This window comes from Nicotiana sylvestris, chromosome 6 (assembly GCF_000393655.2).
Source record: "Nicotiana sylvestris chromosome 6, ASM39365v2, whole genome shotgun sequence".
Lineage (NCBI taxonomy): Eukaryota > Viridiplantae > Streptophyta > Magnoliopsida > Solanales > Solanaceae > Nicotiana > Nicotiana sylvestris.
The window spans coordinates 155,570,568-155,633,087 of record NC_091062.1 but is presented as its reverse complement, the minus strand read 5'-3'; the positions used below and the strand labels follow the sequence as shown (position 1 = coordinate 155,633,087).

At 37.9% G+C, this 62,520-nt stretch overlaps 4 protein-coding genes across 5 annotated transcripts; 1 reads left to right on the top strand and 3 right to left on the bottom strand.

Moving 5' to 3' along the window:
- Positions 1-14,885: 14,885 nt before the first annotated feature.
- Positions 14,886-15,353, bottom strand: LOC138871516 (uncharacterized). Its single transcript, XM_070149397.1, has one exon. It carries the CDS (start codon positions 15,351-15,353, stop codon positions 14,886-14,888), a length of 468 nt encoding a protein of 155 aa, XP_070005498.1.
- Positions 15,354-15,889: 536 nt separating this feature from the next.
- On the bottom strand, positions 15,890-16,291 carry LOC138871515 (uncharacterized). Its single transcript, XM_070149396.1, has one exon. It carries the CDS (start codon positions 16,289-16,291, stop codon positions 15,890-15,892), a length of 402 nt encoding a protein of 133 aa, XP_070005497.1.
- Positions 16,292-31,900: 15,609 nt separating this feature from the next.
- LOC104233456 (protein EMBRYO SAC DEVELOPMENT ARREST 30) lies at positions 31,901-40,135 on the top strand. 2 transcript variants are annotated; one of them, XM_009786852.2, is made up of 11 exons: positions 31,901-32,528; positions 33,104-33,188; positions 33,934-34,004; positions 34,095-34,183; positions 34,274-34,517; positions 35,258-35,370; positions 35,580-35,670; positions 36,917-37,045; positions 38,592-39,142; positions 39,235-39,666; positions 39,801-40,135. In XM_009786852.2, the coding sequence occupies exons 1-10, from the start codon at positions 32,367-32,369 to the stop codon at positions 39,656-39,658; spliced, it is 1,959 nt and encodes a 652-aa protein (XP_009785154.1). In that variant the 5' UTR covers positions 31,901-32,366; the 3' UTR covers positions 39,659-39,666; positions 39,801-40,135. The 2 variants fall into 2 exon arrangements, with proteins under 2 accessions (XP_009785154.1, XP_009785153.1); XM_009786851.2 differs by having other exon boundaries at positions 39,235-40,135.
- Positions 40,136-40,529: 394 nt separating this feature from the next.
- LOC104233457 ((2Z,6Z)-farnesyl diphosphate synthase CPT6, chloroplastic-like) lies at positions 40,530-53,969 on the bottom strand. Its single transcript, XM_070150162.1, is given in 6 exon segments — positions 40,530-40,557; positions 40,559-40,902; positions 52,698-52,767; positions 53,457-53,512; positions 53,581-53,691; positions 53,694-53,969. Coding segments are annotated over 6 exon segments (885 nt in total).
- Between the last annotated feature and the right edge of the window lie 8,551 nt (positions 53,970-62,520).

Genomic DNA, 62,520 nt, shown 5'->3' with positions numbered 1-62,520 from the left:
TAGGCCGTTTATATGATTTCCGAGAGCCTGAGAGACTGGAGAGATTGGTGACTGAGTGAGGCCGAGGGCCTAAGTGTGAGGTTATTGATACTATAGCACGTGAGTTGTCCGTGCGGATCCAGATATTATATTATAGCACGTGAGTTGTCTGTGCAGCACGTGAGTTATCCGTGCGGATCTAGATATTATTATAGCACGTGAGTTGTTCGTGTAGTTTATAGCGCTTGGGCTGAAGGAGCCCCTCCGGAGTCTGCACACTCCTAGTGAACGCAAGTACCTATTGAGTATGATTATTGAGGTCTGAGAGCCGAGTGATTGAGCTGTTGAGATGAGCTAAGTGACTGCTGCCTTGAGAGGCTGTATTTGTTTTCAGTTAATTGCTGAACTTAGTTGTTATGTGTCCTTGTCGTACATATTTCTAGAATATTTGATATCTGGTTTACTTGAGTACGCACTGATGAGATTTGAACTGTTAAATTGAAAGTTATTGAGATAACTGTATTTGCATAGCTCGTCACTACTTCTCAGTTCCTTATTTATTTCTGTTACTTACTGAGTTGGTGTACTCACGTTACCTCCTGTACCTCATGTACAAATCCAGGCACTTCTGGTCATGGTGGCTGTTGATTGGGGAGTCAGATTCAAGAGACTATTGAGGTAGCTGCATAGCGTTCGTTAACCTTGACTCTCCTTTCCTTTCATGTTGTACTGTTCTATATTTCAGACAACGTTTTATCAGTCGGACATTGTTATCATTTAGATGCTCATGCACTCAGTGACACCGGGTTTTGGGGATGGATTGTTTAGTACTTTTGAAATTATATTCTGTTCTAAAAGGTTTTATTTAATATTAACTGCTTCCGCCTTTACTTAAAATTTCTATTGTGTTGAGATATTGATTTGAGGCTTGCCTAGTACCACGATAGGCGCCATCACAACAGGTGAGATTTTGGGTCGTGACAATTATTTCTGTGCCTATACCACATATATCATAGCTAGGATGGACCCTTTGAAGTACATATTTCATAAACCCATGCCAACTGGAAAGCTAGCCAAGTGGCAGATACTGTTGAGTGAGTTCGATATCATCTACATAACTCAAAAGGTGGTCAAAGGACAAGCATTGGCAGATCACCTTGCTGAAAATCCGGTGGGAGGAGAATACGAACCCTTGAAAATGTATTTTCCTGACGAAGATGTGTTATTTGTAGGAGAGGACATTACCGAAGTATACGATGGTTGGAGGATGTTCTTCGACGGAGCTGCAAATTTCAAAGGAGTGGGCATCAGAGCAGTTTTGGTATCAAAAACAGGTCAACATTATCATGTATCTGCTAAACTCAGGTTTCCCTACACCACCAACATGGAAGAATATGAAGCCTTCATACTAGGACTCAACATGGCAATCGACATGAATATTCAGGAGCTGGTGGTAATCGGTGATTCAGATGTGCTTGTGCACCAGGTACAAGGAGAATGAGCTCCCAAGAATTCCAAGATATTGCCATATCTGCACAATGTGCAGGAATTGAGAAAGAGGTTCACGAAGATAGAGTTCCGACATGTGCCCAGAATTCAGAATGAGTTTGTCGATGCATTGGCTACTTTGTTATCTATGATACAACATCCAGACAAGAATTTCATTGATCCCATCCCAGTGAGAATTCATAATCAGCCGGCGTATTATGCTCATGTTGAAGAATAAACATATGGAAAACCTTGGTTCCATGACATCAAGGAGTATTTGGCGAAAGGAGAATATCCGGAGCATGCAAACCACACTCAGAAATGCACACTCCGGAGATTGTCCAATCACTTCTTCCACAGTGGAGGAAATTTGTACATGAGAACTCCTGATTTAGGTCTGCTAAGATGTGTCGACGCAAAAAAGGCTTCTAAGTTACTTGAGGAGATATATGCTGGGACCTTCGACCCACATATAAATGGTTTTGTCTTAGCCAAGAAGATACTCAAGGCCAGTTATTTTTGGATGACCATGGAAACAGACTGCATCCAGTATGCCCGAAAATGCTACCAATGCCAAGTGCATGCCGATATGATAACGGTGCCGCCAAACAAGTTCAATGCCACAAGCTCACCTTAGCCATTCGCCGCCTGGGAAATGGATGTCATCGGTCCGATCGAGCCCACTGCTTCAAACAGACACATGTTTATTCTAGTAGCCATTGATTACTTCACAAAATGGGTAGAGGCGACATCTTACAAAGCAGTAACCAAGAAAGTCGTCGCAGACTTTTTCAGAGATCGTATCGTTTGCCGATTCGGAGTTCCCGAGTCCATCGTTACTATTATTGTTGCCAATCTCAACAGTGATCTGATGAAAGCCATGTATGAAAATTTCAAAATCAAGCACAAGAATTCCGCAACCTATAGACCTCAGATGAATGGAGTCATGGAAGCCGCCAACAAAAACATCAAGAAGATACTAAGGAAGATGGTATAAAATCACAAACAATGGCATGAGAAGCTACCTTTCGCTCTGTTGGGATACCACATTACAATCGCACATCAACCAGGGCAACCCCCTACATGCTAGTTTATGGTACTGAAGTTGTCATCCCAGTCGAGGTAGAGATTCCTTCTTTAAGGATTATACAGGAAGCCGAACTCAGCGATGCAAAATGGATAAGGAGCCGCTATGAACAATTAGCCCTTATAGATGGAAAAAGGATTAACGTAGTATGTCACAGTCAGCTTTACCAGAATAGAATGTCTAGGGATTTCAATAAAAGGGTCAAACCAAGGCAATTTGCACCAGGACAGCTGGTGCTGAAGAAGATCTTCCCACATCAAGATGAAGCCAAAGGTAAATTCTCTCCCAATTGGCAAGGTCCGTACATGGTTCACAGGGTACTGACAGGAGGAGCACTCATACTTACATAAATGGATGGAGAAATCTGGCCAAAACCAATTAATTTAGATGCAGTCAAGAGATACTATGCCTAGATTATTTGCATTTCCTCATTTGATGTAATTGAATTACGGTTGACCTGATTCCCGTTTAAGAGGAGATATGTATGCAACCTTATGGGTTCGGTCATATCATAATAAAATTTTCATTTTTTCCAAGATCGAAAACTGGGGCAGAATTTTGAGGAGGACCCTCAAAATTTTGGATCAGGTCCAGCCAATGCCAACATATACCAGATGGTCAGAAATCGGTTAAGAAACTGGGGCAGAATTTTGAGAAGGACCTTCAAAATTCTAACATGAGAAAGCTGTAATGTCTCTGAAATGTGTTATAGTTACTAGTTCATCTAAAATTATTTGATATTCCAATATGTTTCTAAATAACTCTATTTTTATCAATAATTGCATATTTTTGAAAACTACATTTCCTTAGCAGTCAGGTGTTACCCAGGGAAACTCAAACAAGACCTCCAAAACGCAGCATAGCAAGGCCAGCAGACAAAGGCACGAACCAACCTCCCCTAACAAAACTTACAATTTTTCTTTGAACACAGGCACAAGTGACGCAGCAATAGCATCGACAAATATATACACGTAACAAGATCACCACCAATCAGTCCACCAGACATTGAATGTATTCCCAGCTAAGAAATAGTCTACTCTTCTTCGCTATCCATATCTTCAAAACAATACCGTCCCGGCAAGAGAGTTAACAATAGAACAATATTATCCCGACAAGGGAATCATCTATAACCAACCTAGTTTCAACAGTTACTTCACAAAATAAACTTCAACTTGAGCCAATACGCGAAAATGGTCAATTACCAAGAATTTATCACAAGTCTTGCTCCACAGTGATAACCTTCAATTTAAGCACGGACAGTATATAATAGAAATTGTAACAATCCTAGTATAAGACCCACGGGCATGCTTAACACCAACGTATAGATACTCGCCACCTCACTTATACGTCGTACTCGATATTTAGCAAATAAGATACAACACCTATTCCCTCAAGCTAAGGTTAGACCAAACACTTACCTCGGATTCCACGGCCAAACTCAAGCCTCAAATACCGCTTTCCCTTTAGATTTCGCCTCTAATTCACTTGTATCTAGCCATAATTAACTTAACAATATCAATAAGTACTAAAGAATTCAACTCTAATACTTAATTATAGGTTTTCTATCATTTTTTCCAAAAAGCCAGAAATTGACCTCGGGCCCACTTGGTCAAAACTCGAGGTTCGGACAAAATCCGAATACCCATTCACCTAAGAGCCCGAATATGCAATTAGTTTCGAAATACGACCCTAAATCAAGGTCTAAATTCCAATTATACAAAAAGACCTAACTCTACCCAAATCCCCAATTTCTACCAAGAAAACCCTAGATTTTTGGATGAAAATTGATGAAATGCAATCGGTAATTGAAAGAAAGTGGTTTAGAATCATATACCAACACTTTGGGTGTCACACCCCAAAACCGAGGAGCGCGATCGGCGCTCAACCGAGTAAAACCCGACTGAGTAAGCCTATTAGATTTCATTCTACCCAAAGTCATCATTGAATAAAGAGGAGATATACTCCATTATTCAAACTCTGAAAATATTTCATTAACAACTTTCACTTTGGTTCCATTAGCAGATTCAACCATAATATCCAAAATATGACAATTTTTATAGATATGAAGGAAAACATATTTTCCAAATACCAACATTTCCAATTTAATTCCCGATACCAAACACCACCCATAACCTGTCTATGGAGCCTCCAAGTAAAACTAAAGATTTATATGGAAATGCCGGCAACAAGGCTTCGGCTATACCTCAAATACAATGTACATGATAAACAGATGAAACAGGACCCCGAAACGAAGTGAGGCTCACCAAGTCAGCTGAAAGGATGATGCGACACTAGCTGCGACCAATACTGCCTGCTATAGAAACACCTACATCCATTTAAAGACATAGAGCCCCCGACAAAAGGGATGTTAGTGCCATCGAATAGCACTAGTATGTATAACTAAACACCGTCTAGTTAGAAAGAACTTTCATACAAGAATAAAGAGGAAATCATAAAGACAACCAAGTTTCAAATAAGCACCATGTCAACAATATAAGGAGGTTCACAGGATTTTCACATAGTTTCTGAATTTTTAGATTGGAGCATCCCACACTGTTGCATCATTATTCACTTTGCCACAGCTTCTTTGAGCGAAGTCAGATCACGGCCCGATCGGCTAAGCCGTCTCCCGGAGACATTACCATTATTTCATTCACACTTTCCAGTTTCAATCATCAATATATTACCACCATGTGTATATATCATGGCGTCCGATCACGGCCCGATCGGCTAAGCCGCCACCCCGAGAGGTTACCATTTTCCATTATTCCTCTCACTCCAATCTTTGGTTACACATGTATTAGTTTACCGGCACTTGGGGCCACAATTTCCACATCATACTTGGCACTAGGCCACATTTCATAGTTCAAACTCTTTTCCTCCACATTTCACATCAATATCAATTTCATCATCAAGCCATTCAACCCAAAATGTCAAGTACACATGAGAGGAATCATGAATCATGGGCATATACAATATTTCAGAAATCATACACCTCAAGTTTATTAGTAATGGAACTTATAAGGCAAAATATTATCTCGAACAACCGCTTATGGGCATAAATTGTGTACAAAGCCTTTAGGGCACTTTATCATTGAAGTCATTTATAGAAATCAGAGTCAAGGCTCATTTCACATCATTCCCAATTTCAATGTTAGATTTGCCATTTAGGATAGTAGGTGCACACAAGAGCAATTTATATAGTGAGCATAGATAAGACTTCACATAGATGGTACATTATATGCAACTTCAATCTCAATTTAAGGTCTAAGCATTTCAATACATAATTCATATATTCTGCCCCTTTCAAGTTATCAAGATAGCACGTTGATCATGTTGAGACACATCTTTCACGCATATAAGGTTACAACACCAATTCATGTAAAATAACAATCGATGCAACAATTCAACTTTAATCTTACCATATTAACACGAACATCGATGAAGCTCGATTTCTAAAAGACGGGGTTTTAGCCATACATACTTGAAATTTTCCCCTTAATGATACTACAATGATCCAATACACTTAAGCAACTTCAATCTGCAATACAACATTCAATAGGGCCAATATTAGTAATAAATTCCATAACTTATGCCATTTAGGCATATTATCAAACGCCTTTTAGGTATAGATCTTTACACCTCATAACTATAGTATTGGTTCATCCAACTATCACCATTAACCAACAATTTATTCCACCATCATTCCTAACCAATTTATAACTTCCAAGAACATATGTGTGACCATCCATTCACACCCAACCAACAAATCTTATCAAATAATCACCTTTCAATCTCTACCATAATTATGTATTTATATTGGGAACTTATGGATTCCAATCACCACACCAAGAGTTCAAATACTTAATTCATACTCATATTCCCATAATATAACCATATATGTAAGTCTAAGGGTATAGAATTTACCTTTTGGAAGAAATCTTGCAAACACTCCTTTGAGTTCTTGAAGGAATTTCTTGACTATCTATGTGTTTCATGAGTAGATTTCATCAATACTAGTGTAGGAATGATGGAATTTTACACCAAGTTAATGGAGATTACTTACCTTGAAGATGAGAGGGGTTGGAGGCCTTGAGAGAGTGGAGGAAGACCCTAAGAGTCGTAGTCGTCCAAAAGAAATGGGAGAAAATGAATCCCGAAATTGTGTTTATAAGCCCAGATTTCGGATGCTGCCTCGGATGCTTTGCATCCCCACTTCACTCCTATCAGGAGCTCGGATGCTGACCCGGATGCTTTGGCAACACTACACTGCCAGCTCCTGTTTTTGTGTGCTGCCTCGGATGTTTCGCATTCGCGCAGTCCTCCGCCAGCCTTTGGTAATTTGGTAATAACTTCTTGTAGGAAAGTCCAAATGACAAACGGTTTGAAGAGTTAGAAACTAGATTCAAAGGACTTTCATTTGATAGGATGTGCATCATCTTAAACCTTATATATCTATTGATAGTCTCGTCCAAAATGTGGTCTTGTGCGTACTCATTTGGAATTTGAATCTATCATGTAATTTTCCAAATTGGCTTAGACTTATACGCTTATTAACATATACAATTGATATCCATTATATCATGAATACTCATTTGCACACAAAATAAAATAATTAGCCTACCTTGGCACCATGAAATCTTAAATTACTTAGCAAACTTTTCTGGGGCTTTACATTCTCCCCCGCTTACGATCATTCGTCCTCGAATGATAATTGGAGTCAAGCCGCAAATACTTAGTATAACTTATCTCTTTTCTCACATATCTTTAACTCCCAAACTTTTACTAACTCCCAAATATTTCAGAAATTTCGGCAGTGTTTCCCTTGTAACTGGGTCTATCCACCTGTCAGAGAATCCCAGAAACACATCCTATCAACATATACATAATCCAAAGATGCAACATAATATAAAATGATGCCAATCGTGGCCCCATAAACAATGCATTTCTAGAGAAGAAACACTACTATTATCAACTAACCATGTGATACAACTTCATCGAACTACTTCATTGCTATTCAAACAAACGGGGGCACTTCCTTTTCATTTCTTCCTCAGCTTCCCAAGTGGCTTCCTCAATTTGCTGGTTTTGCCATAACACATTCATTGAGGCAATTTCTTTATTTCTTAACTTTCGGACTTGCCTATCAAGGATGGCAACTGGAATTTCTTCGTACGATAAGTCTTCATTAACCTCAATAGACTCAACTAGCACAATAGTGGACGGATCTCCCACTACCTTCTTCAACATAGACACATGGAAGACCGGATGTACCAATGACATCTCGGGTGGCAGCTCGAGCTTATATGCCACATGACCGATCCTCTGAATGATTCTGTATGGTCCGACATACCTCAGACTTAATTTCCCTTTCTTCCCGAATCGCATGATGCCCTTCATGGGGGAAAACTTCAAAAATACCCAATCATCTTCTTTGAACTCCAAATCTCTGCGACAAATTTCTGAATAAGATTTTTGGCGACTCTGAGCAGTTTTTAACCTCTCCTTAATAATATTGACATTCTCCATGGCCTGATGCACGAGGTCTGGCCCTATCAATTTTGCTTCTCCAACCTCGAACCACCCAATGGGAGACCTGCATCTCTTACCATACAGTGTCTCGAATGGTGCCATCTGGATACTAGCATGGAAGCTGTTGTTGTAAGCAAACTCTATGAGGGGTAAATGATCATCCCAGCTACCTTTGAAATCAAGAACACAAGCACACAACATATCCTCAAGCGTCTTAATAGTCCGCTCTGCCTGCCCATCAGTGTGTGGATGGAAGGCTGTACTAAGATTTACTTGAATACCCAAACCTTGCTGAAATTTCTACCAAAGGTTTGTCGTGAATTGAGCCCCTCGATCTGAATGATTGAGATTGGAGTGCCAGGCAACCTGGCCATTTCTTGGATATAAAGTTGAGCATATTGTTCCGTTGTGTCGGAAGATTTAACTAGCAAGAAGTGCGCTGATTTTGTGAGTCGGTCCACAATCACCCAAATTGAGTTAAATTTGCACAGAGTGCGCGACAACCCTACCACAAAATCCATATTGATCATTTCCTATTTCCACATTGGAATTTCTATGCTTTGTAAAAATCCTCCAGGCCTTTGATGTTCAGCCTTCACTTGCTGACAGTTCGGACATTTTGCCACAAAGTCCGCCACATCCCTTTTCATGTTATTCCACCAACAAACTTCTTTGAGATCATGATACATTTTTGTAGAACCTGGGTGTGCGGAATACCTAGAAGTGTGAGCTTTTGCCAAAATCCTTTCCTGAAGACTATCACTATCTGGAATACATAGGCGCCCTTGGCACCGCTAGGGTACCATTATTATTGCCAAAAGAAAAAGTTGTGGTCCTGGGTTTATGAATTCCCTCATTCAGCTATACCAACAATGGATCGTTGTATTACTTCTCTTTCACATATGCCACAAGGGACGATTCAACCTTGTTTTGTATAATTTCCCCACCTTCACTAGAGTTCGCAACTAAGAGCATCTGCCATGATGTTGGGCTTTTCTCGGGTGATATTGAATATCGAGGTCGTGGTCTTTGAGTAACTCAAGCCATCTTCTCTACCTCAGATTCAACTCCTTTTGTTTGAAAATATATTGAAAGCTCTTGTGGTTCGTAAATACATCCATGTGGACTCCATACAAATAATGTCGCCAAATTTTTAGTGCAAACACCACTGTCGCAAGCTCTAAGTCATGTGCTGCATAGTTCTTTCCATGATTCTTGAGTTGCCTAGAGGCATAAACTTTCACCTTAACACGTTGCATCATTATTGGAACATCTTTATCGTATTTCTCTTACATAAGACCTCCCACGAATTGAGTTCTACAATAATTTCCCTGATACGGTTACAATCTTCTATGAATACTTGCAACTAACTCTTCCAAATTCTCAACAAAAGACATTACTGAATGAGTTTTTTTATAGAACCTTCTATTTCAAAGGAATAACATCTTCTAGCCTACGCACACACCTTAATATCATCAACATGCACGACATTGCATCAAATCTAATGTAACATTGTGCTCAGACCTTTCCTGGTCAACCTCTTTCCTCCTTGTGTGCCTTATAGGATTTAAGAAACCACTCCACTTTCCCTTGTGAACATTCTCATGATCTCTTTACTGTTCAACACTTTCCAAAACACATATCAACACCCTTCATACATATTTAATTCAGAAAGCACCACTGGCCCGAACAATATGCTGGTACCATCTTTTCTTTCTAACTGGAATATTCATTCCCATTCTATTTTACTCATAGTGCATAATTGATAGCCTTATTTTGCCACACACTTGTATACCTCCCGTGAACTTGTAATATTATTGTGCCTGATTTAATGAGTTTATCATACCACAACTTCACCACCAGTAGTCTCACTTTCCATTATATGTAGACATGAACTATCTCTAGCTCCTTTAGTTACCATTCAGTGTCTTCCAAGTTGGTTGCATTATGGTTAGTCCTTTATACCTTCTATTAACACTTGTGCTCCAGGCGAGTCCACCATTCTGATATGAACTATTTTGCGATAACGATGGACATCTCAATTTATAGATTTTCTTCCCATTTCTTCTCGCCTCATTATTCCTAGCTAGTGAATAGACACACACTCTTCCACATGTTATGTGATCTTTTTCCTTAATTGTTTTTCATCCAGATCACCTCTTAACTCTTGTTAGGATATCCGTGGGAAAGTGTGTTCATCGTCATATCACTTAACACTTCTTTGCTTGTAAAATTCTTTAGAGGCTCTCCATCAAGCCCAAATACCCTCTTGGGTTATTATAGTATCACATATATTTCTCCCACTCGTTCCACCTTTCTTAACGCATTGGTACTTTGGTTAAATCACAGATCTATGATTTACCCATTCTAAAATCTCGCAACCTTCCACATTTGACCTATAGTACTTCCTTGGGTTCCATTGTTCCTGACCCTCTAACAAGTATAAAATCCCTTTACAAATATACTCTTAGTTTCTAGGATCTTTAACACTATCATTCACATTGCCTTGTATGAAATATTTATCTTCCTTAACCTTTCACCTTTTTTTTTGTGTACTAGTGGTCTATCATTAGCATATCCTTTTAGAGAATAACGTTATCCCTTACCACTTTTCTAGACTACACATGTCTTTAACAAAATATTCAAATATCATAGCTACATGGTCTTACTATTGTTTCATTGTATTTAATTGGCCTTACTATGGCCCTTCCTCTACCACTTAGGGCGAATGTCCCATATTTCGTCACAAGTCCTGAATTTAGCAACTTCATGGACATATGTCTTGTTTCTCTATCCCTCACATATATGTTCGACTATTAGGGAGATTGAAGTCACAATGGTATTAACCCCATAAGTTATCTACTCTTATTCAGCCACACGGGCTTGGGATTCCAATTCCTCATGTCGATATCCTTTAGGAGTATAATATCACTTCATACACTTCTGGATTTCTATAAAGTTCATTGTACATGGGTCTTCTCATCGTGGGATCAATTGACTCTCCTTTCATAACTTCTTGTCTCCTAGGAGAGACTTGCACTCTCATAAATAATCTCCTGGTCATGTCTCCCATATATTGCGTGCTTATATAACCAATTTTCTTTCACACCTTAGGATCATTTGCATACTTCTCACACTACCTACATGTGCTATTCAAGCTTACATATCACTTATCAATCTAATGTTTCTTTGGAGGTTGTAATCATTTTAACACTTTTCTCGAATAAAGTATGCTTCTAGTACTATGTACGTATCTCATATATTCGTACCATTCGTTCAACATGATACATGTGCCATCCCCTTAATATTCAGGCCTTTGTCCATTTGTCATGTCATATGACAACATTACTTGGAATAGACGAAAGATCATTTAAATTTACCTTGAACCTTAAAGCACATGTTAGAAGACAATCTCATAGTCAAGCTCTATCGCACGATCTTGAGTGTTGAAGAAGGGTAACATTCATAAAATGTCCATGTAGCCTCAAACTTATAGATGTGGTTGACAACACACCGATAAGAAGAACTCTGCTAGACACAGCTCCGACACATCCTAAGACACTTTAAAACCTTAGGCTCTAATACCAAGTTTGTCATGCCCCAAAACTGAGGAGCGCGACCGACGCTCAACCGAGTAAACCCGACTGAGCAAGCCTGTTAGATTTCATTCTACCCAAAGTCATCCTTGAATAAAGAGGAGATATACTTCATTATTCAAACTCTGAAAATATTTCATTAACAATTTTCACTTTGGTTCCATTAGCAGTTTCAACCATAATATCCAAAATATGACAATTTTTATAGATATGAAGGAAGACATATTTGCCAAATACCAATATTTCCAATTTAATTCCTGATACCAAACACCACCCATAACTTGTTTACGGAGCCTCTAAGTAAAACTGAAAATTTATATGGAAATGCCAGCAACAAGGCTCCGACTATACCTCAAATACAATGTACATGATAAATAGATGAAACAGGACCCCGAAACGAAGTGGGGCTCACCAAGTCAGCTGAAAGGATGATGCGGCACTAGCTGCAACCAACACTGCGTGCTATAGAAACACCTACATCCATTTAAAGACATAGAACCCCCGGCAAAAGGAAGGTTAGTGCCATCGAATAGCACTAGTATGTATAACTTAACACCATCTAGTTAGAAAGAACTTTCATACAAGAATAAAGAGGAAATCATAAAGACAACCAAGTTTCAAATAAGCACCATGTCAACAATATAAGGAGGTTCACATGATTTTCACATAGTTTCTAAATTTTTAGATTGGAGCATCCCACACTATTGCATCATTATTCACTTTGCCACCGCTTCTTTGAGCGGAGTCCGATCACGGCCCGATCGGCTAAGCTGTCTCCCGGAGACATTACCATTATTTCATTCACACTTTCCAGTTTCAATCATCAATACATTACCGCTATGTGTATATATCATGGCATCCAATCACGGCCCGATCGGCTAAGCTGCCTCCCCGAGACATTACCATTTTCCATTATTCCTCTCACTCCAATCTTTGGTTACACATGTATCAGTTATCGGCACTTGGGGCCACAATTTCCACATCATACTTGGCACTAGGCCACATTTCATAGTTCAAACTCTTTTCCTCCACATTTCACATCAATATCAATTTCAACATCAAGCCATTCAACCCAAGATGTCAAGTACACATGAGAGGAATCATGAATCATGGACATATACAATATTTCAGAAATCATACACCTCAAGTTTATTAGCAATGGAACTTATAAGGCAAAATATTATCTCGAACAGCCGCTTATGGGAATAAATTGTGTACAAAGCCTTTAGGGCACTTTATCAATGAAGTCATTTATGGAAATCAGAGTCAAGGCTCATTTCACATCATTCCCAATTTCTATGTCAGATTTTCCATTTAGGACAGTAGGTTCACACAAGAGCAATTATATTGTGAGCATAGATAAGACTTCACAATGATGGCATATTATATGCAGCTTCAATCTCAATTTAAGATCTAAGCATTTCAATACATAATTCATATCTTTTGCCCCTTTCAAGTTATCAAGATAGCACGTTGATCATGTTGAGACACATCTTTCACGCATATAAGGTTACAACACCAATTCATGTAAAATAATAATCGATGCAACAATTCAACTTTAATCTTACCATATTCATACAAACATCGATGAAGCTCGATTTCTAAAAGACGGGGTTTTAGCCATACATACCTGAAATTTGCCCCTTAATGATACTACAATGATCCAATACACTTAAGCAACTTCAATCTACAATACAACATTCAATAGGGCCAATATTAGTAATAAATTCCATAACTTATGCCATTTAGGCATATTATCAAACATCTTGTAGGTATAGATCTTTACACCCCATAACTATAGTATTGGTCCATCCAACAATCACCATTAAACAACAATTTATTCCACCATTATTCCTAACCAATTTATAACTTCCAACAATATATGTATGACCATCCATTCACACCCAACCAACAAATCTTATCAAATAATCACCTTACAATCTTTACCATAATTATGTATTTATATTGGGAACTTCTGGCTTCCAATCACCACAACAAGAGTTCAAATACTTAATTCATACTCATATTCCTATAATATAACCATATATGTAAGTCTAAGGGTGTAAGATTTACCTTTTGGAAGAAATCTTGCAAACCCTCCTTTGAGTTCTTGAAGGAATTTCTTGACTATCTATGTGTTTCATGAGTTGATTTCATCAATACTAGTGTAGGAATGATGGAATTTTACACCAAGTTAATGTAGATTACTTACCTTGAAGATGAGAGGGGTTGGAGGTCTTGAGAGAGTGGAGGAAGACCCTAAGAGTCGTCCAAAACAAATGGGGGAAAATGAATCCCGAAATTGTGTTTATAAGCCCAGATTTCGGATGCTGCCTCGGATGCTTTGCATTCCCACGTCACTCCTCTCAGGAGCTCGGATGCTGACCCGGATGCTTTGGCAACACTTCACTGCCAGCTCCTCTTTTTGGATGCTGCATCAGATGCTTTGCATCCGCGCAGTCCTCCGCCAGCCTTTGGTTATTTGGTCATAACCTCTTGTAGGAAAGTCCAAATGACGAACGGTTTGAAGAGTTAGAAACTTGACTCAAAGGCCTTTCATTTGATAGGCTGTGCATCATCTAAAACCTTATATATCTGTAGATATTCTCGTCCAAAGTGTGGTCTTATGCGTACTCATTTGGAATTTTAGCCTATCATGTATAATTTCCAACTTGGCTTAGACTTATACGCTTATTAACATATCCAATTGATATCCATTATATCATGAATCCTCATTTGCACACAAAATAAAATAATTAGCCTACCTTGGCACCACAAAATCTTAAATTACTTAGCAAAATTTTCTGGGGCTTTACATTCTCCCCCGCTTAGGATCATTCGTCCTTGAATGATAATTGGAGTCAAGCCGTAAATACTTAGTATAACTTATCTATTTTCTCACATATCTTTTACTCCCAAACTTTGAATAACTCCCAAATATTTCAGAAATTTCGGCAGAGTTTCCCTTGTAACAGGGCCTATCCACCTGTCAGAGAATCCCAGAAACACATCCTATCAACATATACATAATCCAAAAGATGCAACATAATATAAAATAATGCCAACTGTGGCCCCATAAGCAATGCATTTCTAGAAAAGAAACACTATTATCATCAACTAACCATGTGATACAACTTCATAGAACTACTTCATTGCTATTCAAACAAACGAGGGTACTTCCTTTTCATTTCTTCCTCAGCTTCTCAAGTGGCTTCCTCAATTTGCTGGTTTTGCCATAACACTTTAACGGAGGCAATTTCTTTATTTCTTAACTTTCGGACTTGCCTATCAAGGATGGCAACTAGAATTTCTTCGTACAATAATTCTTCATTAACCTCAATAGACTCAACTGGCACAATAGTGAACGGATCTCCCACTACCTTCTTCAACATAGACACATGGAAGACCGGATGTACCAATGACATCTCGGGTGGCAGCTCGAGCTTATATTCCACATGACTGATCCTCTGAATGATTATGTATGGTCCGACATACCTCAGACTTAATTTCCCTTTCTTCCCAAATCGCATGATGCCCTTCATGGGGGAAAACTTCAAAAATACCCAATCATCTTCTTTGAACTCCAAATCTTTGCGACGAATGTACAAATAAGACTTTTGGCGACTCTGAGCAGTTTTCAACCTCTCCTTAATAATCTTGACTTTCTCCATGGCCTGATGCACGAGGTCTGGCCCTATCAATTTTGCTTCTCCAACCTCGAACCACCCAATGAGAGACCTGCATCTCCTACCATACAGTGCCTCAAATGGTGCCATCTGGATACTAGCATGGAAGCTGTTGTTGTAAGCAAACTCTATGAGGGGTAAATGATCATCGCAACTACCTTTGAAATCAAGAACACAAGCACACAACATATCCTCAAGCGTCTGAATGGTCCGCTCTGCCTGCATATCAGTTTGTGGATGGAAGGTTGTACTAAGATTTACTTGAATACCCAAACATTGCTGAAATTTCTTCCAAAAGTTTGCCATGAATTGAGCCCCTCGATCTGATTTATTGAGATTAGAGTGACAGACAACCAGGCTATTTCTTGGATATAAAGTTGAGCATATTGTTCCGTTGTGTCGGTAGATTTAACTAGCAAGAAGTGCGCTAATTTCGTGAGTCGGTCCACAATCACCCAAATTGAGTCAAACTTGCACAGAGTGCGCGGCAACCCTACCACAAAATCCATATTGATCATTTCCTATTTCCACATTGAAATTTCTATGCTTATTAAAAATCCTCCAGGCCTTTGATGTTCAGCCTTCACTTGCTGACAGTTCGGACATTTTGCCACAAAGTCTGCCACATCTCTTTTCATGTTATTCCACCAATAAACTTCTTTGAGATCATGATACATTTTTGTAGAACCTAGGTATACGGAATACCTAGAAGTGTGAGCTTTTGCCAAAATCCTTTCCTGAAGACTATCACTATCTGGAATACGTAGGCGCCCTTGGCACCGTAGGGTACCATTATTATTGCCAAAAGAAAAAGATGTGGTCCTGGGTTTATGAATTCCCTCCATCAGCTGTACCAACAATGGATCGTTGTATTGCTTCTCTTTCACTTCTACCACAAGTGACGATTCAACCTTGTTTTGCATAATTTCCCCACCTTCACTAGAGTTCGCAAGACGAACTCCCAAAGTAGCCAACTAGTGAACCTCCCTGGCCAACGTCCTTCGACATACCTCCAAGTGAGCTAAACTATCCATAGATTTCTAGCTAAGAGCATCTGCCATGATGTTGGGCTTTTCCTGGGTGATATTGAATATCGAGGTCGTGGTCTTTGAGTAACTCAAGTTGTCTTCTCTACCTCAGATTCAACTCCTTTTGTTTGAAAATGTATTGAAAGCTCTTGTGGTCCGTAAATACATCCACGTGGACTCCATACAAATAATGTCACCAAATCTTTAGTGCAAACACCACTGCCGCAAGCTCTAAGTCATGTGCTGCATAGTTCTTTCCATGATTCTTGAGTTGCCTAGAGGCATAAACTTTCACCTTAACATGTTGCATCATTATTGGAACATCTTTATCATATTTCTCTTACATAAGACCTCCCACGAATTGAGTTCTACAATAATTTCCCTGATACGGTTACAATCTTCTGTGAATACTTGCAACTAACTCTTCCAAATTCTCAACAAAAGACATTATTGAATGAGTTTTCTTATAGAACCTTCTATTTCAAAAATAACATCTTCTAGCCTGCGCACACACCTTAATATCATCAATATGCATGACATTGCATCAAATCTAATGTAACATTGTGCTCAGACCTTTCCTGGTCAACCTCTTTCCTCCTTGTGTGCCTTATAGGATTTAAGAAACCACTCCACTTTCCCTTGTGAACATTCTCATGATCTCTCTTTACTATTCAACACTTCCCAAAACACATATCAACACCATTCATACATATTTAATTCAGAAAGCACCATTGGCCCGAACAATATGTTGGTACCATCTTTTCTTTCTAACTGGAATATTCATTCCCATTCTATTTTGCTCATAGTGCATAATTGATGGCCTTATTTTGCCATACACTTGTCTACCTCCCGTGAACTTGTAATATCATTATGTATGGTTTAATGAGTTTATCATACCACAACTTCACCACCAGTGGTCTCACTTTCCATATATGTAGACATGAACTATCTCTAGCTCCTTTAGTTACCATTCAGTGTCACCCAAGTTGGTAGCATTACGGTTAGTCCTTTATACCTTCTATTAACACGTGTGCTCCAGGAGAGTCCACCATTCTGATATGTACTATTTTGCGATAACCATGGACATCTCAATTTATAGATTTTCTTCCCATTTCTTCTCACCTCATTATTCCTAGCTAGTGAATAGCCACGCACCCTTCCACATGTTATGTGGTCTTTTTCCTTAATTTTTTTTTCATCGAGCTCACCTATTAACTCTTTCTAGGATATCCGTGGGAAAGTGTGTTCATCGTCATATCACTTAACACTTCTTTGCTTGTAAAATTCTCTAGAGACTCTCCATCAAGCCAAAATACCCTCTTGGGTTATTATAGTAGCACATACATTTCTCCCACTCATTCCACCTTTCTTAACGCCTTGGAACTTTGGTTAAATCACAGATCAATGCTTAAACCATTCTAAAATCTCGCAACCTTCCATATTTGACCTATAGTACTTCCTTGGGTTCCATTGTTCCTGACCCTCTAACAAGTATAAAATTCCTTTACAAATATACTCTTAGTTTCTAGGATCTTTGACCCTATCATTCACATTGCCCTGTATGAACAATTTACCTTCCTTAACCTTCCACCTTTTTTTTTGGGTACTAGTGGTCTATCATTAGCATATCCTTTTAGAGAATAACATTATCCCTTACCACTTTTATAGACTACACATGTCTTCAACAAAATATTCAAACATCATAGCTACATGGTCCTACTATTGTTTCATTGTATTTAATTGGCCTTACTATGACCCTTCCTCCCCCACTTAGGGCGAATGCCCATATTTCGACACAAGTCCTGAATTTAGCAACTTCATGGACATATGTCTCGTTTCTTTATCCCTCACATATATGTTCGACTATTAGGGAGATTGAAGTCACAATGGTATTAACCTCATAAGTTCTCTACTCTTATTCAGCCACACGGGCTTGGTATTCTAACTCCTTATGTCAATATCCTTTAGGAGTGTAATATCACTTCGTACACTTCTGGATTTTTATAAAGTTCGTTGTACATGGGTCTTCTCATCGTGGGATCAATTGACTCTCCTTTCATAACTTCTTGTCTCCTAGGAGAGACTTGCACTCTCATAATTAATCTCCTGGTCATGTCTCTCATATATTGCGTGCTTATATAACCAATTTTCTTTCACACCTTAGTATCATTTGCATACTTCTCACACTACCTACATGTGCTATTCAAGCTTACATATCACTTATCAATCCAATGTTTCTTTGGAGGTGGTAATCATTTTAACACTTTTCTCGAATAAAGTATGCTTCTAGTACTATGTACGTATCTCATATATTCGTACCATTCGTTCAACATGATATATGTGCCATCCCCTTAATATTCAGGCGTTTGTCCATTTGTCATGTCATATGACAACATTACTTGGAATAGACGAAAGATCATTTAAACTTACCTTGAACCTTAAAGTACGTGTAAGAAGACAATCTCATAGTCAAGCTCTATCGCACGATCTGGAGTGTTGAAGAAGGGTAACATTTCTAAAATGTCCATGTTGCCTCCAACTTATAGATGTGGTCGACAACACACCGATAAGAAGAACTCTACTAGACACGGCTCCGAGACATCCTAGGACACTTTAAAACCTTAGGCTCTGATACCAAGTTTGTCACGCCCCAAAACCGAGGAGCACGACCGGCGCTCAACCGAGTAAACCCGACTGAGCAAGCCTGTTAGATTTCATTCTACCTAAAGTCATCCTTGAATAAAGAGGAGATATACTCCATTATTCAAACTCTGAAAATATTTCATTAACAACTTTCACTTTGGTTCCATTAGCAATTTCAACCATAATATCCAAAATATGACAATTTTTATAGATATGAAGGAAGACATATTTGCCAAATAGCAATATTTCCAATTTAATTCCTGATACCAAACACCACCCACAACCTGTTTACGGAGCCTCTAAGTAAAACTGAAGATTTATATGGAAATGCCGACAACAAGGCTCCGGCTATACCTCAAATACAATGTACATGATAAACAGATGAAAAAGGACCCCGAAACGAAGTGGGGCTCACCAAGTCAGCTGAAAGGATGATGCGACACTAGCTGCGACCAACACTGCCTGCTATAGCAACACCTACATCCATTTAAAGACATAGAACCCCCGGCAAAAGGAAGGTTAGTGCCATCGAATAACACTAGTATGTATAACTTAATACCATCTAGTTAGAAAGAACTTTCATACAAGAATAAAGAGGAAATCATAAAGACAACCAAGTTTCAAATAAGCACCATGTCAACAATATAAGGAGGTTCACATGATTTTCACATAGTTTCTAAATTTTTAGATTGGAGCATCCCACACTATTGCATCATTATTCACTTTGCCACCGCTTCTTTGAGCGGAGTCCGATCACGGCCCGATCGGCTAAGCCGTCTCCCGGAGACATTACCATTATTTCATTCACACTTTCCAGTTTCAATCATCAATACATTACCACCATGTGTATATATCATGACGTCCGATCACGGCCCGATCGGCTAAGCCGCCTCCCTGAGGCGTTACCATTTTCCATTATTCCTCTCACTCCAATCTTTAGTTACACATGTATTAATTTACCGGAACTTGGGGCCACAATTTCCACATCATACTTGGCACTAGGCCACATTTCATAGTTCAAACTCTTTTCCTCCACATTTCACATCAATATCAATTTCAACATCAAGCCATTCAACCCAAGATGTCAAGTACACATGATAGGAATCATGAATCATGGGCATATACAATATTTCGGAAATCATACACCTCAAATTTATTAGCAATGGAACTTATAAGGCAAAATATTATCTCGAACAGCCGCTTATGGGCATAAATTGTGTACAAAGCCTTTAGTGCACTTTATCATTGAAGTCATTTATGGAAATTAGAGTCAAGGTTCATTTCACATCATTCCCAATTTCAATGTTAGATTTGCCATTTAGGACAGTAGGTGCACACAAGAGCAATTTATATTGTGAGCATAGATAAGACTTCACATAGATGACACATTATATGCAGCTTCAATCTCAATTTAAGGTCTAAGCATTTCAATACATAATTCATATCTTTTGCCCTTTCAAGTTATCAAGATAACACATTGATCATGCTGAGACACATCTTTCACACATATAAGGTTACAACACCAATTCATGTAAAATAATAATCGATGCAACAATTCAACTTTAATCTTATCATATTCACACAAACATCGATGAAGCTCGATTTCTAAAAGACGGGATTTTAGCCATACATACCTGAAATTTGCCCCTTAATAATACTACAATGATCCAATACACTTAAGCAACTTCAATCTGCAATACAACATTCAATAGGGCCAATATTAGTAATAAATTCCATAACTTATGCCAGTTAGGCATATTATCAAACGCCTTGTAGGTATAGATCTTTACACCTCATAACTATAGTATTGGTTCATCCAACTATCACCATTAACCAACAATTTATTCCACCATCATTCTTAACCAATTTATAACTTCCAACAACATATGTATGACCATCCATTCACACCCAACCAACAAAGCTTATCAAATAATCACCTTTCAATCTCTACCATAATTATGTATTTATATTGAGAACTTATGGCTTCCAATCACCACACCAATAGTTCAAATACTTAATTCATACTCATATTCCCATAATATTACCATATATGTAAGTCTAAGGGTGTAGGAAATACCTTTTGGAAGAAATCTTGCAAACCATCCTTTGAGTTCTTGAAGGAACTTCTTGACTATCTATGTGTTTCATGAGTAGATTTCATCAATACTAGTGTAGGAATGATGGAATTTTACACCAAGTTAATGGAGATTACTTACCTTGAAGATGAGAGGGGTTGGAGGTCTGAGAGAGTGGAGGAAGACCCTAAGAGTCGTCCAAAAGAAATGGGAGAAAATGAATCCCAAAATTGTGTTTATAAGCCCAGATTTTGAATGCTGCCTCGGATGCTTCGCATCCCCACTTCACTCCTCTCAGGAGCTCGGATGCTGACCCGGATGCTTTGGCAGCACTTCACTGCCAGCTCCTCTTTTTGGATGTTGCCTCGGATGCTTCGCATCCGCGCAGTCCTCTGCCAGCCTTTGGTTATTTGGTCATAACTTCTTGTAGGAAATTCCAAATGACGAACGGTTTGAAGCGTTAGAAACTAGACTCAAAGGCCTTTCATTTGATATTCTGTGAATCATCTAAAACCTTATATATCTGTAGATATTCTCGTCCAAAGTGTGGTCTTGTGCGTACTCATTTGGAATTTTAGTCTGTTATGTAATTTTTCAACTTGGCTTAGACTTATACGCTTATTAACATATCCAATTGATATCCATTATATCATGAATCCTCATTTGCACACAAAATAAAATAATTAGCCTACCTTGGCTCCACGAAATCTTAAATTACTTAGCAAATTTTTTTGGGGCTTTACATTGGGGAAGAACTTGTCTCTTGAAAATCGCCTCTATGCCTTCTAGTTTTTTAAAATATGAAATTATGGCCCATTTCCCGTTCTTCTTCTGTTTTAAGTGCTGGGCGACAGTGTTCATCGCGTTCGCGTGAGCACTGTCGCGTTCGCGAAGAGCTGCCTAATGACGACCTTCACGATTGCGGGAAAGGCTACGCGTTCGCGAAGGTTTAGCCTAGCCCTGCCTTTGCGTTCGCGATAAAGGGGGCGCGTTCGCATAGGTTTTCCCTAGGTTCCCTGACCAACCCATCCTAAAGCTACGCGTTCGTGGTTGACCGATCGCGTTCGCGTAGAGTAGTCCCCCTAATGCTCCGCGTTCGCGACCCTGGTCTCGCGTTCGCGTAGAGTAAAATCCTCCCCAGCCCAGTTTCCCCTTCGCGATCGCGAGAGTGACTACGTGATCGCGAAGCATAGTGCAACAGACACCAGATTTTTCTAAGTAAAAAACGCCCCGAAGCTTATCTGTAACTTACTCGAGCCCACGAGACTCCAAACCAAACATGCACACAAACCTAAAAATATCATACGGACTTGATCGTGCGATTAAATTGCCCAAATAACATCTTAAACAACGAATTTAGCATCAAAATCCATGAAAAGCTCAAGAACTCTTAAAGTTACTATTTTCACAACTGAGGGTTCGAATCACGTCATATTAATTCCGTTTCTTACCAAATTTTACAGACACAGCTTGAATACCATATTAAACATGTACCGGGCTCCGGAACCAAAATACGGGGCCGATACCATCAAATTCAAACATTATTAAATTTTCAAACTTCTTATATTTTTTCAGTTAAATAATTTTCTTCAAAAATTCATTTCTCGGGCTAGGGACCTCGGAATTCAATTCCGGGCATATGCCCAATTCCCATATTTTTCTACGGACCACCTTCCGGACCGTTAATCATAGGTCCGAGTCCGTTTATCCAAAATATTGACTGAAGCCAACTTAAATTTAATTTTAAAGGCAAAAATTAGCATTTTTCTCAAATTTTCACATAAGGGCTTTCCGGAAGCACGCCCGAACCGCGCACACAAATCGAGAAAAAAAAAAGAGGTCTTGAAGGCCTCGGGACCCCGAATTGGGTTCTAAAACACGAGATGACCTTTGGGTCATCACGGTTTGAGTAACACTTATTGTACATGAAAGACCATACTTCAGGTGAAAAATGTCTAAATTTTAAACCTTTCACGAGATCTCTTTAATCATACTATATTATAAGTATGAACACTTTTAGGTGAAGTTAGTTTACTAAAATGTCGTTCAAAAACTGAATGGCCAAATTACCCTCTAAGTAATATTAAAATCACCTCCCATTAAATGATATTTTGTACATTCATGAAAGTAATAATTCCAATAATGGCTGTTGTCACACATATAAGAGAAATTGATGTATCTATTCCAGCTAATTACCATTTAATTATTCATAAAAGAATATTAACAGTAGCTGCCATTTACGCTATTTGAGTGTATGTTTAGTTCTTTTGCTTAAAGTGTCAATTTTAGAACTTTGGGGGTCATAGTATAGTTTTCGGCCATTCTCTTAATTAGGGCAATCACATCTCACGTCTCCGCCCAAAATTAAAGGTGAGTTCCTGAAACTTCTTATTATTTAAAGCAAAAATACCCATCAAAAATTAAATAACTATTTTATCCTCCCGTTAAGTCTCACTGCTACAATATCCTTGGACTAAAAAGAAAATTTATCTTCCAATAAATAATAAATTTGTACTACAATAAACGGCCAGGTAAATGAGAATGCATGATTTAGTATCTGCTTTTAATGATTATAATCTCTTGTTCCACTCTTTTTTAGAATTGGATTACTACTTTTTCATTTAATTTGATGATTAATGGTTAGCTTTTCTAGGGTAACGTCCTTTTCATTTATAAGGTATTGGTTTCTTCTAATTCTTCATGCACGTATCACCATTTAAGAGTTAACTTTTATAATTCCCATGTATTCTAATGAACTTGGTAGAGATCTCTTATTCTTATGAACTTGGTCCCAGAAAACACATGCATAATGAAACTAGAAAACAAATTTAGACCTATGCATATCAATGAGAAGTAAATAGGGATCTTCCCTGATTAAAAAGGTTGTTTTATTTAAATACCATGTAAATGAGGATGCCCGGGATTCACATAGGCACGCACACATCTAGATGCCAGCAAGAATCACGTTCATGGAGCCGTTCAGAAATTCATAGAAAATGAATTCAAGAGGTATAGTTTTTTTTAAGGGAAAAGATACTTATATTAATACTTCTAATGAAGAAGGCAAGTACTAGGGTACAAGACCCATAGAGATGCCATTAGTACATAGTTGAGCCATACCATATAGGGCATTTCCTAGAGATGCTAGAAGAGGTATAGTTTGATTGTTCATTTTTCTTGCTTTTCTTATTGTTTCCTTATCGATTTCCCTCATATTTCTCATATGTATCTAGAGAGCCAATTTAAACATTTTATACATCATGCCTCCTCTTCTTTTAATCCTTAATTTGTTTGAAGATATTTTAACTGGAATTTGATATTTGTGTAAAGACTTAAAGTGAAAAGAAATCCTTTGGTTTATTAATTAGCAAACAAATAGGTGTTCTTGGTACTGGCGGTTTTTAATATTTTGTATGTTTGATCTCATTCAACCAAAGGTTGATATTCTAACATGCCGATCTTGTCAATATAATTGTATGATATATAGAGATACCTTTAATAATTAATCTTGTTAAAATTTTTAGAGATTTACTTCAATGAAATCTCAAGTATATAGATCAGTTCGTCCAGATCTCAAGTCAATTGTAGGCATCAAAGTAGAGCTAGCAATATTGAAAATACAAAGTTATATTGACCAGGGAACTTTCATTTAAATTTAAAAATTTATCTCATCCAAGTTCTTTAATAGTATATTCAAAAAGAGTAGTTCTTAGTTTTTAAGTTGGAGCCCCAGTGCTTTTAAGAATGTATTTGAACACATATTATCTAACTTTCATCGTAATTTGTTCGTCATTATTGATAATTGGATATTGCAGGTTCATCATACTATACAAGGGGGTTTGGTTAGTTATGCATATGCATGATTTGTCAAATATTATGTTGCAATTTACGCTTTAATCTTTATCACTGCAAGACTTTCTTTCCCCTATTTCCCTTTTTTCCAAAGTCCCCCTTTTCTTGCCTTTACTGAGTATTGACCGCACTACTATCTATTATTTATTTGTTGTTATCTGTCTTATTGCTATTATAAATATGAGAAGAAGCATGATCAACGTAAAAAGTTGAATCAACAAAATATTCATCAAAAGTTAAATAATGTTTATTCTTTAAAAATAATATATTTTCATGTAAAACGTCTCTTGAAATTTTTTAGCTTGCTTATTATAATCATGAATATATACAATCTTTTGCTAAATGCTTATACAATCATTTGGTATCAAAATAATTTTGAGGTATCAAATCACCATAATATCCTCATCCCCCTTAATATGAGCTAATTACTTTCTCTCTTAAATTTTATTAAATTTTTTCTTCAAAGATTCTTCTTTTATTGAGTTACTCCTTAAATAAGAACACCACTAATTATTTTTCAGAAATTTACACTTTTTCTTTACTTTTGTAAATTTTGTAATTATTTTCTATAATATTTATATGATTGTTTAAAAAATTTATAGTCAATGATTTATATGGGGTATATGCGCGTTCCAAATACTAGTAAGATAATAATTGTGAACTTGCATAGATATATTTTAAATAACAAATCATCAGATTGAGTACTCGAATGTGATATGTCACAACTCCACCAATTAATCATAGTATAGGTTACACTATATGAAAAGTTTATTTACTCCTTTTATAAAATAAATATATTTATAACTTAATAGGCTTGGGCCCGGGCTCAGCACGGGCCACCCTCCAACTAGTTTAGTACATAAACGAAAAGTTCCTTCGATTAAAAAAACATATTTTAGTTTCAAAAATACAAAGAAATTCTGTTTTTTATCCAACACTTTTGTGAAGTACCAATCTAAACGCGCATTATGACAAATTTAGCTGATAGATTATAAACATTAGCAATCTACCACATAATGTTATTCAAATTAAGCAATCATAAAAGTCATGATTTTTTCACAATAATGAAGCAATTGCCAAAGACTCAAAGTGTAAAATGCACGAAAATTGCAATTTTTAATATTATCCAAAAAGAAAAAAAGAAGTAAAAGGAAAAGAATTGTAAGTAATTGTTTGTTGTTATAAAATAAAGACTATAAAGTAAAGACAAGTATAGAGAGAAACTGATATATTATTCGAATTCAAACTGATGTACATAATGAACTGAAATCTCTTCTATTTATAGAAGAAAGGAAGCTGCTCTGTAAGCTGCTACTACAAGCTGCAGTGTAAGTTGCTACTACAAGCTGCAGTGTAAGATACTACAAGTTGCTGTGTAAGCTGCTGCTACAAGCTGCTGTGTAAGCTGCTGCTGTACCAGATATGGATAATCTTCTACTGAGAGCAATATTTATCCATAACGGAGTACTGAATGGATAAGCTTATTATATCCGGTATGGATAATCTTCTACCGGGGGTAATGTTTATCCATAACCGGGTACTGAAAAGATAAGCTCATTATACCCGGTATGGATAATCTTCTACCGGGGGTAATGTTTATCCATAACTGGGTACCGAAGTGATAAGCTTCTTCAGGAAGCTTATTTCCAATATAGTACTAAATAGATAAACATATTTACGGTGGAGTCCCATATGGATAAGCTTCTTCAGGAAGCTTATTTACAACGGAGTACTAAATGAACATCCATAATATAATATATTTATAACACTCCCCCTTGGATGTTCATTAAAAAGATAATGTGCCTCATTAAAACCTTACTGGGAAAAATCACGTGGGAAAAAAATCTCAGTGAAGGAAAAAGAGTACACATATTTAGTAATACGCATTGTTAGGTGCCTCATTAAAAACCTTATAAGGAAAACCCCATGGGAAAAAACCTTAGTAAGGGAAAAAGAGTGCATCGCGTATTTTACTCCCCCTGATGAAAACCTTGTTTCAAATATTTGAGTCTCCGCATTCCAATCTTGTATACCATCTTCTCAAAAGTTGAAGTTGGCAAAGATTTAGTGAATAAATCTGCTGGATTATTACTTGAACGGATTTGTTGCACATCAATGTCACCACTTTTCTGAAGATCGTGTGTGTAGAATATTTTTTGTGACATGTGCTTCGTTCTATCTCCTTTTATCAATCTTCCCTTCAATTGGGCTATGCATGCAGTATTGTCTTCGTATAAAATTGTGGGTCTTTTCTCACATTCCAACCCACATATTTCTCGAATGAATCACTGATCTCAATCATATTTACTCCCTGCTTGCCGGTTTGTGATCGAGCTTTATGGGTATCGGATAAATAACCTGCATCTGCATTATCAATATGATCTGCACCACTTTTGTTAGCATTAGCAAGATAAATAAGTGCAACATCTACACCGAGATAGAGTATTTCAGGACCAAGGAGCTCCTCATCCTCTTCTAGAGGTTGGAACAGATCCTTATTCACTTCAAGTGATTGAATATCCAATGGTGTACTTAATGGGTACACTTTGTCCATATAAAAGCATTTTTAAGACCCTCTTGGAGCTCTTCTGGAGCTCCAATTTATGTCACCAACATAAACAGCAAGTGTAACAAAGTCTGATGACATTTTCTTTATAAAAATACATGGACAAATAACATCATTTATGTAACCTTCTTTCAGCAAATATTCACTAAGGCGATTATACCACATGCGCCCAGATTGCTTTAAACCGTACAAAGATCTTTATAATTTGATCGAGTACATTTCTCAAGACTTTGAATTATATGCTTCGGGCATTTTCAATCCTTCAAGGATCTTCATATAGATTTAGCCAAATAAGTCATATAGGTTAAGACTTGTATCTAAATGGTACGACATCTTCAAGTGTCTGGACTGCTAGTCCGATCCTCACAATCGTTTACAATATTGTGCACTATATTGTATTAAATGTATCGTCGACGATCATTTTGTGTCAGTTCCGAAGCGACATAACTTGTGGAGATCTCATCACTTTCTTTATTTTCAGGTACCTGAACTTTTCCGGGAGTTTCATGAAATGTTATGTCGTGGGCTCTTCTAGAGCATATTTCCTCCTCATTATGATCATTTTGATCATTAGCTCCTACTATTTTTCAAGGATTGTTACCTTTGGAACCGATTGGTCTACCACGCTTCATGCGTACAGTAAACTCTATCCTTCAGGGACTTTAATTTTAATAGGAGCATTTGCAGCTGAAATATGATATTTAATTTTAGATTAGCAAATGCTTCTGGCATTCGACTTGAATTATCTTCTAAGTGAGGATCATGATAATTCGATTCATATAGCATATTTTTCAACTGTTTATTCCATCCCCCAAATGTTAGAAAAACTAACATATATCCCCAATCATCTTTGGGAAACATATCTTTGTGTATTATGGTAGAGAAATTAATCATATACCACGCAACAAAAGATAGTAAAAATATTTGGTTTCTGATCCTAAACCAATTGTGAAGGGAGGACTTATCATATATTGTTGATCTGATGCATACAAGTGCTGCTATATGCAATTTAGAAAATCTTAGACCAACACATGAAGCTTTGTTCTCATAAGCAATGGTTTAGACATTAATAGGAGGTATTCAATGCTAAACCAGCTTGGATATAAACCAGCATTATCAAGATGAACTGTCTTGATTTCATAATCTGAAAATTATGCTCTTAATCGAGAAAAGCAATTCCAAATGCCAAACTGCAGGTTGACAATAATTACACATGTAACCATCTCATATATGCACCTATAAGTGGTTCACATGATAGGTGAACGGGCCCATATTCACCTTTTATATATTTCAGAATCAGGGGTCTTAGTCCCAACTTTAGCTGGTATAATCAATTCATTATGAGAACAAGCAACACATGAGAATTCCTGAAGAATCTTCTAGTTCTTTAGTATATGCTTATCTGAATTCTCAAATAGCTCATTTAAAAATGGCAAATGAAAACTTCAAGTTTATCATGTCATGTGTTATCTCTTAGTAAACTTCTGGTTTACTATGGCATAAACTTTTGCTTTAGTAAACTTCTGGTTTACTGTGATACATGATATAGTACAAATTAAAGAATAAGGCGGGTAACTTCTCACATACATATTATTTTACCCCCTATGATTGTGGAAACATGAAGATTATCAATCTTCCAATCATTTGTAGTCTCAATATGATAGCCATTTGTATTAGTAAACTTCAGGTTTACTACAACATATGTTTTGACCATAATCATATAATATGAATGACATATTTGTATATAAGCTCTTCGAGAGCCTTAATTTATTATCCACAATCTAATATTTATCTGGCACTACTGGTGTCATGTATTCTTTAGGCAAACATTTAGCTCTTCAGGAGTTATTGATACATTTTGTACTATCAAATATTGCTCAGACACTGCTGGTGTCATGAGAGAAAATCACAATCAAATAAACAATGTAAAACAATTGTTTAAGCACACGAAAACTCTTCTTCATAATATTTTTCCACTTCAGGAGGCAATTTCAACTATGTTACTTCTTCAGGAGCAAATTTAAAATACGAAATATTGAGTATATATTCTCTCGATTATATTAACTCTTCTGGAGGTGAATTGTAATGTATTCACATCAAGAGCGCGTTCATATTTACCCGACTTATTAGTATTGTCACATTCACTTCAGGGAATGGATTAATGTTATCAAAAGTTCTCATCCTTCAGGAAATCGAACATAATTATCTGAATGCGCATTAATCACATCAAATTGTGATGCCTCAACCTCTTTTAAAATATTTACTACTTCAGGAGCAAATCGAGGCGTGCATTTAATATAGAGAATATTTATGTAGCTTATCTTCAATTGTAACTATAGAAAGCCTAAATTATCACTTCTGGTGATCATAGACATATACCACTTCTGGTGGTTAACAAAATATAATTACAATGAGATATATGAAATATAACTACTTCTGGTGGTTGTATATTTCTTGCAAACTCTGCTAGAGTTTAAGTTGATCTAATAATATTATCCATATTCTTTAAAATGACATAAATAAGATATATTATAGTAAACATCATTATCAAATCATAATTTTTCTTTATGTACAACAATTACATAACCATACTATCTATTACAAATAACAAAAATTAAAATATTTACATTTCTACAGATTCACCACCGATTACATGACTTGTTTCTCCTTCTGGGAGTGCAAAGTAATCAGCTACATCCAAATGCATGAAGTCTAAATCATCTTCAGAAATAAAATTTGCTTCAACATTTTTCTCTATCTTCTTCAGGGAGGCTTGATAAAGCTCAACCAGGTGCTTTGGCGTACGACAAGTACGTGACCAGTGCCCTTTTCCTCCACATCTATAGCATGCATTTTCTACATTTGGCGCTTGCACCGCTTCATGCTTTTGTTCCTTCCTTTTCCACTGCTGGTGGTGAGGAGGCTTCTTTGGTGCATTATTATTACCATGATTGGGGTTTCTTCCCCGACCACGGCCATGACCACGACTGGGGCCACGACCTCTTCCACGTTTAGCTTGGTGGAAGTTCGTCTCATTCACTTCAGGGAATGGACAAGAACCAATAGGTCGGCTTTCATGATTTTTCATTAATAGCCCATTATGTTGCTCTGCTATAAGAAGATGTGAGATAAGTTCAGAATACTTTTTAAATCCCATCTCTCGATATTGCTGCTGCAGGAGCATATTCGAGGCATGAAAAGTGGTGAAAGTTTTCTCCAACATATCATGATCAGTAATATTATCACCACATAATTTTAATTGGGAAATAATTCTGAACATAGCAGAATTATACTCACTGATAGATTTAAAATCTTGTAGCCTTAGATGAGTCCAATCATAACGTGCCTGTGGAAGAACGACCATCTTCAGGTGGTCATATCTATCTTTCAAATTATTCCACAGTATGACTGGATCTTTAATAGTGAGATATTCCATTTTCAGGCCCTCATCAAGGTGATGGCGTAGGAATATCATTGCTTTGGCACGGTCTTGGTTTGATGCCTGATTTTTATCCTTGATGGTGTCTGCCAGACCCATCGCATCAAGATGAATTTCAGCATCAAGCACCCAAGACATGTAGCTTTTGCCCGATATATCCAGGGCTACAAATTCAAGTTTAGAAAGATTTGACATTATTTAGGAAAAGAAAGTTCTTACCTCAGATACTTTCAAAATATTTGCTCGAGATGGTAGAGCTTCGTGCTGATAACGTGTTATAAAATAAAGACTATAAAGTAAAGACAAGTATAGAGAGAAACTGATATATTATTCGAATTCAAACTGATGTACATAATGAATTGAAATCTCTTCTATTTATAGAAGAAAGGAAGCTGCTCTGTAAGCTGCTACTACAAGCTGCAGTGTAAGCTGCTACTACAAGCTGCAGTGTAAGATACTACAAGCTGCTGTGTAAGCTGCTACTACAAGCTGCTGTGTAAGCTGCTACAAGCTGCTGTACCAGATATGGATAATCTTCTACTGAGAGCAATATTTATCCATAACAGAGTACTGAATGGATAAGCTTATTATATCCGGTATGGATAATCTTCTATCAGGGGTAATGTTTATCCATAACCGAGTACTGAAAAGATAAGCTCATTATACCCGGTATGGATAATCTTCTACCGGAGGTAATGTTTATCCATAACTGGGTACCGAAGTGATAAGCTTCTTGAGGAAGCTTATTTCCAATATAGTACTAAATAGATAAACATATTTACGGTGGAGTCCCATATGGATAAGTTTCTTCAGGAAGCTTATTTACAACGGAGTACTAAATGAACATCCATAATATAATATATTTATAACATTTGTTTGTTTGTGCTATTTTTTGTCCTTTTTAAATGTTATGGGGTCGCAATCGAACTACCTCTGAAATCTGAACTCACCTGCTGTGCCGCCTCATGCCTGTGTGTATGTGGCGTTCCAGAAAATGAATGAAATCTCTTATTACCTCGCATCCGTCCCTGTGGGCAATAGCTATCTTCGCAAAAACCGCTTAAACCCTTCTTTGAATCATCCTTCACTACTCACTCTATCTTTCCTCTAATCTGATCATCTTCCTATTCAATTTCTCCTCGATCTAATAAAACAAATTAAAGCTTCCTTCATAAATTCTTAAAGTCTATATCCATATTTCTAGATTCAATTATCCCACTCAATTTTACATTGTGTACTCCACGTGTTTGATCTAACTCCCCTGAATTCTGTCGGTCACCAGCTGAATTTATGATTACTACTTCTCAACATATGGATTTTTTGTTCTGTTATTAAATTGAGTTCGCAGATTCGGTGGGGAGATTTTATCGCATTGCTGGATTAAATTATTAAGAGATGAAATCGAAGATAAAATGGGCAGCACTAGGAGGATTGGTGTTATCATTCGCTTCATTGCTCGTTCACTTGTTTCTTGCCAAGTCCAGTGCTGATCTTGTTCAATACACTGCTATTACCCTTTTCACTGAGGATTTAACTCCCACTTTAGCCACCAGAAAGGTAAATTGTGGGAAAAACTGAAGTTTCTAATTTTCTACTTTTTACATCTACTTGTTATTTCTTCTCATTTAAGATTATGTACATAATTCAACTATATAATGCTGCATTTATCATGTTGATTTGATTGCCCTATGCTTATATTTTTTATATAAGTTAATGACTTTAATTGAAATGGTGGATCAAAGATGTATACCCATGTAAGGAATCTTACCCAAAAAAAGACATGATTCTCTATAAAAAGCACCCAAATGTCAAAAGTGCTTAGAAAAAATACAAGCCTTGGTGGGTAGAGTTATGAGTTATCTGGGACATGTGCTTATAAGTAGCACGTACACAATGGAATAGTCGAGGTGCGCCAAGACATCACCATCATCCAAAATAAAAAGTGCTCAGAGAAAATATATAAAAACAAAAATATTGGAAACTTTCATCCGTTTTCTCTGTTACTAACCGGAATGTAGTGTTTGTTGTTTAAGAGTATCTACTTGTTTTGACAATACAATGGTACATATTTTTAGGTTGGTATGATTACCCTGTGCTTGTATTTGTATTTTCATATTGGAAACTTTGATTAGGGTCCTGGGTTTCGCAAGTTGTGGGGAAATGTGAAGTCATTGGAGCCCTTGCACCCTCATGCAAATCCAAGAAGTACATATCCTGGTAATCATTGAAATTTTTGTTATTTACTGCTCTGAATTAGTCACAGGTTCCTAACTGTATTATCTGTTTGATATTTGTTTCTTATTAATCCCTCCTTTTGTGCTTTTTTTGAACTTTACTTGCACATATAAGATTTAAACATGGAAACAAAGGAATATAATGCTATCTAATGTATTTTATGTAAAGCAAGAATATGAAGGTATCAGAGAGCATATCTTATGGCTTCTGATGATGTAGTAGAGCAGCTGTAGTTTATTCAGAAAGCATTTTTGAAAAAAAACAGGCTACCGTTTTATTGACGGTAGTTGTTTAAGAAATAACTAAAGACTTTTTTGAACTGGTAAATAAGTAAGAGATAAATAATGACTTTTGATACGTAAGCTGAAGATGTATAACATATCATAAGTACTCTTTACTCTCTTAGTACCTAATGGTGTACAGTAGAACATGCCATGTCAATTGCCATGTAAGATGGAATGGAGGGAGTACCATTTGTTACTAAAAAATTTAACGTGCTATTGCTTTTGCTTTCTAGGTTGCAGAGGCATAGAGTTTAGACATGTCTATACTTTAGTTACTTTTTTTTAAGGACGGAGATTCTGGGCCTGGCTATGTCAAAATTTAAATTGACTTGCTGCGTTCTCCAATTTAAAGTTAATTGTATTTTGTTGCAACTACATGTTACGTACCTCCATCATCAATTGAAACTGATTCTTTCTTTTCACCACCTTTGTCACGGTTTCAGTGGCAGTTGAACACAGCAATGGCTTCATCTATGCAAAAATTTCTGGTAGTTTTGAGAAGATTAGGAACTCGGTATGCTCATTATATTGTTGAAAAGTCTTCTTCCTATTCTGCACCAAATTGTTCGGGAAAGAGTTCCTAACAGGTTTCCTTTTCTCATAGATTGTTGATCTGGTCGCCATATCAAGGCTTTTAAATGCCACCCTTGTAATCCCAGAGATTCAAGAAAGTACTCGTTCAAAAGGCATCAGGTCCTGATTAATTTGACATGAAGATATGGAACGCTTTTTTGATGCTTTATTTGCATTCCTGAATTTTAAGTTTGCATTTAAACTTTGCAGTTCCAAGTTCAAGAGTTTTTCATACCTCTATAATGAGGATCAGTTTATAGCAGCCTTAACAAATGATGTCACCATTGTGAAGAGTTTGCCACCTATCTTGAGGGAGGCTAGGAAACGGAAAGAGTACCAGATTTTCAAGCCCAAAAGTTCTGCTGCTCTAAGATTTTATACTTCTGAAGTTTTACCTAGATTGAAGAAAGCAAAGGTCATCGGATTAATATTGACAGATGGAGGATGTCTAGAGGTATGATTATTTCCTTCTATTTGGTTTTTGCAAGTTGCAGTGACCTTAGATGTGTATAAAGTTGTATTTAGCAAGATATTTGGACCCCTTGCAAAATTATAGTGTATTGTACATTTATAGACTTGGTGACACGGAAATTTAAAAATTTAAGGGAGCACAGCTCTACTTATATATGTGATATTTTGTATGGTCTTAATGTAATGAAAAAGCTTTAGAAGACACAGGGCATACCACATCCATTTCATATCATTAACGTCACAAACAATAGATTCTTGTTATTCCCAGTGGCGGACCTACCTTAAGAGTGCTGGGTGCTAGAACACCCGTTGTTTAAAAATTGAGCTATGTTACTTCTATACAAACAATCAAAATTTGTTTAGTGAGCATCCATCACCACAAAGACTTAAAGGGTGCTCTGGTTGAGATGTTTGATTAAAGTATATGTGTTTAGTGAGAAAAAAGGGTTCAATTCTGGCTTGGAGGTTCTATGTATTTTCTTCTTTAGTATGTAATATTACCTTGGAGCATGGATTGTTTCCCGCCTACATCTTTCTGAAGTCCTACCTTTGCGCCTTACTTCAGTTTAACCTCTAATTTATGAATATTTCATGCTTACTTTCTTAAGAGGAGTTGGACTTAACATGATCAATGACGATTTTCCCTATTTAATATTTACCTGCCTCATGATTAGTTTGTCTTGCCCTACAATGACTATTTAATCAAGTTCAATTTCTTCTCAGTCCGCACTTCCCCCGAGCATGGCTGAGTATCAGAGGCTTAGATGTCGTGTGGCATTTCATGCACTTCAATTTCGCCCAGAAATTGTAGCTCTTGGAAAACTCATGGTGGAAAGGTAAGGATCTGAACTTTTTTTTTAACTGTATCTTTCTAAATGCAAATTTCCGGCACTTGGTGCTGAACAGTGAACAAAATGAAATTACGTGTCAAATGGAAGCTCATCTGATCAACTTCTTGCTGCTTTTTTTTTTTTCAAGTGGTGAAGGGAGAGTTTTTAAATCTCTTGTAAAAAGATGGTAAAATTTTTAATTCCTCTTTCTGCAGGTTACAAGCTTCAGGCCAACCTTACCTTGCCTATCATCCCGGGCTTAAGAGAGATGCTCTAGCCTATCATGGTTGTGCTGAAATTTTTCAGGTTACTCTTCTTTAATTGTCTTAATCTGATCGGTGTTGTAGGAACTTGGATTTGTCTAACCAGTAGTCGATGTTCTGGACATCCCTGTTGGAACATGGATTAATTTTGATAAATTCTGGTGACTTGTTCTGGAATTTAGTACTATAACCATTAACCATAGCCATATTGGTTTTCAAATTTTGTGGTTGGGGTATCACTGATGAGAACAGGGGATGATACATGTCAAAGCTAGGTTATTTGGCTCACATGTGCAAATAGAACTAGTACAAGTGTCATGTGCTTTCTCTTGTCTTTGTAGCTAGTATCAACTCTAGCTTGTATTCTTGAATTTGCTTATTTAGCAGCTTTCAATCTTGGCAAATGCAAGAATTCTGCTTGAGGATTTGATGGTTCCAAGGATTCTAGAATAGTTGAGATGCCAAGAACACTCTAATTGATGAGGATCCGGGATTAGAATCAGCAGCATATTCTTATTGCTCTGCATAATATGTTTAGTTCAACCAAGACTTAAAACAAAAAACTTTTGGTTGAACCAGTGGGAAGGGTTTTGAGAGAGGGGGAAGAAGACCTGTTAAGTTTACTTAAACAGAAGGATTATCATTGCCGCATCCTTTTTGGTATGACAAGGGAGAGTGCATGAGATCTACGTCTTCCTTTTCCTCCAATTCTGAAGGTGTTGACAAAAGCTGTCTAAATCAGGATGCCATATGCAATCTTCAACTTTTACTCCCACTCCTCTTTGCTTCGTAACGATACTAAGAAGTTACCCATGCCCCTCCTCTAACCATCCTTTTCTTCCTCAAAATCGAACTGTCAGTTAATAAGGTGAAAAGTTCTGAGTTACTCTTTCTATTCTATTGTCTGATTTTTCTAATTCTTGTGACCTCACATGCAATAGATGGATAATCTTTCATTTCTCGACTTGTCTTTCCAAATATAGTTATGGCTAGTTGTCATTCATTTGAATTGTCTGAGAAAAATGAAAACGAAAGGAAACTATGTGTTGTGACTGTAAATTGTAATTCCGAGCTGTGAAGTGAGTGCACTAGAAAAGAGAAGGAAAAAGAACAAAAAGAGGAGGGCAGAGAAAGAGGCAGTATTAGCAGTAAAGCAAGGGAGGGTATCGCTGCACTTAATCTGCTGAGCCTCTAAATATCTGTTGTAATGGACCTTATGATGCCTTTTCCTCATTAAAAGAACAACTGATGTTGCGAGATCTGTAACCTATTGCTTTCTGTTGGTGTAGGATATTCACACAGAACTTATACAATACAGGAGGGCCCAGTTAATTAAACAAGTAATTATCAGTGAAGAACTTAGTGTTGATTCACATGCTCGGAAGAGAAATGGATCGTGCCCACTCATGCCAGAAGAGGTACTTTCGGATTTTCTCTTCAAATCTCTTAAAACAGTTTATTCATCTGGCTGGAAATACATAATTGTAAGGAGCTTGTATACAATATGTTGCTTCTAGAGTTATCTTTTGAAGCAGAGACTTTTTTGATAGCATCCATGAGGTGCCCTTTGTTACCATCTCTGATAGTTTAATCTCCATTCGGACTTCTCTAAATATAGACCAAGTGTCTGCATGTTCCAAAGTTTACTTTATGCTCCTGGACTCTTTTCTCACAACTGGGAACAAGTTGTGGGTTCTTTGTTAGCTTGTACGAAGAGATATAGAGATGAGAGATTAATGCACTTTAAAGATCAATATAGTTTATAATGATGTGTTGTAAAAGACAACTTTCCAGCCACAAGGAGTAAGCAAATATAGTGGATACGCCAACCAATGGGCGATGAAGTATGCAAAAGTAGCAAAATAACATTAAGACTAATACGTAATAAAGAATGTCATTAGGGATTTGTACATTTTATTACACATCTATTTGATTCTATACCTATTAGCATCTCCGTTTTTTAAATGCTAATTAGTTTTTCTTTTAACAGAAGGGCATACTGTTCGGTGTAACTTTGTGGGCTTAGATATAATGATTCTGGTTTTTAACTTATTTAATTTTTCTTTTTGTTTGAGTTAGCTTAGCCAATGAGATATAGTTTCAACATGGTAGGACATTACCTGGTAGCTATTTTCTATATCATGGAACAAATAAAGATTGCCTTAAAAGATATATCTGAGTCGTCAATAGCCTGTTCCTGAATATATTTTCACTCAAGAACTGTTGATAATTTAAACCCTCTCTCCCATTTATTGCTCATTGACCTTGGGAAGGTTGATGTTAATGTTCCTCGTTATAAGCCCAAGTTCTTTGTTTTATGGAATTGATGCAAATTTATGCCATACCGAGTTGCTTCTTCTTCTTATATACATGGAAATGATAGGAAGGTACCTGTAGTAAGATGATTCTTTGAAGCAAATTTGTTGTATCTACTAACAATATACATATTTTACCTTCAAATTGGAGAAAAAGAGATTGATTGGGTGTTGCAGTGTAGGGTAAGGGACAATGGGGATAAGAGGCGTGGGTGGATTTGGTGAGGCTTTAAGAGCATCATAGCAAAACTGCTCTCCTTAGAAGAAAAGAAAAGCGAGATAAAGAAAAGCTGGTCTGTACTCTGTAGGTTAGTAAATAACACTTTTGTCAAGAGATTATCTCACTAACTGACCTGATGTTTATTGCTTTCTACTCCTGTCTTCTATTAAACAATCCTTTAAAGAGGAAGTTCTCATAAATAAAATGTTTAAAGAGGAAGTCATTACATGAATTTAAACTGTTACTAAAAAAGTAAGGAAAATAAGGGATATCTGAGATGTTCTGCCGAAGTAAATGTGGTGTTTATGTCAAAGTTACCAACTGTTTAATCCTCGTATTCTGTAATTACAGACCGAATATAACTGTGAATATGCATGGTTGTCCTTGTTTTATTTCTTAATGCTTTGTACATTTTTTTGCAAAATTTAGGTAGGACTTCTGCTTCGAGCCATGGGTTACCCACCTAGAACAAGAATTTATCTAGCAGGTTCTGAAACCTTTGGCGGACAACGAGTTATGATTCCTTTACGTGCCATGTACCCCAATTTAGTTGATCGTACTGCGTTGTGCAGCAAAAAAGAGCTAGCCACTTTAGTTGGCCCAGAAACTCCCCTTCCGCCTGATCCTGATCAGCTTTTACCCGCAAAAAGCGCAAATCAACTAAAAGCAGAATGGAACAAGGCCGGGCCCCGACCAAGACCTCTACCACCTCCTCCTGATCGACCTATCTATCGACATGAAAAAGAAGGCTGGTATGGATGGGTTGCAGAGAAAGATGTGGAACCAGAACCTTCTCCCAATGATCAGAGGGAGCAAGCACACCGATTGCTATGGGATGCTCTTGATTACATAGTCTCAGTGGAAGCTGAAGCTTTTTTTCCTGGTTTTGACAATGATGGTAGCGGGCCTGATTTTGCCAGCTTGGTGATGGGACACCGACTTTATGAGATGGCATCTGCGAGAACATTTCGGCCAAACAGGTAGACTAACGACAGTGATGGTCCTTTCCTTCTTTGGGTGCTCATCCATTTTTTTTACCATTAGTTTCTAAAATCTATCTTTGTACATGCAGGAAATATCTTGCGGAGCTCTTTAATAGTACTGTCGATCATCTTTACTATCCACCTCGTAATTGGACTCTTGCTGTCAGAGAACACCTCAATAAAAGCCTGGCAGAAGAGGGCCTTTTGCAGGAATCCAATCGATCAAAAACTAAGTTTTTCCTCTCTCACCCTATTCCAGAATGCTCATGTTCAACTGTCAAGGCTACTGATATTTCGCATTCAGGAAAGAACAGCAATCTCCATCTGTTTGAAGGGCAGGGCGAGTGCCCCAGATCGATGCAGCAAGAAAGAACTCAAGAGACTAACGCGGATGAAGTTGACTCTCAAGAAGATGAAACTGATTTAGACGGGCAGTCAGAATCTGAAGGATACAATGGAACTGATGCAATTCCATCCCTGGAACAGGATGAGGAAATGGATCCTGATGATTAGGATTTGATGTACATATCTTGCCTTCGTATTCTTGTTCATTTGCCTCTATGCCATTGATGTCTAGCCCACTCCGTGGATTAATCTTTTCAACGAGAGTTAAATTTACAGCGGCAGCATGTTGACTTTGGAACATCTCGTGCAGATGAACTCCCAATTTTTTCGGGGCAGATTACCTTCAAACATGGTTCTTCGGACGTGCTTTAGAAGAATTCCTGCAACCTGCTTTGTGTTCATTGCTTGGCACATGGACTCCGTTGGTTTCTTTGGTAGAATTCTCCCGTTTCCTCTCCTTCAAAGAGGAACAAGTTTCCCTTCTTCTACAGGTATAGAGCATACAAAAGATGTCTAAAACTTCTCGAACTTTGTGACTGCACAAAGCAAAAGTAACACTGTGAAGCCGTATATACTTTACAATGATTCTTTGATTTTTGCTTCACCTCAAAAGTTCTCTTAAATATCCATATGTACGTTCAAACCTTTTGCTTGTCGAGTAGCTTCAAAATCTAACTAGCTTTCAATATATTGAAATTTGTGTCGCTTGAAGAGACCTCTTAGTTCCCCACAGCACAAACACATTAGCAGCTGAAAGCTGTTCACACGTCAATGAAATTTCGAAGTAGACAAAAAGCATCCTGATTCGACACAACTTTCTGGCGTTTGGTTCAAGCAAAAATAAAATTGTGTTAATTTATCGTGATGCTCTAAAGAACATGTAAAGTGCCGCTACTGTCAATGATCTGCGCCCTTTAAAAATTTATCAGCCAAATATGAATTGAAGCATGAGTGTTTTGATTTCTTTATGCAGCTCTTCGAAAATTTCATTACCAAACATATGAATAAGAAGAGAAGAGATACGAGTGAAAGTAATGCTTCAATATGTATGTCCACCAAAATGTCTGTCTTTGTTGAAAGGAAAGTATGGCTTCCTTTAGTTCTTCTCCAAAGTCAGGAAATAATGTCTTTGTGAGGTATAATTCAGAGTAAGCCAGTTGCCACATTAAAAAATTACTGATTCTCTGTTCTCCACCAGCTCTTATGAGTAAATCGGGTTTAGCAAACTTGGCACACTTGGTAGCAAGTTCTTGTTCCAATAATTTGTCATCGATACCCTCCAATTGTAGAAGACCATACTTTACTTTACTGGCAATGTTCTTGGTTGCTTCTAGTATGCCATAGTGTCCTCCATAGTTCAGTGCCATCATAAGATGAAGTTCTTCGTTGGCTTTGGTGGCCTCCTCTGTTAACTCTATTGCCACGACCCAAACCGATGGGCCATGACGGGTGCCTGAGTCCTACCTGTCAAACACCCCTAGGCATGCGTCTAAGATATGAACCTGAATAACATCTGCTGCATTACGAAAATAACATACGTGAAGGAAATCTGCCATCAAGGCATATGTACGTATACATGTAGAATACAGTGGGCGAGCCGGCAAGGCTGCTATAGACAACTATACATCCAAAACTGAAAGCCGTCAAGGCCACATACAACCCAACTAGACATACTGTCTACAGACCTCTAAATGGAAACATAACTGTACAAAGACGGGACTGAGCCACGTCATACCCATATATATATATATATATATATATATATATATATACAAACGTATCGTACCAAACTCAAAAGCAGCTCCGTATCAAGTGGAGCTCGCTAACTCTCGCTGAGCACGCCAACTCTCGCTGATAAGGGATCCTAAGAAGGGGGACCGTCAGCTTGCCTACCTGCACCCGCGGGCATGAAATGCAAGGCCCGTGAAATAGGGCGTCAGTACGAAAAATATACTGAGTATGTAAGGCATGGAAATTAGTACGTAAAAGACATAGATGAAACATGGAATACAAAAATACCTTAAATCTGAATAACTCTGTAAATTCTAAAACGTTTATAATATCATGCACATGCGTATAAATGTCGTGCCATGCATAGGTATAGATGTACATAATATCATCAAGCCACCGAGGGCATCCCATCATATCGTCTCGGCCACTATGGGCACATCATCAACATATACCAGCTAATCAGGTGGTGGTGCGTACATAACGCCATAACCTCTTCCTATATCCCATATACATATACATATACATACATATATACGCATATATAACGTCGTCTGAGTCATACTTTAGCCACTGTGGGCAATATCATCATCATATACCAGCTGATCAGGTGGTGGTGCGTATATAACGCCGTAACCTTTTCCCATATCCCATATACAGATGTTTATGTATATACGCGTATATAACGCCATCTGGTCATGGGTCAATGCACATGTATAAATGAGTGAAATGCATGAAAAATATGTAATAATCTCAATATTCCTTCCGGATAAACTTTTTCAACTGTGTATTATTTTGGAACCCATGGACAGAAGATAATAATATTTTTCATGGGGAATCAAGAGTATAGACACCCCTACTATTTCTATGAATAGAGTAATTTATGGAAACTGTGCGTTTTCTCGTTTCTTTAATATTATTGGACCATGCCAAAAGAAAGAAGGGAGGACCTTAACATACCTGTTCCTAGAATTATTTGAACGAATCTGCTTCCGCGAAATATGGACGAAATTTTCGCTTGAAATCTTGAAACGAAATTTGGACGAATTTTTTGATTCTGCTCTCTAACATTTTTGTGTACTAAAGACATAAATGGATTTAATCTTAAAGTTAACTTTGTTCCAATCGTTTGAAGTCTTGATTTTGGACTTACACTTTCTTGGTTTCAAGCCCAAGTTGTGTATTGAAGCTAAGACAGAATGTTGAAAAGTCTTTCTAAGACTTATTCTTTAAGTCATGGTTTTGGTTATTCATAGGTAACCACATGGATTTAATGACTTATGAGTCATGTCTACCCATGGTGGCTTTATGCCACGTGGAAAGGTGGTTAATTATTAATTTTTTTATCGACTTATTAGTTAATTAGGTAATGCCCTGTTACCCGATAATTAATCAATTACCCGCATAATTTAAAAATTATCACAAATTACTTAAAATTCTATTTATTTTTAAAATACTTCATATATACTTTATATATTATATTATCGTGGTCATATAGTACCTTGCATGGTAATAGTTCATATTTATCTGGTATTATTGCTCGACCCATATTTTTTTTCAAATTGGCCACTTTCACCGAAACTCGTTTTCTTTAATCAGTGTACCCCTTTATCCTTCATAACACTTATTTATCGCTTGTTATAAATAGCGTAAATACGTTAACGTAAAGATGATCTCATCCCCGAGTCTACGTCGGTTAACTGAAAACGAAATTTTAACGTACGAAAACGCGAGCTGTAACATCCTTCCTCCCTTTGAAATATTCGTCCTCGAATGTTCAACTCCCCATGATCCATATAACTTTGGCAGGGTCGCCTTTGTAACAACACTACTACCAACTCTTCCTGTAGAAGCTTAATAATCCAACGCCATACCGGACCACAATTATCAATAACGACAATGGCCTCACATGATCAACGACAATAACCAACACAAGAATTTATACACACACCTTATGATTATGACGTCTCAGTCAGACCCTTCTCTGGAGGAGGAAATAAGTAGGGATATCTAGACTTCATGTTTTCCTCGGTCTCCCAAGTCATTTCTTCCACATTGTTATTTTTCCAAAGTACTTTCACGGAGGCTACCTCCTTATTCCGTAACTTGCGGATTTGTCGACCTAGGATGGCAACCGGAATTTCCTCATATGATAAGTCTTCTATAATCTGTACATCATCCATGGGCACCATTCAGGTAGGATCTCCAATGCACTTCCGTAACATAGATATGTGAAAAACCGAATGGACAAACTCCAATTTCGAGGGTAATTCTAACTCATAAGCTACTTGGCCCACTCTCCGAATGATCCTATAAGGCCCAATATACCGTGGGCTAAGTTTGCTTTTCTTGCCAAACCTTATCACACCCTTCATAGGCGACACCTTTAAGAATACCCAGTCATCAACCCCGAACTCTAAATCTCGTCGCCGCACGTTAGAATATGACTTCTGACGACTCTGAGCTGTCAATAGTCGATCCCGGATAAGCTTTACTTTTACTTTTTCTATGGCCTGCTGAACAAGGTCTGGCCCATGTAATTTAGATTCTCTAACATTGACCCACCTTATAGGCGACCTACACTTCCGTCCATAAAGAGCTTCGTATGGAGCCATCTGAATATTGGAATGGTAACTATTATTATATGCGAACTCAATATGCGCAGATGATCATCCCAGCTACCTTTGAAGTCTATTACACAAGCTCGTAACATATCCTCCAGTGTTTGAATAGTACGCTTAGCCTGTCCGTCTGTCTGGGGATGAAATTCTATACTAAGACTTACTTGAGTCCCCAATGCTTTTTGGAAGGACCTCCAGAAGTTAGCTGTAAATTGAGCTTCTCTATCCGAGATAATAGATACAGGGACACCATGCAGTCGTACTATCTCCTTGATATAAAGCCTCGCATAATCCTCTGAGGAATATGTAGTCCTGACAGGCATAAATTGGGATGACTTTGTAAGCCTATCAACAATCACCCATATTGAATCGAACTTACGCTGGGTACGAGGTAAGCCTATGATGAAGTCCATATTGATTATTTCCCATTTCCAAGTCGGAATCTCCATCGCCTACAGCAATCCACCGGGGTTTTGATGCTCAATCTTAACCTGTTGACAGTTAGGACACTGTGCAACAAATTCTGCTATATCCTTTTTCATTCCGTCCACCAATATACTTCCTTGATGTCATGATACATCTTTGTCTCTCCTGGCTGGATAGAATAACAAGAATAATGAGTTTCTCCCATAACCTGCCGACGCAGCCCTATAACATTAAACACACATAATCGTCCTCGATATCTAAAGACCCCATCTTCTGTAGTTTCAAAAGGCGTATTCTCCTTCTGAAGGGTGGTATCCCTATAATGAACTAACACAACATCCTTGTACTAGCGTTCCTTTACTTCAGTTACTAAAGAGGATGTTTCCGTATCCTGAAGAGTAATTCCAATGTCACCTGAGTCCAGTAACTGAACTCCAAGACTAGCTAGCTGATGAACCTCATGGGCTATTCCTCTCTTTTCTGGCCGTAAATACGACAGGCTACCCATATATCTACGGCTAAGGGCGTCAGCTACTACGTTCGCCTTCCCCCCGATGGTATAAAATATCAGCGTCATAGTCTTTAAGTAACTCCAACCATCTCCTTTGACGAAGATTCAATTCCTCTTGCTTGAAGATATACTGGAGGCTCTTATGATCCGTATAAATATCAACATGAATTCCACACAAGTAGTGCCTTCCATATTTAGTGCATGAATCACCGCGGCTAACTCTAAATCGTGGGTCGGGTAGTTCTTTTCGTGCTTTCTTAGTTGTCTAGAAGCATAATCCACAACCTTACCATGCTGCGTCAACACACAACCCAATCCAATTCTTGAAGTGTCACAATAGATAACGTAACCATCGGTCCCTTCTGAAAGCGTTAGAACCGGTGCTGAAGTTAATCTGTCCTTTAAGGCCGGGGAAAATTCCGTTCACAAGCGTCGGTCCATTGAAACCTAGTTCCCTTCTGAGTTAACTTACACGGTTATCCTAATCTTGTATAATTCAGGAAATTCTTCGGAGGCCCAAACTTCATCTTTTATCCCTCACAATTACGCCCTTATCCCACTATTAGGGAAACATTTCATCTATTCTAAACGTTACTAGTCTTAGACTTCTTTGAGTTCATTCGGGCTATACTGAGCCTTCTATAACTTAGAGAAACCATCAGCTCTCGTATGAACTTATTCCCAAGGACTTATCCATTATTGTTACCTTTTTACTCATCTTTTCTTATCCTTCCTCTTGTCTTCCTAGAACCTTGTTGTTCTACCATACTTTAGCTTGCGACCTACACCTATCTATTTATACTTATTCGCAACCTTTCTTTAACCTGCCTGCACCATAGATTTCCTTATGTTATTCCGGAACATCAAGCAAGACACCACATACCACTTTGGTCAAAGGTGCTTAGAAGAGAAGAAAATTTCGTTACAAGTTTCTTGTAATAACTTGCCAAAAGAAGCTACGAACCTTTATCGGTGTTGTGGGTCTAGGCAAAGTCTTCACCGCCTCAGTCTCTTATGTATCCACTTAGATGTCTTTACCCAAAATAATATGCCCAAGGAAAGCTACATAGTTCAACCAGAGTTCATAGTTAGAAATTTTTGCATACAACTTCCCTTCTTGTAGAATTCTGAGCACAGTACGCAGATGATCTGCATGCTCAGCCTCTGAACGAGAATAGACCAACATATTATCAATAAATACAATTATGAACAGATCTAAAAAAAGGCCTGTACACACGGTTCATTAAATCCATAAATACTGTTGGGGCATTGGTTAGACTGAACGACATAACCCGAAACTTAAAGTGCCCATATCTAGTCCTGAATGCAGTCTTCAGAATATCTTCATCCTTAACCCTTACCTGATGGTACCTAGACCTCAAGTCTATCTTTGAAAAATACTTGGCACCTTGTAACTGATCAAATAGATCATCAATTCTTGGGAACGGGTACTTATTCTTGATCGTCACCGTATTCAGTTGCCTATAATCAATACACATTTGTAAGGAACCATCTTTCTTTCTTACAAACAACACAGGTATTTTCCATGGTGATGTACTAGGTCTGATAAAACCTTTTTCAAAAAAGTCCCTTAGTTGTTCCTTTAACTCTTTCAGCTCTGCGGGGGACATTCTATAGGGAGGAATAGATATTAGGTGAGTATCTAGTAGTAGGTCAATAGAAAACTCAATTTCTCGCTTTGGCGGGAGACCCGAAAGCTTATCGGGGAAAACATCGGGAAACTCATTCACCACAGGGATGGATTGAATGGTTAGTGACTCTACTTCCACATCTTGAACCCAAACTAAGTGAGAAATACAACCCTTTTTGATCATCTTCCTTGCCTTGAGATAGGAAATAAATCTACCTCTCGGCGATGCCGTGTTACCTTTTCACTCCAAAACAGGCTCTCCTGGGACTGAAATCAAACCGTCCTTGACCTACACTTGATGTTAGCATAACAAAAGGCCAACTAATCCATACTCATTATAATATCAAGTCCTACCCAACCGAACACTATGTACCTTATTCTTGTTTATTATCAAATCTATCACGGGTCATTACAGCGACATCCATATATATATAAGTAACAATATTAAGACTTAACTCGCATAATTAATTTAGAAAAAGGTTTATATACATAGGGGTCGACTACGCCATAGACATATCATACCCAAAAACTATATATATGATACTGTCTGCAAAACCTCTAAGTAGGCATAACTATAATATATACAAGTCGGGACGAGGCTCCCTACATCCTTATAAAACAACCAAACACATTTAAAATCTTGACTTGGTAATATTCCAAGAAGAGGTGGAACTCACAACCAAAAATTGACACTTGGAGGAAGTCTATAATAGAGGGTCCTTGCCTCGTCCTATATAAAAACCTCGATCGGACACACTTCGAAGCGAAATCTTCATGTCCTTATCAATTACCTTCCTCCTTTTGGCCCGACTACTATATTCTTCCTCTGTGTATCCCATAACATACATCGACGAACCTTGATTGATGGACTCCCAAGACTGTGGACTATCTGGAACCTCAGAAGAGCTGGTGTCCTCAAATACCTTGACATAATTTTGGGCCTGAGGGAATCCCGGCTGTGCCAATCCATGCACTACTCCCCTCATACCCTGATCAACGAGCTGTGAAACTAAGGGCCTTGGTGAGGTCGGAACTCCTCTCACCCAATCTACTGCCGGAGTGGTCAAAACAACTCGAACGGATGACTCATATGGATCCTCGGATGGATCCTCCTCAATAGAACCCATGATCTCCGATGGGTATGAATCCATAGTATAACTTATCTCTCTTTCTAACACCTTTGTAGCATTCTGACCCGTGCTAGCGGCTGTAGTCTTCGGAGGCATCGCTAAAAACGTAGCACATCGTTAGGAACATAAATCCCTATATCGCACGATCTAAGATAAGAAGAGAGGATAACATCTTATATGTCTTGTAGTCTCCTGTCTATAAGTGTGGTGCACGACACACCCATAAACAAGACTCTACTAAACACGGTCTGTAGACAACCCTAGGACAGAATTGCTCTGATACCACTTTTGTCACGACCCAAACCGATAGGTCGCGACGGGTGCCTAAGTCCTATCTTTCAAACACCCCTAGGCATGCGTCTAAGATATGAACCTGAATAATATCTGCTGCATTACAAAAATAACATACATGAAGGAAATCTGCCATCAAGGCATATGTACGTATACATGTAGAATACAGTGGGCGAGTCGGCAAGGCTGCTATAGACAACTATACATCCAAAACTGAAAGCCGTCAAGGTCACATACAACTTAACTAGACATACTGTCTACAAACCTCTAAATGGAAACATAACTGTACAAAGACGGGACTGAGTGTCACGACCCGAATTCCCCACCGTCGGGAGTCGTGATGGCGCCTACTGTCGGAGCTAGGCAAGCCGACCTTAACATACCTTTTCAACTAATTTTCAACAAGATAATAATAAAAATAATAAATTCAAGCGGAAGCCTTAATTTAACATTAAATGAACGAAAATGCGGAAAAATTAACATCATCCTCTACCCAAGATTTAGTGTCACAATACTCACGGACTACTATAAGATACTACAAATAAGAGTTTGAAAGAAAATACATAAGGAGTCTGCTTCGATACAATGAAAACAAACAGAAATAAAATAGATGAGACTCAGGGCCCACACACGCCAGCGAACTACCTAGGAGTCTCTGGACTGAAGGCATGCTCCCAATCTACTGCTACTGCGGTCCGTAAGCTACTCCCGAATTTGTGCACAAAAAGGGCACAGAAGTGTAGCATCAGCACAACCGACCCCATATGCTGGTAAGTGCCTGGCCTAACCCCGGCGAGGTAGTGACGAGGCTAGACCGGACCTACCTCAAATAACCTGTACAGATATATGTGCAACAACGGAAAGATATACAGAATTTTAAACAGATAATAGGGAGGGGACATGTTGTAGGGTGTAACAATTTAGATATAAAACCAACGAACAGAGAGATGGAAACTGAATAATTAACATCTATGAAAGAGAGAAAGTGAATCAACAACTGCACGGCACCAACCTTCGTGCTTTTACTCTCAATTCTCACCAAAACTGTCAAATATAGTGCACGGCATCACCCTCCGTGCTTTTCCTCACATAACTCTCACATCAAGGCACGGAATGACCCTTCGTGCTCAAATAATTAGAGACATGGCACGGAAAGACCCTTCGTGCGTAAATAATTAGAGACATGGCACGGAAAGACCCTTCGTGCATAAATAATTAGAGACATGGCACGGAAAGACCCTTCGTGCATAAATAATTAGAGACATGGCACGGAAAGACCCTTCGTGCATAATCGCTCTTCCTCACCCAATCATCAGTCACAACCAATCGGGGAAAGGGGATATACAACAAGATTAAACATCCCGGCAAGGGAGAACAAATCAACAATAGGTCCCGGCAAGGGAAAAATACCACACTTCCTTCTTTAACTCATTTGCTTCTCAACTATCACTTCATAATTATATTAGCAAGTAATTAGCTCAACTGTTTCACATCTTTCAAATTTAAAAGCAACTACGACTCACGGTCATGCTAGACTCCGGTGTATAGATAACCGTCACCATGCCTATACACCGTACTCCACAGTTAACACGTAGCAAATAATATCCAAATCCTAATCCCTCAAGCCAAAGTTAGAACAAACACTTACCTCGAATGCTCCAAACTCAACTCACGCTTCTAGTATAGCTTTACCTCTTGATTCCACCACCAATCCGCTCGGATCTAGTCATAAGTTACTTAATCACATTAATAATTACTAAATGAATCATCCCCAATGCATGAAAATAGATTTTTCAAGGTTTTTCCCAAAAAGGTCAAAAATACCCCCGGACCCACGTGGTCGAAACTCGAGGTTCGGACCAAAACCCGGTTACCCATTCCCCCATGAATCCAAATATATGATTTGTTTTTAAATCGGACCCCAAATTGAGGTCCAACTTCTCAATTTGTAGAAAACCTAGGTTCTACCCAAAACACCCAATTTTCCCCATGAAAATCTTTGATTTGAAGTTGAAATTATATTAAAAGATGTTAAGGGATAAAGAAATTAAGTTAGAAATCACTTACCAATCGTTTTGGAGAAGAAAAGTTGTTTGGAAAATCGCCTCTTAGGTTTTGGGTTTTTGAAAAGTGAAAAATGACTGAGATTTCCGAACTTGTATACCTTTCTGAGGACCTGGCGCGGACCGCACAAAAATGTGTTGCGGCCGCGCCGAGTGGGAGAAAAATTGGGGCTTCTCTGAACCCTTCCAGCGCGGACCGCACTGTTTTGGTGCGCGGCCGCGCTGGTTGACCTAAAACCCTAGCCCTCAGACTCAGCCACGCGGACTGCATAGAAAGGCATCGCAGCCGCGCGTCTCCAGCGCGGACCGCGCGGAAATGACCGCGACCGCGCTGGTGTCTGCAACACCTGAACCTGCATTTTCTTAAGTCCAAGACCTCCCGGGCCCCATTCAAAACTCACCCGAGCCCTCGGGGCTCCAAACCAAACATGCACACAACCTTAAAAACATCTTACGGACTTACTCGTGCGATCAAATCGCCAAAATAACATCATATACATAGGATCAAGCCTCAAACACATGATTTTCTTTTCTTCAACTTTCATAACTCAAATTCTCCATTTTTAGTCCGAAACACGTCATATGACGTCCGTTTTTAGCCAAACTTTACAGATAGTGCTTAACACATATTTAAGACTTGTACCGGGCGTCGGAACCAAAATACGAGCCCGATACCTATATTTTCTAACTCCTTTTCATTTCAAATTTTCATATCAAATTTCAGAAAAACAATTTCTTTCAAAAATTCTTTTTCTCGGGCTTGGGACCTCAGAATTTGATTCCGGGCACACGCCCAAGTCCCATATTTTTCTACGGACCCTCCGGGACCGTCGAATCACATGTCCGGGTCCGTTTACCCAAAATGTTGACCGATGTCAACATTATGCATATTAATACCAAAATTCATCAAATGTTTCACATAATTCACATATTCTAACATAAAAACTTTCTGGCTACGGGCCCGAACTACGCACGCCAATCGAGGCAACTAAAAGCGAGGTTTTCAAGGCTTCGAAAGCGCGGAACAAGGAAGAACTACGATGATGACCCTTCGGGTCGTCACACTGAGTCACGTCATACCCCATATATATATATATATATATATATATATATATATATATATATATATATATATATATATCGTACCAATCTCAAAAGCAGCTCCGGATCAATGGAGCATGCCAACTCTGGCTAATAGGGATCCTAAGAAGGGGGACCGTCAGCTTGAATACCTGCATCTGCGATGAAATGCAGGCCCCGTGAAATAGGGCATCAGTACGAAAAATATACTGAGTATGTAAGGCATGAAAATTAGTATGTAAAAGACATAGATGAAACATGGAATACAGAAATACCTCTAAATCTGAATAACTCTGTAAATTTCGAAACGTTTATAATATCATGCACATGCGTATAAATGTCGTGCCATGCATAGGTATGGGTGTACATAATATCATCAAGCCACTGAGGGCATCCCATCATATCGTCTCGGCCACTGCGGGCACATCATCAACATATACTAGTTGATCAGGTAGTGGTGCGTATATAACGTCATAACCTCTTCCCATATCCCATATACATATACATACATATATACGCGTATATAATGCCGTCTGAGTCATACTTCAGCCACTGTAGGCAACACCATCATCATATACCAACTGATCAGGTGGTGGTGCGTATATAACGCCGTAACCTTTTTCCATATCCCATATACATATGCTTACATATATACGCGTATATAACGCCATCTTGTCATGGGTCAATGCAGATGTATAAATGAGTGAAATGCATGAAAAATACGTAATAATCTCAATATTCCTTCCGGATAAACTTTTTCAACTGTGTATTATTCTAAAACCCATGAACAGAAGATAATAATATTTTTCATGGGGAATCAAGAGTATAGACACCCCTACTATTTCTATGAATAAGGTAATTTATGAAAACTGTGCGTTTGCTCGTTTCTTCAATATAATTGTACCATGCCAAAAGAAAGAAGGGAGAGCCTTAAAATACATGTTCCTAGAATTATTTGAACGAATCTGCTTCCGCGAAATATGGACGAAATTTCTGCTTGAAATCTTGAAACGAAATTTGGACGAATTTTTTGCTTCTGCTCTCTAACGTTTTTGTGTACTAAAGACATAAATAGATTTAATCTTAAAGTTAACTTTGTTCCAATCGCTTGAATTCTTGCTCTTTCTTGGTTTCAAGCCCAAGTTGTGTATTGAAGCTAAGACAGAATGTTGAAGAGTCTTTCTAAGACTTATTCTTTAAGTCATGGTTTTGGTTATTCATAGGTAACCACATGGATTTGATGACTTATGAGTCATGTCTACCATTGTGGCTTTATGCCACGTGGAAAGGTGGTTAATTATTAATTTTTTATTCACTTATTAGTTAATTAGGTAATGTCTTGTTACCCGGTAATTAATCAATTATCCGCATAATTTAAAAATTACCACAAATTACTTAAAATTCTATTTATTTTTAAAATACTTCATATATACTTTATATATTATACTATCGTGGTCATATGGTACCTTGTATGATACTAGTTCATATTTATCGGGTATTATCGCTCGACCCGTATTTTTTTTCAAATTGGTCACTTTCACCGAAACTCGTTTTCTTTAATCCGTGTACCCTTTTATCCTTCATAACACTTATTTATTGCTTGTTATAAATAGCGTAAATACGTTAACGTCAAGATGATCTCATCCCCGAGTCTACGTCGGTTAACTGAAAACAAAATTTTAACGTACGAAAACGTGAGATGTAACATCTATGCTTTTCTGTAAAGTTATGGAAAGTCTAGTTCTATCTCCAAGAACAGACACTCGTACTCCGAACCTGTTAAATAAAGTAATGAAAAAAATCGAAAAGCAGTATTTTTTTTATTTTAGTGTATATGACAGTGTTTAACTGAGTATATAATTTTAGAAGGAAGATATATTTTGAGATTTATGGTCTAAAATACGTCATTTGTGCGATGATAAATCGATCTCATTATGAGTAAAACGAAAATTTTAAAGTTAAATTATTTCTAAAGTAAATATAGACATGTGACATCTTTGGGACAAACTAAAAAAAATTATGGCGCATAAATGGGAGTAATATTGTTTAGTGTATTTTTGTTTTCAACTTTTTCACTAATGCAATTAATCGTTTGTAAATTTTAACCGATTCATAGAATCATCCATTTTATTGTCGCCGTATTTTTTTCCTTTTTTCCCCTCACAATGGGTCGTCCTAAATTTCGTTGATTTATTGATCGTATAACTATTTCTTTTTAGGGAAATTTTAGTCCATATATTATCATTACCTTTCTTTGTCTCGTGGGTCTTCATGGGTTTCTCACAACTCATAAATATTTCTTTTTATTGTATCATTAAGGTAAATCACTGGGAATATACATAAACCACCAAATTTTTTAATCAACAATATTGGAAAACTTTTTCCCGGAAGACTTTTAAAAATTGAGATAAATTTATACGCGAAAAAAGGAGGAAAGCCATGAAATTGGATCATAAAAAATTTACCTCATAAATTCTTCAAAGAACTCTTCGAACAGATGCATCAAGAAATCAACCTCCTCCTGCTAAAATTTAAATTGTTAAATTAGGAATGAGGCTAAACTTTCTAGTGCGAATAATGTAGGCGTACCTCGGAACGAGTCCAGTTTTCAGTAGAGAAAGCAAAAGCAATGAGGACTTGTATTCCCAATATGGAAGAAATGTTACAAATATTTTTGAGATTTGGAGTAAGAAACTTATGTGGCCCTCTTGCACCGGTAAACCTCTAGCCTTAGCCCATCTCCTGTTCCCACCCATTATTATAGCAACATGTTTAGGGATAATTAGTTCTGGATTATGAATTATTTGGATACGATGTCGACCATAATTATCCGATAGGCTCAGCTGTGAGTTTGAAATCTTGCAAAAACTATACACAGATACTGATGAATTCAATGGAGATGGAGATGATGATCGACGGCCCAAATTAGAGCTCTTGCATGGGAGGAGCTGCGGGCACACTAACAATTTTGTGTTCATTTCCTCAACTTTAGTTAATTGTACACAAGTTGAGGGTGGGGTGGGGTGGGGGAGGCACGTCGCAATCTCAGGGCTGATAAAGGAAACTAAGGCATATATAAGCGTACGTAAAATTTTTTGTAAGCGGCATCGACAATTTTAAAAAGTAAATAAATAAACAAATATAACATAGATGCTATATTTAAAAAAAAAAGATTCAATTTATATCAATAAAACGCAATATATTATAATATTATAGCTTTTCTCGACGAGTTTTTACTTTTTTGAAAATTATTCATAAAGCGTCATAGTACTCTATATATATAAGGCATCACACAATCTCTCATATTTAAATAAATTTCAAAGAACTTAAAATTTCTTTCATTGCGTAGATATGATTCGCCTCATTGATTCTTTTTTCCAAGTTAAATGAATTTCAGATGATAAACTTGCTTAATTTTGAAAGTTAAAAGATTTTATCTTCAAGAAAAAGAAAAGAAAAGAAAAAGATGTAGCAAAACACATATAGGAGCTCCTAAGCTTCGAACCCCTTACCTACCCTGTTCATACTTGGCTTCTTAGCCACTGGACCAAGATGCATTTCTTTTGCAATAATGTTCGTTTTATTTTTATAACGGCTATTTATAATATTATAAATTTAATAAAATATATATTTAATTAGATTTTCCGGCGAAGCGGTGTCGGATGACACTGCTTGCGCAAAGGTGCATCCGCCCCTGCATATATATGATGTGGATTAAAACATATGATCGCACGTCGCACCAATACCGTTATCTGGCTTTGGGTTAATTAGCTAATCTCCTTGTTAATTGTTACATATACATACATACATATTGCTCATCGGTTATATAAACATCAGAGTACTTATCTCTTAATTAACATTTTGAAATCCTGTTCTTACGCTTAAATCCATTTTCAAAGTCTGTTAGTGCATGTCTTCAGGTCATGGGGAATACTTCTGTTTTCACGTTTTACACTTCAATACGGTGTCTACCGAAAACAACATCTACATCTTCACACTACTAGAAAAGTAGGGTAAGATCTGTGTATGCACTATCCTCTCCGGACCTTACTTGTGGAACTATACTGGACAGAGGCGGATCTAGGATTTAAATCATATGAGTTCAATTTTAATGTTTTTAACATTGAACCCATTATATTTTTAAAGTTATGGGTTCATATCTACTATTTTTGCAATTTTAGTGAATTTTTACATTCAAATTTTGATTCATCGAAAGTTATGGGTTCAGTTGAACCCGTAAGTTATACACTACATCCGCCTCTGATACTGGATATGTTCTTGTTGTTGTTGTACTTCAATACAGTACTAGTAGTACTACTTTTGAAGAACCATCAAACCCATAAGGTCTTGGAGCACTATTATGATCCATATATACCAGATGTACCAGATATACGTAGTAGTGGTGGATGAAGTAACATATTAGTTAATGAGTTCAATTGATTCCAATATTTTCTGACACTGACGATATATAGTATTGTTTAAAATAAAATTAATTTTGAACCTAAAATATCAAAAGCGTAATGGATTCAATGGTCCGAACCTAAATGTTGAACCGTTCTAATTATTTTGAATCCACCTTTATAATAGTGCACATATTTTTTGAAATTCTGAATTCGTCGTCCCTCTTATCAACACTATGAATTTTCTTTCATATTGTGAGCACGTGATTTTTGTTTTGCGCGACAGTCGCTCCAAAAGAATAAAATTGGTCTTGCTGTACAATTTTTCGATTTCTGTACGGCACTTTGTTGATTTATTTGTGACTTTGCCCATTTTTATTTATTTACTTGATTAAAACAAAACACAAAAAATGTGTGTGTCATGCATAATTCGAACCGTAATCCGGTCGTTAAATAGAAAATCATAAATAGGCATCTTCGTCCGTGATTTTATTTTTTGTTTAATTTTACCCGTTTTGAATTATTTTAACGTGTGTGTAAATAATTGTATTAGGTGTTTATTTTAATTTGATTTTTGTATTTTTATAATAAAAGAAAAAAAAAAGGGACCCTGCCTTTCCGGACTTGGGCCAATTTATCAAAATTGGCCCAAACAAACAGCCCAAAACCCAGGCCTGCCCAGTCCAGTCCAGGTTGATACCGAGGGTGTCTAAACGACACCGTTTTAACCCAGTGTGGTCTAGGCCGTTGATCTCAGATTAATCAACGGCCAAGATCACATTTCCATAACCCACCAATGGCCCCGACCCGTTTACACCCGGACCGAACCCAAACCCTCAACACTTGAAACGACACCGTTTCACTTAAGACCATCAGATCCAAACCGTAGATCTAGATTGATCTAACGGTTGAGATCAACCCACCCACTAACTATATAAGCCCAGATCCTTACCCTGCCCCCCATCCGACACCCCAGCCTCCGTCTTCAACCTCATCCTCATCAAACCCTAGAGCCGCCCCTGTATCCCCCACCATGAAAACCGGCGGCATGAACGCCGGTGACCTTCCCCTTAACACCCTAGAACCCCCTTTGCCATCCTGAACATGGATCTGTTAACCATGTAGTTCGAATCATCCCCTAGGTCCTCGAATCTTCATTTGAAGATTCGAGTCAAAACTCGGTTTACACCAACCAACCCCAGCTTCACACCAGACACTCCCCAGACCCTCCTCGTGACCAAACCATACTTGGTTTGGTCCGAATCTAACCAGGGAAGCCTGAATCCCAGATCTAAGTTTTGAAAGTTTTGTGTTCCTCCGTCAGTGGTTCAACCGAAGAGATTAAGGTCTAATGGACTTTAATCAAAGTGTTTCTCATCTGAGAAACACTTCGTTTAAAGTCCGTTCAGCCTTAAGAAAGGCCTGACCAAGTCCGAGTTAAGGTTTTGATCTTTTGCGGTTTAAGGTGAGTTTCTTTCTTTTCTTAGTTGTTTTGGTTCGTTTGATTGTTGTAAGGGTCTGTTCGTTTTCTGTCCTTGACTTCTATCAACTGTGCTTCAACCGCTTTGCCTGAACCTCTGTTTGTTTGTATAAAATCCCCCCTCCTATTCTGATAAGACATATGTATTTGTTGTACAATAATTGAGCTTCAAATGTTGACTGAGCAATTGGTTCCTCGAGTACCACTTTTCTCAGTCAGTATAATTCGAATTATGGGTCGATACTGTTAAATGTCGGATTTTTGGTTACGATTGTGTATGTTAATGCTAATATAGTCGAGTCGACATGTGTCGTCAATTAGTTTCAGTTATCCGAGCAATAACAAGTCGACCTACTTCTGCTAAGCATTGTTTGGATCAATTAAGAACTCAGTTTGTTTACTTATAGTTGTCAATTTGAATCAGTAATGTAAAAGGAATGTTTTGTTTAAAGTTCTGAAATGGAGGGCATGTGCACTTAGCACAGCATGTGCATTGGTGCACCTCATGTGCCTTGTGCACAGCCTGTTTTCCTGCATAAAAGGGCTTTCAATTTTAAAATGGTTTGACAGCATATGCTGTCAGATATATTCTACTGCCCATACTTGCTTTTAGTTAATAAAATGGAAAAGTTGAATCTGCCAGGGAATGTGAATGGGGTCTAATACTTAATTAGCTAAAGTTGGGATGGAAAATGGGAGGCACATGGGAGGGGTATTGGTGATAATCTATCAGGCTGTAAAAGGGGTAATATGAAGGCTTATAAAAGGGAGGACATACAGAGATAAGGGGGGAATCAGAACTGAAAAAGAAAAATACACACACTGTGAGGAGTTTTGAAAGAGAGAGCTGATAGAGATACACAGAAAAAGCATACAGAGATAGAGAGAGACACTGAGAGGGAACATCTGAGAGTTCAAATTCTGAAAACAGAAACTGGAAAAGTTTTCTCTTTGATAATCCAAATAGATTTCAAATTGAGGACTGACATTAGAACTTGAAAAGAAAGGAGATAGGGAAAGGGATATCACAAAAATCAGGAATTGTCTTCTCCCTACTGTTTGTTCGATTCTCATTTTGTTCAAACTGTCCAAGTTAGTCCTGTTTTCCTTCAAGTGTCAGTTAAGTCTATTGTTTGGATTTGTGTTGTTGGCTTCCCCTGGAATTGGATTGCTTGATTCTCTGACTCCATTACTACTGGGAATTTGTCTCATTCTGCCTTTCCTTCATTGGCTTTACTGGCCTCTTGCATTGGGATTTCTGTTCTATTGGTACCTGCTGTTACTGCTGCTGTTTGGTATCGCTTCTATTGCCCTACTGACCCCTTGCTCCTTCTGTTGTATCCAATATCCAGGTACATACTAAGACTCACATTTGATGTAACAATGAAAGCATGAATCAAAAGATTTGAAGGAGTTAGAAGCACCTGTTGTATTGCTTATGAATTGCTTTTTTAATGTTGTTAAGATATGTAGTTTCTTGGTCTGTTAGCCTAATAGAGACACATTAGTAAGGTTGTACTTAATTAAAGTTTATGCCAATCTGAAACTGTGACATTTTATTCGTTTAGTAGTACATAAGATGTAAATACAATCCATGAAATGTGCAGCCATTTTAATACAATTGTTAACTCAAACTCGCTATTTAAGCATGTTTCGAATATGTAAGGGCAAATGATTGTTTAGATCTAGCTAAAGACAATACAGTTTCAAACTCTTGAGTTTCAGTTTGCGTGAAGCAGTTTACAGGATGAGTTTCAAATACCACTAGTCGCATTTCCTAAACAAGCAATTTTAATTAATCTTGTCTGAATAAGTTAAAGTTAGGGAGCTCTTGTAACAGTCGTAGCATTTCATCAATCCCATATACATTTCTTTTATCAAGTTCAAAGCATGTTTTCATGAGGTACAATGTTTCTTCAGTCCGTAAATAATTAATCGGACGATTAGCTAAAATCCGGATTTGGGCCAAACACATAGTTAAAAATAGCACGCATCTTTTCTTCTATTTTTAAGAGATAAACACATCAGAAATGTAACCGTTTTAGGATGTTCCTTCTAAAATAATGAGACGAGCCTCGCCAAATGAGATGTAAATCGCGGGGCCCTCAATAAATAACCTTGATAATTATCTAGAATTCAGGATAGGCCATTTAATAAATTTCATGGCCTTCTACAAATAATAACGCGCTAGACCCCCTTAGGCGCCCTTAATAAATTACACTATTAAACTTGGGTGCACATTGATGTGACCCGAATCCAAATCTCAACGGAGTCGAAATGTGTTAACAACTACGGGTGCATTGATTGTGACGTGGTTCGAGATGCATTTTCACGACGTTGCAATTCTATAAAAATAAATGATAATGATAAAAGCGGTTTTAAATTTAATAAAAGCATATATAGTCATAACATGTATTTGAATCAGATATTTAGCCATTATAACAATTTAAGCGACCGTGCTAGAACCACGGGATTCGAGGGTGCCTAACACCTTCCCTCGGGTCAACAGAATTCCTTACTTAGAATTTCTGGTTCGCAGACTTCATTTGGAAAAGTCTAAAAATTCCTCGATTTGGGATTCAAGATAAACCGGTGACTTGGGACACCAAAAGCCAAACCTTTCCCAAGTGGCGACTCTGAATTAAATAAATAATCCCATTTCGAATATTGTCACTTAAATTGGAAAAACTCCCTCGCGCATTTAACCCTTCGGGGCGGGCGCGCAAAAAGGAGGTGTGACAGCTCTGGCGACTCCGCTGGGGAAAATTAACCCAGAACCACTGGTTCAGGGTTCAAGAATTCGAGCTTAGAATAATTGTTATATTTGGCTTTATTATCTGATCTTTATTACATGTTTTTGCATAACGTGCTAAATTTTGTCTTTTACCGCTTTGATATTATCTGAACTGTATATAAACTGTGCCGAAACCCTTCTTTTCTTACCTCCGGGGAGAAGCTCGCTGGTCGAGACTCCCTATTCTGTTAGTGTCAATACCTGAAATAAGAAAGAGGTCGGACAAGTTACAAAGCCGGACGATCTCGCGGGTCCCCGGTACGTAGCCCCCTCCTCGACTCGAGTTGTCCGCTCGGGTACACAGTCTAGAACAAATACCAAGGTTTAAACCTAGTATAACGAAACTTCATGCCGGATCCCTAGTAGGAACGCTTATTTGCATCATATTGCATTTGACTTAGGGGACTCAACACAGGGGTTGGGTCCGTCTAGGACAGGCAACCTGAAATGGAAAAGACCATCATGCTGCATTCCTATCTGTGTTGTGCATTTATTTGCTTCGGTTCCGCATGTCGACCGGTTCCTAAAAAAAAGGGAAAATAGCAGCGTAGGGGAGATAATTACTTATTTTTGGAAAATAAAACCAATGTCCAAGTAGTGTCAAAACCTCGCCGGAATTTTTCTAAAAAAAAACTGTCTTGTTTATTGAGAGTTATTAAAAAAAATATAAAAATTTTCTTTTATCACTTTCAAAATCAAAAAAAAAGAAAGAAAAGGTATTTATTTTAAAAGTAAAAAAAAAAAAAATCGAAAATTCATAATTAAAAAAATGTGTTGTTTCTTTCGTAGTACCCCTTTTATGAATTCAGACTAATAGTCCAAATTTTTCCTAAAAAAAATAATATAAAAAATAAATAGTTTCTTTAATCTTTATCTCTTTTAAAAAAAATGTAAAAAATACGCATTCCTGATTTCTAGGTTTATTCGATTTTTTCCTATTTTACGATAGCTCGAACTACGCCGGTTTGATTCTCACCGGATGTGAGATACGTAGGCAACCCTCGTCGGGTTCAACCCCATTTTTGCTAAAATAGCCAAAATCAAAAAATATGTTTCAAATTTTTAAAGAGTCACAAATAAGTCAGGTGATGCTGTTTTGTCATAAATAGCCGAATGTTCCCGAAAGGGACGCCGGAAGGCTAACTTTTGCATAAACAGCCACCTTTGGGTCATTTTTAAGGTTTAGTCCAGTTGACCCACACAACCTTAAAATCTTCGTCCCCGAGGCGTTGAAAGGTCGTGTTGGCAATATTGAGTTTTCTAATTTGAAAAAAAAAAACGATAAAAAGAGTCGTAAATAAAAAGGGTGACGCTGTTTTGTCATGAATAGCCGAATGTTCCCGAAAGGGACACCGGAAGGCTGACTTTGCATAAATAGCCACTTTTGGGTTTTGTTTAGCATTTTTAGACCCACACAGCCTTAAAATCTTCGTCCCCGAAGTGCTTAAAGGCCGTGTTCAAAACTTGGTCCCCTCTGTAAAATATTTTGAGTCAGTCATTTTGTTAAAATCACCTTAATAAATGTGCAGGATGAGCACGATGCAAAATGAACATTTTTCAATAATGACCAAAATCCCTGTCAAGTTACGGCTATGGTGGAATGATCTAGGTGTTGAAGGACAAAATGAGGTTAAGAAATATTTGAAAGGTCTTGTGGGTCTGTTGGAAATCCAGCCTCGGGGAGATATCATAAGAGCTTTGGTTACCTATTGGGACCCGGCGCACAATGTTTTCCATTTCTCTGATTTTGAGCTCACCCCGACTTTGGAAGAAATGGCCGGATACATCGGGAATACTGAACTTCCTTTGAGGGAAAAATACTTGGTCGCCCCGAGGGTCGTCACGGTACATCGGTTCCTGGATTCATTGAAAATACCTAGAACAGTCCACAACCCGGATCTAGCAGCCGGATTCTGTACTCCATGCTTCATATATGATAGGTACGGTCACAAGGGGGATTCAATAATCCAATCAACAAACTGTGCAGCAAAGGAGCTCGTCAGAAGTGGGACGAGCACAGACGGGTAGCGTTCATGATAATGTTCCTGGGTCTTCTGGTATTTCCGAGGAAAGATGGAAACATTGATTTGAAGATATCTGGGGTCGTCAGCACTTTACTCACGCAAAGTGACAGTACTCTCGCGCCAATGGTGGTATCTGACATCTTTCGAGCTCTCACAGCTTGTAAAGCTGGGGGAAATTTCTTCGAAGGTTGTAATTTGCTCCTACAGATATGGATGACCGAGCACCTCTGCCATCATTCCGAGATTTTGAGCCATGGTTCCCCGGAAAAGACCCGCATAGAAGAATCTTACACGAGAACCAAAGAGATCATTTGGCCCAAAGGAGTCCTGGCATGGACCTCGTTCTTGCAAGCTCTTACTGCCAGCCAAATACAATGGACGTTGGGATGGTTGCCTGTTGATGAGATCTTATATATGTCGGCGGCTAAAACTCATTTCTTGCTGATGGGGCTTAAGAGCATTCAACCTTACGCTCCCGGCCGAGTTTTGAGACAGTTCGGAAGATGCCAGTCAGTACCTCATGAGGAAGATCTTAGCGCTCAAACAGTTGAGATAAGTCCTAACGGACAGTTCCCAGAAGCAAAGATTCGCCAAATCTGGAATGAGGGTCAACTTTTGAAATCAGATACTTGCGTGCGGGATCGAGCCAAAGGAGAAACGGCGCCAGGTTACCTTGCATGGTATAGAAGGGAACTCGAGCATGAAAGGCCAGCTAAGAGACCCCACATCCGGGATTTCACCGAGTCATCGCAAAGGCATTGGGATTGGTTAGCAAAGGAAAGAGGTTATTGTGCCGAAATCAGCAGATTAAAGCAACAAGTAGAAGGCATG

Coding starts and splice junctions, on each gene's coding strand:
- LOC138871516 (XM_070149397.1), bottom strand. CDS start 15,353: ATGGAGAAAGTCAAGATTATTAAGGAGAGGTTGAAAACTGCTCAGAGT.
- LOC138871515 (XM_070149396.1), bottom strand. CDS start 16,291: ATGCAAAACAAGGTTGAATCGTCACTTGTGGTAGAAGTGAAAGAGAAG.
- LOC104233456 (XM_009786852.2), top strand. CDS start 32,367: ATGAAATCGAAGATAAAATGGGCAGCACTAGGAGGATTGGTGTTATCA. Junction 34,005..34,094: donor TTGAGAAGATTAGGAACTCG/GTATGCTCATTA, acceptor CTTTTCTCATAG/ATTGTTGATCTGGTCGCCAT. Junction 39,143..39,234: donor AGAACATTTCGGCCAAACAG/GTAGACTAACGA, acceptor TTGTACATGCAG/GAAATATCTTGCGGAGCTCT.